Source organism: Diplotaxodon limnothrissa, linkage group LG8 (assembly GCF_057381915.1).
Source record: "Diplotaxodon limnothrissa isolate DT_005_m linkage group LG8, D_limnothrissa_male_GT1.1, whole genome shotgun sequence".
NCBI classification, from domain to species: domain Eukaryota; kingdom Metazoa; phylum Chordata; class Actinopteri; order Cichliformes; family Cichlidae; genus Diplotaxodon; species Diplotaxodon limnothrissa.
Window position 1 is genome coordinate 11,885,772 of NC_140603.1, and position 72,089 is coordinate 11,957,860.

At 41.5% G+C, this 72,089-nt stretch overlaps 4 protein-coding genes across 6 annotated transcripts in view; 1 reads left to right on the forward strand and 3 right to left on the reverse strand.

Moving 5' to 3' along the window:
- Positions 1 to 13,305: 13,305 nt before the first annotated feature.
- On the reverse strand, positions 13,306 to 34,577 carry LOC146626375 (heparan sulfate glucosamine 3-O-sulfotransferase 6). The gene is made up of 2 exons (XM_085361267.1): positions 33,761 to 34,577; positions 13,306 to 14,882 (listed from the first exon to the last, which is right to left on the reverse strand). Exons 1-2 carry the CDS (start codon positions 34,231 to 34,233, stop codon positions 14,240 to 14,242), a joined length of 1,116 nt encoding a protein of 371 aa, XP_085217393.1. The 5' UTR covers positions 34,234 to 34,577; the 3' UTR covers positions 13,306 to 14,239.
- A 19,703-nt stretch (positions 34,578 to 54,280) lies between these two features.
- Positions 54,281 to 55,904, reverse strand: msrb1b (methionine sulfoxide reductase B1b). The gene is made up of 4 exons (XM_085360495.1): positions 55,850 to 55,904; positions 55,106 to 55,248; positions 54,878 to 54,995; positions 54,281 to 54,303 (listed from the first exon to the last, which is right to left on the reverse strand). Exons 1-4 carry the CDS (start codon positions 55,902 to 55,904, stop codon positions 54,281 to 54,283), a joined length of 339 nt encoding a protein of 112 aa, XP_085216621.1.
- Positions 55,905 to 57,132: 1,228 nt separating this feature from the next.
- Positions 57,133 to 58,957, reverse strand: neurl2 (neuralized E3 ubiquitin protein ligase 2). 2 transcript variants are annotated; one of them, XM_085360496.1, is made up of 3 exons: positions 58,915 to 58,957; positions 57,992 to 58,791; positions 57,133 to 57,375 (listed from the first exon to the last, which is right to left on the reverse strand). In XM_085360496.1, exons 2-3 carry the CDS (start codon positions 58,754 to 58,756, stop codon positions 57,223 to 57,225), a joined length of 918 nt encoding a protein of 305 aa, XP_085216622.1. In that variant the 5' UTR covers positions 58,757 to 58,791; positions 58,915 to 58,957; the 3' UTR covers positions 57,133 to 57,222. The 2 variants fall into 2 exon arrangements, with proteins under 2 accessions (XP_085216622.1, XP_085216623.1); XM_085360497.1 differs by having other exon boundaries at positions 57,979 to 58,791.
- Positions 58,958 to 69,104: 10,147 nt separating this feature from the next.
- The window catches only part of tex2l (testis expressed 2, like), a 16,223-nt gene continuing 13,238 nt past the window's right edge, over positions 69,105 to 72,089 (forward strand). For both annotated transcript variants that reach the window (XM_085360498.1, XM_085360499.1), the window contains exon 1: positions 69,105 to 70,496. In XM_085360498.1, coding sequence (XP_085216624.1) covers positions 69,105 to 70,496 — 1,392 coding nt within the window. The remainder of the gene's footprint in view (positions 70,497 to 72,089) is intronic.

Sequence of the window (72,089 nt, forward strand, 5' to 3'; positions counted from 1 at the left end):
CGCTAGCTCTGTACCTATTTTGGGAGCTGATTTCCTGTGTGCTAATGGACTGCTTGTCGATGTGGCTAACAGACGTTTAATCGATGCTGTTTCGTTTTCTTCGCTACCCTGTTTTACCCGGGCCGCCGAGCCCCTGATTCGAGCTAATGTAGTGACCTCCGGGGATGCTTTTCAGCGTTTGCTTTTACAGTTTCCATCGCTGTCTGTCCCTAATTTCTCTAACACGGTAACGAAGCATGGGGTTGAGCATTATATTCCCACGGTCGGGCCCCCGGTGTTCGCACGCGCGCGCCGCCTCGACCCCGCGAAACTGTCCGTCGCTCGGGAAGAGTTTGCAGCCATGGAGCGCCTGGGCATTGTACAGCGTTCGAACAGTGCATGGGCCTCTCCGCTTCACATGGTGCCCAAATCGGACGGTCGGTGGCGGCCATGCGGAGATTTCCGCCGTTTAAATAATGCCACGGACAATGACCGTTACCCCATCCCCCACATTCAGGATTTTTCTGCCAATCTCGCGGGAACATCGATTTTTTCTAAAATTGACTTGGTGCGGGGGTATCACCAGGTTCCCGTGCGCGCCGAAGACGTTCCTAAAACCGCTGTCATTACCCCCTTCGGCTTGTTCGAGTTTTTGCGCATGCCGTTTGGCCTGAAAGGTGCTGCCCAGACCTTTCAGCGGCTGATGGACTCCGTTTTGCGTGGGCTGCCGTTCGTTTTTGTTTATCTGGACGATATATTGGTGGCCAGCTGCTCAGCAAGCCAGCACGAGTCCCATCTGCGCCAGGTTTTCCAGCGTTTGGCAGCGCACGGCCTGATCATCAACCCTTCCAAGTGCCAGTTTGGGTTGCCTGTTCTGGATTTCCTCGGGCACCGCATTTCCGCTGAAGGTGTGGTTCCGTTGCCCGACAGAGTCCAGGCCGTTTCGGTTTTTCCGCGTCCCACGTCAGTTAAAGCGCTGCAGGAGTTCTTGGGGATGATAAATTTTTACAACCGCTTTCTCCCCAGAGCTGCCCACCTGCTACAGCCACTCTATGCTGCCTTAAAGGGTAAAACAGCCAAAGATCCGGTTGACTGGCTGCCAGAACGCGTCCGTGCGTTTTCCGCAGCTAAGTCTGCGCTGGCTGACGCCGCCCTGCTGGCCCACCCGCTTCCGTCGGCAGAGATCGCGTTGACCACCGACGCCTCTGACGTGGCAGTGGGTGGGGTGTTGGAACAGCGGGTTTCAGGTCTCTGGCAACCGCTCGCCTTTTTCAGTCGTACGCTCAGGGATGCTGAACGCAGGTACAGTGTTTTTGACAGGGAGTTGCTGGCCCTGCACCTCGCGACACGACATTTTCGTTTTTTCCTCGAGGGTCGCAACTTTACTGCGTACGTTGACCACAAACCTTTGACGTTTGCGATGTCCAAGGTCTCTGACCCATGGAGCGCACGCCAGCAGCGCCAGTTGGCGGCCATTTCTGAGTTTACTACAGACATTCAGCATGTGGCTGGTAAGTCCAATCACGTCGCTGACTGTCTCTCACGTGTGTTGGTTTCTCCGGTGTATGTTGGCATCGACTACGCTGCCATGGCCGCCGAGCAACGTGCTGACCCGGACGTCCTTGCCCTTCAGTCAACGAAAACGGGCCTCGTGCTGGAGGACACCCCGGTGTGGGACGGCGGTCCGCACCTTCTTTGCGACATTTCCACCGGCCGCCCCCGCCCGGTGGTTCCCCGTTCGTGGCGTCGTCGTGTTTTTGACTCGGTGCATGCCCTCTCTCATCCCGGCGTACGGGCCTCGGTCAAGCTGGTCAGCGCCAGGTTTGTTTGGCCGGGCCTTCGCAAGACGGTGAAAGAATGGGCGGCGGTTTGTATCCCATGCCAACGCTCGAAAATCCACCGGCACACACAGGCACCCCTCGAACCTTTCCGTGTCCCAGGTAGGCGTTTCGATCACGTTCATGTGGACTTGGTTGGTCCCTTGCCGCAGTCACAGGGTTTCACGCACCTTTTGACTGTGGTGGACCGCACAACCAGGTGGCCGGAGGCGGTACCCCTGGCGTCCACGACAGCGGCGACGGTGGCCAGGGCATTTTTGTCAACGTGGGTTTCACGTTTCGGCCCCCCTGCTGACATTACCTCGGACAGGGGCCCCCAGTTTGTTTCCGAGCTTTGGTCTGCTATGGCTGACGGCCTGGGAGTCAAGGTCCACCGCACCACAGCATACCACCCGCAAGCTAATGGGATGTGCGAACGGTTTCACCGGTCACTTAAGGCCGCGCTCCGGGCTTCCTTAACGAGTGGCGACTGGGTCGACCGTCTTCCGTGGGTTTTGCTGGGATTGCGTAGCGCGGTTAAAGAAGACCTCGGGGTTTCCCCGGCTGAACTGGTCCTCGGCCAGCCTCTCCGGGTCCCTGGGGAATTCTTACCTGAGAGCCCTCCCCCATGTTTCGATACCTCTTTGTTGCCTTTTCGCCCCCCAAGAGACTCATTTCCTGTTCCTGGTCCTGTGCACCACTGCCTGCCTGACACTTTTGTTCCGAGTTCGTTGGACTCTGCTCGTTTCGTTTTCGTCAGGCACGATGCCCATAGGACTCCGCTGCGTCCACCATATGACGGGCCATACAGGGTTCTTAAACCAGGCAACAAACATTTCATTTTGGACTTTGGCGGTCGGGAGGAAGTTGTCTCTGTTGACAGGCTTAAGCCTGCATATGTTATGCAAGAGGATCAGGTGGTCCCGGCCCAGGCCCCTCGCCGCGGCCGCCCACCTGCCGCCGAGCTGATGGATTCTGTTTTTCCCCCCAGGAGCGACCCAAAATCAACGGAGTCGTCTGCAGCTTTTTCTGACCGCCAGTGCCAGCCTCGCTCCCAGGCTGGGTTGCCCTCTGTCGTTTCCCCACCCCCCCAGTTCAGCCGTTCCGGCCGTTTGCTTAAGCCCCGGATCCTGGACTAGTTCTGCTGGGTGTTCGGGGGGGGCATGTGTGGTGGACCACTAGAGGGCTCCACTCACACCCAGTGTAAAGGAAGTGTGTCCTGTGTTTTGTGGCGCGATATGCTCAGTTGTTCTTGAGAGACGAATAAAGAAGGAGTGAGGACTGAGAGCTCTGTGTCGTTAATGCTTACCTCCACAATATAAAGAAAGGTGAAATGAAAGGTGGATCAAAACTTTTGTACATTATTGTATTTTTAACTCTTATCTATTGAACTGAGGAGTGACAAACTGTCAGCTACAAAGAGAGCTTTTTATGAGAACAGGGCTCAAAGAGTCGACATACTTTTCACAAGCATGTTTTCTGCAAGCCATTTATCGTCAGTTGAATTCGATTAGCTAACAAGCTAGCTAGCATCAGTGTTAATCATCTCCTCAGAACTTTCCTGCCTAATACTTTCATAACCAGTTATTAAAAACAACAAAAACAAACCTCCTTCAACACCCTTAAAGATTTAATAACAGTCCATGATTCATGATATCATGTTTAAATTTTATTGTTATTGTTTAGCTAGGATGCTATTTGAAAATGCTAGCGTGTTAGTCACAGAGCTTTGTTAGTAACTTGGTAAAGATACAGAAACTCAAGGATAGAAAGGGAAATGAAAAAAAAAAGAAAACACAAAAGTAGTCAAAAAATGTAAAATAAAAGCAATTTGATTATTTTACTGGTGACATAACAAAAATGCTTTATTTTATAGGCTAATCCCATTTACTTACCTTATTTGGTTATCACTAATAATTATTGATGAACTCAGCATAGGCTATGTTTTGCTTGTGTTATTGCCTTTTCTTTTTCTCTTTATCACTTCAGTGGTTTTTTTTAGGTTTTTTAAAAAAGTATTTTACACTTAAAATTCAAACAAACAATTCAGTGAATCAGTTAATGGATGGCTAAGTTAAAAGACACAAATAAAATAAATATTGTTAGTAAATATATTAATAATCAGTTTTTATTAGACCATGTGTTTCTATTTTTCCACTCTGCATTGTTCCCCAAGCTGCTGAAAGCTGATCACATCCCTAAAGACTTGCTCCATCTTCTCTGTTAGGGTGATAGGAAACTCCATCTGACCTAAGAGAGCTTAAGAGACACTGAGACAGTGTACAAGAGGTGACTTGACTCCCAAGACATCTGTTACTTTGAATGGCATCTAATTTACCTTTTGGTGCAGAGGGAAATATAAAGAAAGGGAGGTTTGTGGGAGGGAAGCATAGAAGTAAGCCTGGAAATGGGAGGTCTGTATGCATGTCTCTGTGTTAGAGTCCTATTCTGCTGCATACGTACCAAAACCCTGTGACCTTTTTCATTTGTATAAATGTAGATTATACCACTCTCTGTCTCTGACTAAAAAGTGTCCAATAAGAAATAATTAAATTTACTGCTGCATAGAAAGGTATAAATAAAAAAGAGGTTATCTCAGTGTGCCTCTGCAGTTTTCCCAACACTTAGTGGAAACACAGGAAATTGAGATTTAGGCATCAGAGGCTTGGATGACTTTTTCACTGTGCAGCAGTGTGTAGATCAACATGATCAGCGCTCGCTGAGATGTAAACTCAAGTGAGACTGTCTGAGCGCAGACTGAGCAAAGGATCTAGAAACAGCTGTTTAACAGCAGGTCGCTCAGGCAGGGTTACACACCATCATAGCAGGCTAAAGACTGACAGAGTAACTCTTTACACTGTACTTAGTTCCTATAGGAAAGAAGAAAAGCAAGCACAGGATGTGAATGGGTGGAGATGTTTTTTAGTGTAATTAAAATGATAAAAGTCTTTTATTTAGCCGTAATGGTCATTTTCATTTTCCTTTGTTATCAATTCGTTTTTTGTTGTTGTTGTTTTTTTTTTTTTGGTAAATTTCACTGTGCATTTTTCTTTTAATGGGAAAGAATTAACTTACTAATGTTATTTTTTTTATTTTCATATAAGTTAATAATACCACCCGAGGGATTAATAAAGTTTCATCTAATCTAATCTAATATTAAAAAATAATATATAATAATAATAATATAACCACAGTTCATGTTAAAACTAAATAATTGTTTATCCCCAGTATGACAACTAGCCTGTCTCTAAGAATTTGCCTGTTTCAGGATCTTGACATACCCTTTCAGGGTCAAAGGTGGCCCATAGATACCCTCTGTGGGATCAATTTCATTAGGTGTCAATGATCCTCTATATCTTGTAACAAGGTTGACAGTTGTTGGCTCTTCTTTCCACTTTTATTTCTAAACTTAGCTTCTTTAATGCATTAAAGCACCACATGTATAGCTTTTGTTATCTATCTTTTCTTTGATTAGTTTCTTTCCAAAATGAGTGAATTACAAAAAACATATCAGATGTGAAAAAAAAATGAACATATGATGAAATCAATGTGAGAGTCCATTCATTAAACAAACTGTCACCAAGAGGCCATTCCTAAGAAATTTGCCAATGAGAGCATGTAACACAGGGACTTGGTTTTATTCCCAGTGATTAAAAAAACAGCGTATGTGTAAATGTATGTAGTCCATGTTTTTTGTCCGTCCCTTGATCTGCTAATTAGAGAGGAAGCATGGGTGCAGATTTTCTCTGCTTTGCTGCAGGAATGCAGCTTTTGCAGCCACAACTCAAGCGTTTGCTCCTAATTTGAAGCTTGCTCGTCAAAGTAGGGAAGACCTCATATTGAACCAATCATGGTCTGTGTAATTTGGCATACATTTAGACAGTTATGATAAACAGATAACAGCAGGAGATGAGGTTTGAATGACACATTTTGATGTTTCTGGCTTTAATTTCAATTTGCTTATGAGATGACCAAGATCTTGTTAGCATGAATGTGAGCGAGTCTCAGTTTCTTAAACTTCCAGTGGAGTACCTCAGAGGTGTATTTTAAATTTTTGGATTAGTTTAAAAACACAATAAGAATTAGGTTTAAAGCCCTGGGTCTTCCTTAGCAAAATGAAAAAGTACATTACTATATCGAGTGTTAACGCTTGGTTTATTTGGCTTGTCCATGTGTAGTGTAGCGATCATCCATAATAAAGGCGTGTAAAAGGGTTCTCCCTGAGCTGTAATGACTAATTTAGTTGAATCATTCACAGTAAATTACTCCATTATTAGAATTGGTTAATAGATTAGTCACTTTCTACTCATCAGTCTCAGAATAACCTTCAGAGCACGGGCTTTAGTTGACCTTAAGTGACCCTGGCGGTGGAATGCATTTTGAACTTTGATCTCAAGGCGGGCCACAGTGCTGATCCTGACCTCCACAGCGAAGAGCACAGTGCAGAGGGGGACCAGAGACCAGTTGCTCAAGTGACTTCAAGAGTGAGAGGAGACGTTGTTTTGGTCATTAAAAGGGAATGTGGACAGTAGACGGTGGATATGGCTGTTCTGTGTTGTGGGAACAGAACAAGCTTGTTTTGAGTTCGGTTATTGAAAACAAGCTTAGACATTTTAGCGCTTAATTGCGGAATGCAACGGTGGCACGCTTTGGTCAGCCTACTGAGGATCATGTTTAACCTGCACTGAGAGGTTTTCATAGGAAAAATACTGTCACTCGAGTTCAGCAGGGCTTAGTTGGGCTGTTTGTTGAGAGCAAACAGGAAGCCCAGAAAGACTGCTTGTGGGGTAGTAGAAGGCTTCCCACCAAAACATACAAGTCCTGTCTAGGATTGCAGATTACAGACATTATGTTATTCTTCTTTCTGACTTTTCCTTTTTCCTTTTTTATGTTTAGTTAGACTTAGGATTGAATTCTTCTTTGGATATTAAAAAAATGCTGTTAAAAGGGTACCCACTCTGGCTGAACATCAGAATAACTATTTGGAAAGATAAACAATTTGTCACAGCACAATAGGTTTCAAAGAAATGGTATCAGTTCCTTCATCACCCAGAAACTGCCAGCATGCACTTGCTACATGAGGCTGGGGATTGTGGATCAGAACCCAGGACTTGACAATCCAAACATCTCATCCCGATACCTAATAGTAGAGAAAGTCCCGGTGGCTGGCTTGTGAAGGTCCCTACATGAGTATCTCTCCTCAGACCATCACTGACCCACCACCAAACCAGTCAAATTAAACAATGTTACATAATACTGTCCTCAGCTGCTCTAGACCATGTCACGTCTGTCACATGTGCTTAGGGTGAATCTGCTCTCATCTGTAAAAACCACATGGACGCCAGGGTGGGAATGCCAATTCTGGTATTCTTTGGCAAATTCCAGTCAGACTCCACGGTGCCAGGCAGAGCTCTCTAAAAGATGTTGGGCCCTCAGGCCACCCTCATGAAGTCTGTTACTGAATGTTTGGTCAGAGATGTTCACACCACTATCATGGTCATTCTGTAGGGCTCTGGCATTGCTCATCCTCCTCCTCCTTACACCAGTCCTGCTGATGGGCTAAGGCCTTCTATGGGTCTGTCCAGCTCTCCTAGAGTAACTAGAGAGCTGGAATCACCTCCATGCTCTTGAGAGTGTGTTGGGAGACACAGAAAACCTTCTGGTAATGATGCCTATTGATGTGCCAGCCTGGTGGAGTGGGACTACCTGTGCAGCCTCTGTAGAGTCCAGGTATCGCCTCATGCTACAGTAACACTGAGCCCAGCAGCAAAAATGTCAGTGGCTCCACCTGAAAAACCATTCCTGTTTTGGGGGCTGCTCCTCTAGTGCACCTGCTGTTAATTTCATTAACACCAAAGCAGCTGAAACTGATTAACATCCCCCTCTGCTACTTTACTAACCAGATCAATATCCTAAAAGCTTGACTGACTAGATGATATACTCTAAATGAAAAGTATTCCTTTACTTTTTTGTTTGGCATATCAAAATGTGTGGTACAATTTGTCCAGTTGAACTACAAATTAATTCTGAACCAGTCTGTGCGTCTACCCTGCGAGAGTCGGGGTTTCAATTAGCCTCTCTCATCCTTCAGCTGTTGCACGCTTCACCGAACCCATGTGGTGCCCAGTAAGCAGGCTGGCAGAGTGGCAGGCAGTCCTCAAGCAGCCTCCAATCCACCTGAATAAAAACACTTGACCTCCTCAATAAGGGTCACCAGTCACTTTTATTAAGGGTGCAAAGATCTGAAGGGGTGACATTTGCCCATCCATCCCGATATCCGGGTTTTGCCTAATCCATGTGTTTTTGGATCCTATGCACAGTCAGTGGAGCCAGACGCTCAAATGGCCCATTGACGGGAGGGGCCATTGTGTCAGCGACAGTGAAATGTATAAGGAAAGAGCAGGGGGTTTTGTTTTTTTTATTTTGGATAAAGGTCTGTTCTGCAGACCTGAAGCTGAACCATCTAGTTTGCATATCAATACCTTCAGGCCTGAATAACTTCAGTCAGCTGATGAATGAGAGATTTGCTGCTATCTCAGGTCTCAGGGCTCTCTGCAGAGAGAGACATAAAGGAAACTTTTCAGCAGCGGAGAGCTCAACGACATAGCCCGGTGGTTCCCTTTACGCACTCCTCACCAGTGAATGGGATTGTGTGACTTGAAGATATTCTATAACTAGAGAGTATACACTGGGGAAAGTGAACACCACCCGCCTGTCAAACGTTAGCACGTTTTGGTTTAAAAAAATCTGCTGAGGTAACTGATCGCCTCATAACTCCTCTGAAAATGTTGCTGGCAGTGAAAGTGGCTGCAGAATTCTGAATGAAAAAGCATGTGGTCTTGACCTGAAACTGCAACTTGCTCCACTTTCATCCCTGTTTTTTACTTCTTCTTTTTAATCTGTTATAAAATCTAGCCGTTAAGCTGATAAAATCCAAACGCATGCAGTGAGTTCAAAAGAGAGCTTTGCTTAAAAAACAAGGTACTTAAAGCAACAGAAGCTGTAAAAATGGTAAAAATGTATCAAACCTGAAAGTTGCTCATGAAACTGTGCAGGGATCAGCGAGTGCACAGCGGTAGTTGACAATTCATTATGTGTACGCCAGCTTCAATTTCTGCTGCTAACACAAGTGTCATCCAAGCTTTTTCTATGTTAATGGTAATTGAATTGAACTGATACAACTGCTGATTCAAATCTAATGAAATAAGAATTTAAAATAATGCATAAATTCAAAAATAGATACATTTCTCAGGCTGCGCAGCTCTTGAAGGATTAAAGTCGTAATCAGGTCCAGCATCCTTGTGAGTACCCCCCCCCCCCCCTCCCCCACCCGTGTATTTGTGTTTAGGTGCTTCATCGATTAAAGATGCAGGAAAGATCTATCATTTGATAAATAATATTATACAAATACGATAAGTATGATAGTGACCCATACCTGACCCCAAAGCTAAATCACAACGACGCTGGAACATGGCACCTATAAGCTCATATCTCCACCACCTATAAACTAAAGAGGCAGCTATTGATTGGTAGCATCTCCCCTCAGTGGAGGTCCCAGAGGCTGAGAATGTAATATTAATGGATCAGGAGGGTGTTGCTGTGTGTGTTTATAAGTGTGTGAGTGTGTGCATGCTTCTGCGCTCGTAGTTCAACCTGGGTGACTCCATTAACCAGCATGGCAATAGCGGTCAGCAGTTTATGGTGACCAGGATCACAGGTCAAGGGGGAGAGAAGAGGTCAAAGATTGCCATCCCTAAAAGGTCTCCAATCACCCTGGTGAATTGATTGCTTACACATCAGAAGAGCCACTGTCCTGTGTTAACTTCAAATTTAACCGCAGACGCCTGCAGCTACACGACCCCTACAAAAAAAAAAAGCCACCCCAACTACAGGGAGTGCAGAATTATTAGGCAAATGAGTATTTTGTCCACATCATCCTCTTCATGCATGTTGTCCTACTCCAAGCTGTATAGGCTCGAAAGCCTACTACCAATTAAGCATATTAGGTGATGTGCATCTCTGTAATGAGAAGGGGTGTGGTCTAATGACATCAACACCCTATATCAGGTGTGCATAATTATTAGGCAACTTCCTTTCCTTTGGCAAAATGGGTCAAAAGAAGGACTTGACAGGCTCAGAAAATTCAAAAATAGTGAGATATCTTGCAGAGGGATGCAGCAGTCTCAAAATTGCAAAGCTTCTGAAGCGTGATCATCGAACAATCAAGCGTTTCATTCAAAATAGTCAACAGGGTCGCAAGAAGCGTGTGGAAAAACCAAGGCGCCAAATAACTGCCCATGAACTGAGAAAAGTCAAGCGTGCAGCTGCCAAGATGCCACTTGCCACCAGTTTGGCCATATTTCAGAGCTGCAACATCACTGGAGTGCCCAAAAGCACAAGGTGTGCAATACTCAGAGACATGGCCAAGGTAAGAAAGGCTGAAAGACGACCACCACTGAACAAGACACACAAGCTGAAACGTCAAGACTGGGCCAAGAAATATCTCAAGACTGGTTTTTCTAAGGTTTTATGGACTGATGAAATGAGAGTGAGTCTTGATGGGCCAGATGGATGGGCCCGTGGCTGGATTGGTAAAGGGCAGAGAGCTCCAGTCCGACTCAGACGCCAGCAAGGTGGAGGTGGAGTACTGGTTTGGGCTGGTATCATCAAAGATGAGCTTGTGGGGCCTTTTCGGGTTGAGGATGGAGTCAAGCTCAACTCCCAGTCCTACTGCCAGTTTCTGGAAGACACCTTCTTCAAGCAGTGGTACAGGAAGAAGTCTGCATCCTTCAAGAAAAACATGGTTTTCATGCAGGACAATGCTCCATCACACGCGTCCAAGTACTCCACAGCGTGGCTGGCAAGAAAGGGTATAAAAGAAGAAAAACTAATGACATGGCCACCTTGTTCACCTGATCTGAACCCCATTGAGAACCTGTGGTCCATCATCAAATGTGAGATTTACAAGGAGGGAAAACAGTACACCTCTCTGAACAGTGTCTGGGAGGCTGTGGTTGCTGCTGCACGCAATGTTGATGGTGAACAGATCAAAACACTGACAGAATCCATGGATGGCAGGCTTTTGAGTGTCCTTGCAAAGAAAGGTGGCTATATTGGTCGCTGATTTGTTTTTGTTTTGTTTTTGAATGTCAGAAATGTATATTTGTGAATGTGGAGATGTTATATTGGTTTCACTGGTAAAAATAAATAATTGAAATGGGTATATATTTGTTTTTTGTTAAGTTGCCAAATAATTATGCACAGTAATAATCACCTGCACACACAGTTATCCCCCTAAAATAGCTAAAACTAAAAACTACTTCCAAAAACATTCAGCTTTGATATTAATGAGTTTTTTTGGGTTGATTGAGAACATGGTTGTTGCTCAATAATAAAATTATTCCTCAAAAATACAACTTGCCTAATAATTCTGCACTCCCTGTATATCCAGCTCCAGCCACCAACTTTAGTCAGTTTTTGGCACACACTTAAAACAAGTGTGTGCCAAAAACTGACTGAACATGTGTCTACGTTCAAATGACTACAGCGCATTTAAAACTGCTGAGAGGCTTTCTGCAGTTTTACGCTGTTAGAGCCAGAGTCACTTTGAAGAAAGCATTTTCCATCATGGACAAACGTATAGTTTGACATCCTGGTGAATTATCTTAATGCTGAAAGTTAGATGGGAATATTGATGCCTCTCTCACATCTGTTCACTAAATATGACGCTAAAGTCAGCAGATGGGTAACATAGTTTAAACTCCAGGAACTGACTGACTAACACTCTGGGGGATACAGTCAATTTTTCGGGTCTTTTGTGGCCAGGATGTCCTGATAGTAGATAACAGATATTCAGTTCCAGACTTCCTGTTCCATGTGCCATTTATTCCTTTTGAACAAGGATAAATTCCCCAAAAGCTTATACAGAGCTTAGTCATCAGGTGATGGCTGGTTGTTGATGATTTGTGAGAGAAGGAGAGCCGAACGATTGAAAAAGAAGGTTTACAAGGTGGTGGTGAGACCTGCTATGAAGCACAGGGGGATTGGCTGAGCTGAAGGTGGCCGAGCTGAAAAGTCAATAAGATTTTAATTGGAAATGATCATTGGACAGGATTAGAATTCAATTTATCTAGGAGAGATAATTCAGGCTGAGCAGTAAGATGGTTTGAACATGTGCAGAGGAGGAAAACTGGCTATACTGGACAAAGGATGTTGAATATGGAGCTGCCGGGTAGGAGGAAAAGAAGAGGAGAACTACAGTAATGCAGAGGGTTGATGTGACAGAGTAGGATGGTAGAGATAGGGTTTGATGGAGGCAGATGATTTGCTGTGGCGACCCTTGAAGGGAGCAGTCGAAAGAAGGCGACGGTGATGACTCTGTGATTATCATATTTCATCATATGTGATCTCTTTTCTGATCTCCAAAACGATTGCTTATTTCTATCAAACCAAACCTTTTTCAAATGTGATTTGAGAAGCTTTTGCATAGTTGCACGCATATATCTGTTACTAAAGATGAGCACAGTTTAGACTGAAAACTGGCTTGATTAGTAGGCTTTTTCGAAATTTAACAAATTTAGCCTACCAGCACATTTAAACCGCACTAATTAGACATGACATTACCTTTTCACTCTAACCCTAACATTTTTATTATTAAGTAATGATAATGACGATAATGATCTAAAAAAAACTGCCAGTGCAGTAAAAGCATGCCTGGAAAGAAAAACACTATCGTAGATTGGCCTCACCAGAGCTTGAACTTCAGCAATGTGGGATCATCTAGATGGAGAACAAAACAAAAGGCCGCCGACATCTAAAGAAAAGCTTTAAATGTCCTTCAAGAAGCCCGGAGAACGATTCCTAAACACTACTTTAAGAAACGACAAAAAAATATTGCCTAAGAGAGATCAAACTGTGTTGAAGAATAAAGATGATCATACTGTTTTTGCCTTGTATAATCTATTTTTGTTTGAATAGGCACAACAAAATGGATAGATGTCTGCCTGGATACTATATTCCCATTTATGTATTCATATATTTCAATAAACAGCTGCACCTATTTCCGTGGTGCAGCTCAAGACTTTTTGCATAGTACTTTACAGTAGCTGTGATGGATGTGGAACAGAGGCTAGCTGTGGTGTGAGATCATGACTGCTGAAGTGCCAATCTCATTTTAAAGCTGCTTTTTCTTTCAGGATGAAATATTAAACAAATAGTCTTTACAATTTCATATGATGTAAAGGAATGGGGTCATTCCTACATCATCTCTTGCAATAACACAACACCGATTAATTACGCGTTCTTTTCTAGTCATCACGAGTCTCGTACATCTTGTCCAGGAACCAGCAAATCATCTGCCCCGCAGATGTATGTTGTAGTCTTGGCAGCAGCAAACTCGGCATGTCTGGAATGAATACAAAGAGTTTGATCCGAATACTTCTCAGAAATAAATTGCAAAAAATGACCCAAATGCTTGTTTCAGAACAAAATATTTAGTCAGAATTTCCAGCAGAATTTCAAATACAAAAGTTTCAGAGAAAACATCTCAACAACACTGTGCCACCTTATAAATTAGACTTTTAGAAATACACAGTTACATGTAAGTACTGTACCATGTGACAGGGTAAGTGTTAATCAAACAAAGTGGAAAAACAGTCACTGGTTTACTGGCTGTAAATGTTCCTCTCCAGTCTTTAACAATGCACTCATTGCATTAATGACATAAATAACTGCAAATTTACAGCTTGTAGTTGACCATGGCTGGTTTCCCTCTCTAACCTTTTTTCATCAGAACCAGCTATATATCATCTTTGCTACATCTTGTATTTAAAAAAATGAAATGATAGTCCATAAAACAAACTTTAGACTTTTTGTAAGTGTATATAACCAGAGTTGAACTGTTATTTATGTTGATTTAGTGTAACTATTTCTGAATGATCAACTTGTGTCTCAAACCATTTGCATTTATTGTGATTGCACCATTGCGTATCAGTTACTGTCGTTTGGTTTCTCATGGCTTTGTTCACCCATCGAATCTCTTTTTCTTTTTGGTTTAACTTTGTGAACATCTCCCATTGTCAGTGTTTTGGATAGCAATGGCAGCTTAACTTGGGGTGTCAAGTGCTTGAAATCCTGATTTAAGTAAATAGGCATTATGCTTTAGTTTGCCTTCTGCTTGTCTGTATGAGCACAAAACAAGCCATTTGCACAAGACTTTGTCGAAAATGCTTGCTCAAGTGCTTCAAAGAATTGAAGTTTTCTAAACTTTGTTAGCATGGTTGTTATAAAGCCAGGTGAAGGCTCCTTTGTGCATTGGCATTCAGGTATCATACTTTAATAAATGAAAAACAAAAGGCAAGTTATACAGAGTAGAACCTTTGGCGACAAAGAACACACAGTATCCCTGCCTGTGTTTAACTGTTGGTGAATAGTGGTGGCAGTTTTTAAGAGCTTTGGTGAGTTGCCATTTGGTCCCAGCCAAAGTCGTGGCCAGTCATTTGGTAAAATTTAAGATTAAAAGGTCTGTAGAAGTCTCTGAGCCTGAGCAGGACTTCAGAGGGTATCTGTGGATGGGGCCTCCCCTTTGACTTCCCCAGGCAGCGAGGCCTGCTGCTCCCCTCAGGCTTCTTTAGGCAGGGGAAACCTTTGGTCTGGTTGAAGTAGAAGTGCTTATCTGTGACCACGCGCTTGAGCCCTAGGAAGTCCTGGACCCGACCCATTTCACCCGCCGGGTCTGTTACAAGGCGTTCGCCGCTGACAAACAGGAAGCGCGACATTGGAAAGTAGCGCAGCCAGTTCTCTAGGTGCTTGGCGTAGATGCCGATGCGTACAGCGCTCCAAGACGTGTCGATGAGGCCTGTGGTGGCGTTACGAAAAGCCAGGTTCTGAAAGGATGGAAGCCCGGGAGATTTGGACAGAGTCTGCGTGTAATCGGAAACAGCGCGCGTCACAGGGTCCCGAACCACCACGATAAGCCTGGTGTGGCGGCTCATGGAGAAGACGCGCCGAGGAGCTTCTTTGGTGATGAAGTAGCTCGGCGTTTTCTCCATGGTTATCTGGCCTTCCAGAGTACGAGGCATCAGGTTCCTGGATGAAAGAGAGAAAGAGAGAAAAAGCCATTTAACACAGTCGAAAAGCCCCCCCAAAAAACCCCACTACACTGTAGTTACTGAGAGCTCACATATTAAGAGTACATATTAGAGAAATGATACATTCCCTTAATATTTCCAGCACATTCCTTTGACGATGCCTCACTTGCCTTCGAGGCTTTTTGATTTCGGTTTGTAATTAGAGGGATAAATCGGTGATTAGAGAGAGATAAACATGGCATTAGCTGCTGGCACTGATGGAGTGACCATGTGAGTTTAGTCTGGGAGGGAGCTACTGAACGGCTACTGTAGGAAAACCGCGAGGCTATGCTAACCTCAGAAAAGTAATTTCCTCATCTCATCTGCGGCCTCCTTCTAAACAAGCTCATAACCGCTGCTCTTGCTCCTGTGTTCCTCGATGATGGGAGAATGTCCGGCTGGCCTGAAGTAATAGCCACACTGCTGTAATACCACTAGCATTTCTTACAGCACTGCTCTCACTGACACCTGGAAATCAAAAGTATAGCAGCTAACTGTTACCTAGCTAACTTTCATTATCTCGTACTGCTTGCTTTGAATTGCAAACACACTGCCAGCTGTCGGTCTACCGGCTGCTGTCGACTAAAACAGCTGCATGCTAACTACAAAAGCTTCCAGCAATCACGAGGAAGTTCCTCCAGAAATTTAGTTTAGATTACTACTTGAGTAAAATGTTATATTTGCAGTTTGGCCATCTTTGCTAATCAAAAACACTGCATTCACTCGCCAAGCGGGCATTTTTCAACAGCAGACACTTTGACCTGTCACATTAGGAAACCACAGGTGTTACTAATTACTGACGGTGCTCTGTTGTGGCTTTTCTCAGCAAGCCGAGACAGGACAGCAGAAAGAGTATCGCGCCGGTACCAGGGCCCCGAAACTGAAGCTGCTAAATGGAATTCAACTGTCATTAATCTTTTATTATTTACATGTGTGCCTTTTCTGCAATGGCTAAATGTTTTTTTTCCAGAAAATGGTCTATTGCTCACATTCGGGAATGTGGGAAGACTCTTAGAAAGAACATGGTCAGATAGTCAAGTTATTTGGACAAACACACACTTTAAGGGTTTAGATAATCTACAAAAGCTCCAATATGACTCTGCTGTTGGTTTCATGCATATTTAGGCTTTATAGTCAAAGCCAGTCAAAATATGTAATATGAAATATTATTTGAAAGTAATTTGCACCGCTGTGAAATTTAAAACGTCGGCTCACAGTTTAACCCGAGGGTAGAAATGGCATGCGTTTGTTTTTCTCTGACTTGGAATGAAATGCAATGTGATGAAGAAGTTACTGTCAAGAGGCAACAAAATGAAAGTCACAGTAACTCTGCACCGTGCCCACTCTTTGACATTGAAGTACATTATGAAGTATGCTTCAGTTTGTCTCTTTTGCTCCCCATATTTCAGTCCACTCCTCTTTGCTCTCTATTTCCATTATCCCCGCCCGAGTGGACTGACCTCCTGCTCGCCATTGCTGCCACATCTTTATGACGTGACAGTTTATTTTAAAGAAGGATGCTTCAGCAGAACAAAAACTTATGATTAGACTTGCTTTGTGACTTATTTCGGCAGCGTCTAGGCACGGCAACACACTGTCCTCATGCACAGTGTCACGCTGATTTTTAGTTGTAATTTAGGCCCAATCAGCAATCACACAACATGTGTATGCCAATACAGCTGAACCATGCCAGAGCCCACCTCACCTCCAAGCAGGCAGTGGCACAGAAAACTCAAACACGCCTGAACGCAGTCAAAGAAAGTTGACTTTGCAAATGTAGATTGTGTAGAATGAGGTACGAATGAAAAAGTAACTTTAACCCCAGGCCAGTCAACTGATGAGGCTTGGGGCATTGGTGAAATAACCTTTACTATATCCTCTAACTTTAATGTCTAATATTTGTCTTTGCAGGAAGCTTAAAGTAACATTTTAACCCTCCATCACCAAGTATCTCATATTTGATGCATGAATTTCTGACTTTAAAAAAATCTAAATCAATTGCATAAGATGTTGCAAATATGATACAAATTAAAACTAATATATAGAAATTAATATTTGATTAATTTTTGCTTTAAGTTTTTTTAGAATGTTCAAAAAACACAAAAAAATTTTAAAATGTAAAATTTATGGCTAAATTTAATGTTTCAGGATTTACAGGGTTAAAACTGACATGATATGACCACCTTGTGGCCTAAAATAAAATAATTTGTGTTGGTGCAAATGGCTTTTTGGTTCATTACCTTTGCACCAATATGCCTAACAGACGCAAGTCTTTCACAAATTACTGGGAGCTGGATTTGGACAGATTCCTTTTATTTTATCGATCAATCCATGCTATCAAACTCAAGCAAAGTAATAACTAACAAAAATAAGATCCAAACGATAAACTGGGATTGTTATTTAATTTATGGACTATTTGGGCTGTGGTGGTGTAACTGCATTTCTACATTTCAATTATACTACTGCAGCAGTTATACTTGCGGACTGCATACAGCCCAAAGGTATCCTATAATAGGGCTCACCATGTCTTCTGGTCCAATCCTGTTATTGCCTTTGGCTCCCTGCTTATTATTATCAGTACTTGGGGTATTCTGGGCACACTTTGGCTTTAAAAAAAAAAAAAAGGGCTGCCCTCTTCCTCTTGATCTTTACCCCTACTTAGATGACTCAGACTGAGAGGACATACCTCAAAAAGTTCAACAAACCCTGACCGAAGCCTGTGTTTGACTGAGAGTCTCCATAACCTGCCAGAACAGATTGTATATAAATCGGGGGGAAATGGGAGGGAAAGGAAAACCTATTTGTCTCGTATCGTTTACTTCATTCAAATGCTACCGTAACACCAAAATGGAATCTAATAACCTCCGTTGTGAAAAATATTCTGCCAATTTTCCCTCTCCTAAAAAAAACAACAAAACGCACTGGTTTGCAAAGGAGATTCAAATCGCAGGCAGCAGTTTGTGTTATAGAAATCCAAGTGGAGAAGAATGCCAGTGTTGCAACTGTGAAAGATCCCTCAGCTAATTTCCATGCTTCCCCCCTTCCCTCCTCAGCAGGCATGTGGTGGCGGTTGGGTCGGAGTCTTCGTGGTTGGTCTGCAAGTGAGGGGCTTACTGGGGCTCTGGTGTGTGGTGATGGAGACTCCATTTCTCTCTCTCTCCCTCTTTCTCTGATCCAACACACACACTCGGCTCCAACTCCGGCATGTCCCCTGGCATGAAACTCTGAGGGTTTGATTGATTGATTGATTGGTAATTTATTTCAACATGTGAACAATATACAAGTACATTTAGAAAAGAAATGAGAGAAAAAAAAATATACTATACAAATTACATACAAAAAAACATTCTGATTAATTTACATGTTGAAAGGGAGTGGGAAGAAGTATACACTTATTTAATGCCACCCCTGTCCCATAAATTATCAGTGAATATTTAGTCAGCTTCCTTACTGATATAATTTGTAATAAAAATAGTGAACAGATTTCTGATATACTATATACTATAATATCACATCATGAATTTTTTGTTTGTTTGTTTTTAAATAGAGACATTCACTTAATTTAAATATTTTCCTTTTCTTTATAGATCGAGAAGATCATATTTTTATAACTCTTTTTGAACAGTTTTATGTTTGGACATTGCTTTAATTCCATATTCAGTTTGTTCCATAGTTTCACTCCTTGAACAGAAACACAAAAGCCTTTTCTTGTAGTACGTACCTTCATTGTTTTGAAGTTACAAAAACCCCTTAAATTATAACTTCCTTCTTTCAAAAAAAACATACTCTGAATATTACCTGGCAGTTCTTTATTTTTTGCTTTGAATAGAATTTGTGCTGTTTGGAATTTCACTAACACCAAATACACAACTTATGGCATTCATAAGAAATGTCTGACTCGGATTATGGGGGCTGAGGCAAAACAAAATTGTGAAATGTACAACAAATACCTAAAGGAAAAAAAACGATGCTGTTCCCATGAGTCCTCTCTCCATTAGGGCGTAGTGTAAGCTACAACCTATAGCTCAGACGTTTCTAAGCATGTCGGTCGCGAGTTTATTTCTGGTGACCACATGATATAAGTGGCAATATAGTTTTTATGGATCTGAGTCCCAGAAAAAAAGAAGCTGAAGACCTCGTTTGTATCCCAGGAAAGTTTAAGAGCTCTGCCTTTCAGAGGAAACTGCACTCTCACATACAGTATGGGCAAAAGTTGTTGAAGCTAGGTTAAGAAGATGCTGAGAGAGCACTACAGATGTGATGTTTGCTTTGAGAGTGTTGATGGGGAAGTATTGAGAAGCTCAGAGTGTTTTTGTAGAATACATGTATGTGAATGAGAGAGAGACAGGTGTAACAGTGACGATCCAATGAGTACAAGTAATGACGGAGGATAATTAAATAATTAAAAATAAAAATAAAAAAAATAATTAAATACTTGGACTCATCCACACAAAGCAATGGACAGAGCAAAAAGTAGGTGATTTGTGACAGAAGGATAGCAGCAGGAGCAACAGGGAAGGTTTACAACATGGTAGTGAGATAGTTTGGAGAAAGGAGCACTGAGAGAAAGACAGAAGTTGAAGAAGACCAGGATGGGACAGATTAGAAATAATTACTTCTGAGGAAATGACTGGAGGAGGAGGGATGGTGGATATACTGGGCAAAGGATGCTGAATGTGGAGCTGAAGAGCAGGAGGAAAAGAAGAACTCTGTAGTGAAAGAGGAGAGGATGTTAGGGATAGAGTGAGATGGACGCAGATGACCCATAAAGGGAGCAGCCGAAAGAAGTGGAAGAAGACGATGCTGTTTTGGTAAATTTACTTCTCCTTATCCATCCTTGCCTACCTGTGTCACCCACTTTTTCCAATATGATTCCTGAAATCCCATCGGAAAAACATGTGCGATCGATTCAGCGAGTATTTCCAGCTGAGAAAAAAGAATAGTCGCATCCTTTAATTATCATATTTTCTGGCCCATTAATATTACTGTCACAGGAATCAGCCTGACACTGGAAAAACTGATATTAACACCATCGATACCCCCTCCCCCTCTTTTTTTAATTGTATTTTTCTGAGTTTCCAGCATGTTTGAACTATTTCGTGAGTGTGCTGCAGCACTAAATGGATGTTTCATTTCAGTCAGGCTAATGAACGCCACAGTAACCTGTTTGAGGCACAGAGGGGCTTCTATTGACGTCGTGTTTACATTTTTAGGCCACACAGTGATGGAACACAGGGTGGGGGGAGGAAAGGGACTGCCGGTAAGGGTGGATTACAGCTGAGAGAAGAAGAAGAGGAAGAAGAAGAAGAAGATCAGCGATTGTGAGTCTAAAAAAACAAAAGGCGAGAGCCACAGATGGAGAGAAGAAAAGCAGCAGCGAGAAAGCACAAAACAGGGGCATCTCATCTAATCTCCCATTATCTCATGAAGATGAGAAGAAAATCAAAATGTTTGTTCTTTTTATCTGATCACAACTGGTGTGTGTGTATGAAATGGTGCCAGAGAGAGTTTAGGGCGACCTAGCAACCTGATGTTTGTTTTCATCACACCTCTCCCATCAGCATCTGGAGCAGGAATGCGGTTTGGTCCGATAGTATGCTGATGTGCGTTTATCTGTGCATACAAATGCATCCAGGCACACACACTGTCTCTTTCGCACACACACACTCTCTCTTTCGCACACACGTTTAGCTTGTGGTCTGTGTGGGTGGGCTGAGGTTTATTAGAGACTGTTTAAATGGCTGCAAACTTGTGGGCTTTTATTTATCAACAGAAAATGAGCACACATCAGTTTAGTAGTTTGTGCTGCCCTCAAAGGCAAGAGAAAAGCAGGGGCTACTTGACAAACAGATTATCTGAAAAAGTATTTTTCAGCCACCCCGATTAATCAGAACAAAATGAATAATTTTGGATTTTGATGAATGGAGGATAAAGTTTTTCTACAGTTTGATCATTACGGAATATAAGGCGGGACTTCTCGTAGCTAACACTACAGAGTTTGATCTTCTTTTATAAAAGCAAAAGGAAAATATCCCATGTACTAAATTGTAGATTAAATTGATACATCTATTTTCTTTCTAATACCCAGCAAAGATTATGCACATTCCTACCACTTTTTGCAACCTCAACGCCTTATTTGTTTTTAAAAAAGCGGTTTGGTAAGGTAAGGTACTGTGAATGCTTATTATCACTTTTCCAGTGGTAAGCACATTCCCCGGCCATTTCCATTTCTGTTTGTGCACAACCCATCTTGCTCTGTCTGTCTTCTCCTTACACACACATATATAAACACAGCGCACACATGTGCACACTGTAACCATCTGAACATGCCCTCCACAGGATGGACCCACATCTGGGAGCAATGAAGTTCTTAGTTTGTGTGCGCGTGTTGGATGTGTGTGCGCATGGCGGAGATGAGGGAAGTGTTTCTGGTTTAGGAAGTTTCCCTCTGGTCCCAGGGTTCGGAGCTCTGAAAGCTGTGATCCATACAGGCTCTGCCGGGCCTGAGGCCAGATCCCCGGACCCTCTTAATCCCCACCAGCCTGCGCTGCACGGAAATGGACTCTTCCACCCCGAAGGTCAGGGGCAGATGGTTGCGTTTCACGGAGCGAGACCACCGGGGATCACGGAGATCATGTAATGCAACATGTCATCACGAGCAGACTCTCTCGTATGTGTTGCGTTTCCTTCCTCTATCTCCGACATTTTTTCTCGCCTCACCTCCTTTCTTCCACTCCTGATCCCCCTTTTTTTTTTTAACAACTTCAAAGCTTCCCCTCGGCCTCTACTGTATCCTTCAAAGTGAGAATGTTATGAATGCATTTGACATGTGTGAAGGGATTTTAAAACACACTGACATCCTCAAACCACTACAGAGGGACGTCTGAAGACGGATACAGTTAGCCTGCGTGTGTTCAAAGATCTGTAAAAGCTGCTGCGTGGAGGGAGAGGGTTGTCATTACTGTCGGCAAATACAGGGCTGAGAAGTTTCTGTGGGCTGATTAGAAGTCAGCAGGGACTGTAAGCAACTCAATAAAAGGGGAGCTAAAGTAATGCTTCACTTTGTGTCTGTTGGAGTCGGGCCATTGCGTTAGTTGGATGATGTTTTTGGCTGCTTATCTTTATTTAAATGTACCCAGTGCCTTGTATAAATACAAGAAATCTTGCACATCTTCTCCTTTACTTCTTTGGCTGCCAAAAATAGATTTGATCAATAATAATAATAACAAAAGGAAACTGAATGTGGGATTCTTGTGTGTCTAAATGCAATTCAAGAGGCTTTTTTTAATTCAAAGACGACACCCTACAGGGTTTACGCAGCGTTCATTAAAAATGTAAGACCTTTAAAATATTCCAGGCAGTGATATTTAATTTTATATTACATTTTGTTAATACTTCCCAGCAGTATGTAAGAATTCCTAGCATTAAAAATTAATTGACGGGCTGACCGTAATCAGACAATGAGCTTCTAAGTTAAAATAGCTTTAGTATGAAGTATTGGTAAGAAGTGGTCAAAAAGCACTTACAATGCAAAAGTTACTGTCTCTGTTAGGACCTATAAGAATTTACGCCTGCTTACTGGACGCGTATTCAGTGTTTTTAATGCTTCTTGGACATCTGTGCTATGTTATAGGTTGGCACAAGAGTCTTACACAATATCTGTGTGACATAAATCCATCACAGATCATGTTACGCTCCCTTCAGTTGTGTACGTGTGTGTTTTTGCGTGTGTGTGGCAGACTATTACACGCTCTGAAGGTTGCTGTCTGGCTGACGCACCAGGGTGGCGATGAGTATTTTTACCGAGGAGGTTTGCATCACTGGGGTAGGTCGGTAGGAAAGAGCTGAAGAATGCGTCTAGCTGAGGGGAAAAATAGAGGCGTAACAGTTAATAGACACATCTCAAGGCCTGAGAGCGGTGAGTGAGCGAGCGAGCGAGGAGCAGTCAGAGTTTCCCCTGAAAAAAGATCTGAGCAGATAATGAAAGAGGAAGCTCGGCATGGTTTTGTTGTCAAACCTATGTGTGAATTTCAATAAAACCACTAAGCTGTAGCATTCGGTGGAAACCGACTGCACTGAATGAATGTGTTTTATATTGAACTTCTGCCTTTTTATAACACATTATATTTTTGGGGGAGTAGCTTAACATTTTGGAAAATACTACACTCGTAAATCTCTTAAAGAAGACAGAATGAAGATCAGGAAGAAAGGATGTGGTGATAAGATCTTACTGATAACAGAACAGCCCGTAATGACAGAAAGCACTAAATACGGAAACCCTCATGAATGTCTGGGCGTGTGAGTCTACTTTTTTGTGCCCGTACAAGTGAGTTTAAATAACTGTGTGTGTGTTTGCACGTGCATGGCACTTCCCCTGATTGCTCCCACCCTGCTTGACTTATCAAGTGGGAAAATCTACTGTTGTGCTCCTGCCGGGGCCCACAGCGGCCCGCTTGTGGGGCTTTATCTCCGAGCAGCTAGCCAGGGGGCCTTTAAGGGGCCCCGCCCTGCCTTTCCCCATCTCCCGAATGCAGGATGAATACGGCCAGATAGAGTGGGTGGAGAAAGCGAGGGACTCTTCCATTTCCTCCCTTCTCAAATGTAACCCCGGTGATGTCACAATGTCACGATCTCACCGACATCACAGGACGCTGCAGTTGTATAATTAGGCTGGCAGTAAGATGTCAACACTTGGGAATGCATGTGAGCATGAGAGAAGTTTCTTTGGATTAAGCAAATACTCAATGAACTGCCCTAACACCACTTACTCATATGAGAATGTTTGGTACTTTATCAAAGAATATCCAGAGGAAGAGGACACAAACACACGACTCAAGAGCAAGAGCGAACCAAATTGTGTAGAAACATGAGAAAAAAACAAAAGAAGAACGCTACAAGAGGGGAAAAAAAGAAACTGCTGGAAAATTTGAGTGTAATGAGAACCAGATGAGCGAGCAAGTGGGAGGCGGGAACAGGTGTGGTACATTAAACACAGGTGATACTAATGCAACTGAAGGTGGGACAAAAAAATCACAATATAGGGAAGTCAAAGACAGGAAGTAGAAATCACTAATGTACAAAAAAGACCACAAATTACAAAATAAAACAACAACCAAAAAAAAGCAGTTATAATTATGTTATTACTATGTTATCTATACTACGTATATATATTTATATTATTATTTGCTCTTGACTGATGTGCACTGTTTGGCCTATTGACTGAATGACAATAATTCAATCAAACAGTGCACGTCTACAGTTCATGTATAAGCCTGTTTTGGACATAATAATGAATATGAGCATTTCTAGTCACTATGTTCACTATAAAAATAATGAAAAAATTTGATATAAATATATTAAAACCATACGGCAAAATGTATATCATTTTTACAGCTTGACAAATCTATAATAACAGTAATTATAATTTTATACCACAAATATGACCCATTATAGCAAACAGATAAATTGCTGTTTATTGCCTTTTGACTTGCTGTTAGTTTGCCCTCGGCCCAGTTAGTCCAGTTAAATATTAAACATGTGCAAAGAGGTACATGCTGTAATGTTTACCCTTCCCTTTGACCGTGCACTAGAACCAGGGAACACACGCTTCCACTAATTAAACAGCTCCTCTAAATGAGTACATACACATGTGGGACAAACACACCTCAGCAACGCTATAATTGACTCAATATGGACTTTTGCTTGCCTGGCAACTCCCCAGGTCCCGACCAATAAGAACACTCGATACTGTACGATCGTGGAAACCCACTTCCGAGCAGTTGCAGCCTTCATCCCTGTGGTTTCTCAGCTCATTGTTAGCACTGTCTTAAGCTGAAAAACGGAAATTACTGCTGGCAGAGACTGGGCTTTTACAACTGGAAACCATCCTTGCAGCGGTCTGCCATTAGTAGCATCTATCAGGCTCTTTGCAAGCTTTGGCTACATTTGTCCAGACATCAAACATTCAGGACACAGAAGGCTTTTGGATGAACATGAAGCAGGAGCTGGTGTTGGTTTCCAGATTTCCACCCATCACCGTGTCTTGTTTGATGTTTTGCTTGTCCTCAAATTCAGCTGTAGCTCTCTCTGCCAGAGTTTCAGGCATAATTAACCTAATTTCCTCTCAAAACCCACACAGACATCACTAACAATCAACCAGTTATTCTAAGTTGGTTAGTTCCAGTTTAGGGGAGTTTTCTAGGAAGGTTTTGTAGCAGACAAAGAAAAGTGTGTTTTTCTGTGGCTGCAGGTTCTCACGACCCACCCACCCCCAAGCCCGTCAGGCAGTCAGACATTAAACAGAGATGGACACCAATGAGAGGTCAGCAGCCACACACAAATACACAAACCGTCAATAATTACCTGCCTCTCCAGTGAGAGCATTTGTGGCAAATTTGGTGTGGATTTGTGGATTAATATTAACTATGAATGAAAAGCAGGAAACATCGTAGAGGAAGCAGAATTAAAAGGAGACTTAAATGTCTGAGCTTTTATAGATTGTGGAGCTGACTAAAAATCCCCAGAAGATGGCGAATGTATAAAAGAATATAAAGACATTTTAAATATTTTTCTGTTGTTTTTTACAACAAGCATTTTGAACATTTTGGAATTCAAACTGTTTTACTAACTATTACTATACATTAGGGTTGTTAAACGTAAACGTATAAAATAAAAAAATAATTTAAAAAAAATTATTAAAATAATGAAAATAAATTAAAATAAATACAAAAAAATATATAATTGAAAATATATAAAATTAAAAATATAATAACAAATATGAATATATAAACATTAAATTAAGTTGAAGACATAATTCACCAGTTTGTGGTTAGAAAAAGTACCGAATTTTTAACATAATGTTAAATTGAAAAAAAAAAAAGATTTATTAATCACGGTTAAATGAATATCAGTGTTGCATCATTAACATGGACGATGTACTGGAGTTAAAAATATTCATTTTAAAGGGATATAAAACAGTACTTATATCCCAGAACTGTACACAGCTTCAAATTTGCTTACCATAGTTCCTCAAATATGAGTAAATATGGCCAAGCGCTACAGATCAAAATGAGCCTATGACTAACTCTGGTATATTTAAAGTAATGTCCACCAATGTAAACTGGGGTTGTTAAAAAACAGTAGACAACATAATGGCCAGAGGTGTGGTCGACATGATCAAATAAAGGTCTCAAATAAGCAATAATAAGCTGTTTGTCTTGTATGTTTACCCTCCTTTTGTTCGTGCAGCGGTCATCAACATTCACGTTAGATTAGCAAAGCTGTGACACCATGAGTGCAGTGGGTAGCTGCTGGCCTATGAGTGAGTGGAGCATATAAGTATAATAGGTGCTTATTTAAGTGAAATAAATAAAAATGTGTGCTGTATTGTTACTGTAACATGTATATTTTTAAAAAATGTAATGTAAAAACCTTTTAAAAGTAAAAGCCTACATCTAATTTATAAGTATATATATATATATGTGTGTGTGTGTGTGTGTGTGTGTGTATTCATATGCACAATATGAAGTGTTACCATTATTATATAGTTATTGACTCGTTAGTTTTGTTTCTCTCCTCACACCTCTTTCATTTCCTCTTTTTCATTTATGAGTAAGCTACGTCTGCAGATCTTGCACTATTTTTAAACCCCCCCCCCCCCCCCCCCCCCAATCTTTCCTCATGCACGCTCATTTAATATAAAAAGACTAATAACAGTGTAAAGGGGGGAAAAATAAAGCAAGAGGTTTGGTGGAAATGAAGGCAAATGATGTGATGAAAAGAAGGTGAAGGAGGTAGAAATAGGATTATTATTTTGTCGTCTGTGGCAGCTCATCAGTCATCCTGATCTCACAGGTCTCCTGCTGCCTCGTCTGCTCTGTCTGTTTAACGAGGAGAGGCTGATTTCAATGAGTCTGCGACTGAAGAACAAGAGCGACGCCCCCTCTTCTTTGAGTCTTACTAAAAATGCCCATACTCAGCACAGCAGTTTGGAATTAAAACCCCAAACAGAAGAATTAAAAACCAGTCTGAGCGATGAACAACACAAACTTTCTCTTTCTGTAACTGTGATTGAAATGTGGTAAGTTTCATACTTTCCCCAGTGATCCTTTCATTGTTCATCTCTCACCAGTCATCTGTTTCTATTAAATTTGACTGGATGAAAATGGCGTGCTGGCGGGGGGAAAGGTCGAACAGTGACGAGCTGTCAAAAAACTGATGACAGGGCTACATCAGGCCTTTTTTTGACCAAGTAAAAATCCATACCTCCTCCAGAACAAGTCTAGTTTGATTGAGTCACATTTAATTACAGCGCTTAAGCTTTTCCAGCTGAATTTTGTACTCGTTCTGATAATAACATCTCTCTATATATAGGTAAATAATCTCATGTGTGTCAGTTCTGACAGACATGTTGGATGATGCTACTAATGTTAATGGTTTGAACCCACTTGTTTATTCTTGTAGTGATACAGCTTCAAACATCCAAAGCACTGAACCCTGTCTTCCAAGGAAAGCTGCCTTTCTTTCTTTGCATTTCCTATTTTTCTGAATTCTTTATTGAAAGTGTCTCTTTCCCTCCCAGTCCTTGTTTACTCTAAAAAAACACTCCGTAACACGCAGCTTCCAAGAATGTGAGTACTGAGAAATTCAACCAGAGAATCCCATGTGATTGGTAGCGTGCCCTAACAGGAAATACAACCTGGACATTACTGTCTAGGTGGCGCATCTAACCCTCAGCTGAATTATACAACACGCTCCCTTGGTTTTACGACAAGAAAACGAAATGAGTCGATAAGGAAAGAGAAAGAAAAGTAGTGACTGTGAGGAGGCATAAAGAGAACGAGGCTCTAAAAGGAGTGAGAGCGTGTCCAGTGGCTTTACATTACACAGTTTGAGTGACCTGAACAAGCCAATAAATCCACTCCATCAACACTCAGACTGTGGGGCATAAATGTCAGCTGCGGATGGGAGTACGGGCTTCTTGTCAACAAGATGGAATATTCAGAAGTTAATTCATTTCTGCTGCAACAGCGTGATAAAGGCAGAGAGGAGGAAATCGATAGGAAGAACGTATTTTAGGTGATCAATATGGGGAAATGACATTTATATCTGCGAGATATTTATAGCGTCAAGAAATGGTGGGGAGAAGAAGAAGAAGAAGAAGAAAGTGGATGGAGATCAGGTATACAGCTGAAGCAGTGTGAATGGATCCAAGCTCACACACATGCTCACACTCACTCATTGCACACCATGGCTGTCTGAACCCCCATTCCCCACCACAAAGCCACAGAATCGTTTCCAGTAGATGGTACAGCCAAGGCTTTTCCACATATAAGCATTTTTTCTGAAACAATTTGCCAAATGCTTCCTTTAAGGATGTCCATGTGTTTTACTTGGTTACCAGCTGAAGACAGGGCCGTGGCTCTCTGAGCTCAAAGACACTTTGAAATGAAGAGCTCTGTCAGAGAATACTAAGTGATACTTTCCAGCACAATTTCAGATGATTTTGTTGGCTTCATATGCTACGGTTCTGTTTCAAATTGATATATTTGAATCACTAGGTACTTGGGCTGTAATTACACTTAATTAGTCATATTTTTTTATTACAAAAATAGATTAGATTTGGAATTATGGAAAAGGCAGAAAAGCAGGAAAATCAAAGGAAGGAGGGAAAAGAAAATATTAGAAGAGTGCGACAAATTTGGCATTTTTGAGACAGATAAATTGCAGATATTTGGCAATTTAAGTATTTGATATTCTGATATATCTGTTAATATTTCCTTTGAAACGTCAAATATAAAAAGATTTCCCAAAGTTTGGTATATGTAAATATTTATTTACTACTGCTATGCTCTGTCCAGCTCTGCTAAGAGCAGCTAGTTGTTGTTTAGGGCGTTCTAAACACAATAGCCATCAAGGAATTTGAAAAGTGCCCTCTGGTGGACAAACTGTACAACGTCAATGCTCAAAACATGGCTGAAGGGTGTTTCTCTAGTCGTTTCCTTACTTATTAAAATGTAATTTAACAGCTGTTATAAAAACCAGTTGGCAAATTAGCAAATAGCTAATAATGGCTAATAAGATAAGCTCCAGATACTACAGTAAATGTACTTTTTATACAGACTATAATGTAGCATACAGGGAAAATGTGCTGATGTCAATAAATGGTTACATTATTAAAGTACCTATGCTGTAGATCAGGGGTGTCAAACTCAAATACACAGTGGGCCAAAATTCAAAACTGGAACAAAGTCGCAGGCTAACGTTAATATTTATTGTAATATATTTATTCCTCCAGATATAAGAATGAATCTTTTCTTATGGACTCAAACACGTTTTGCTGAAAAACTGAATATGGAACAAGCAAAACTTAATACTAAACAATATATACATTAGCTGTATAATACCAGTAGGCCAGCTCTAATAGTAATTTGGTATGGCTTCGCGGGCCAAATGTAATTAGTCTGCAGGCCAAATTTGGCCCGCGGGCCAGAGTTTGACACCTATGCTGTAGATAATATTTTCAGAAGGCTATTATGTCTACGATAAAGTTGTGTGTAGTTGCACAAAAAAACTAAAGAAGCTAAGTGATCTCAGTACTTCTGCATAACATAGTTTTTAATAGTTTTTACATTTGGGAAGATATATCCTTAAAATATAAAATAAAATCATTTGACAATACTTTTTTGCACTACTACCACCTGGACTGGCAGAAGGTTTAGCTTAGCTATTTATTTTGTTAGTTTGACTTAGGCTCACTTTTTCAACCATTAGCAAAAACCTTTAGATGCGTTAGTCATTCCATCTGTTTATCCAAAAACTTTAGATATTGTTTATTTACTTATTTCAGTTATTTACTTATTTCTAGTACCAATAAACTTGTATCAGATGTTATGTATTTTTTTTCTTGTATTTTATCATTTTAACGATTTATTTATTTTTTTACCTGGATATAATAGTTACAATAATTTATCCATTAGTTATCTAGCCTTTTTGCTACTTAGCTAACCTGTATCCAACTTTGCGTGATGTTGTGTAAATAAATTAAAAATAATTTTTCAACCTAATATTAATTTTACTAATATTACTTTTAGCTACTTAGCTTAGCATTACCAATCATCCTTTATTCAGAGGCATTAATCCCACAAAGTTCTGATGCATTATGTAGCATTTATTATATGTGATTCTACTTATTTATTATTTCTACAATGTGTTTAAACCACAATCTTTTTCACCCACCCTCCCCCCCAATACTTGAGTAACTCTATGGTATAACATGTACTCCCTCCAGTTCTAAGTAATGTATGATCTAAGCCTTGTTTGGAGTCACTGGACTACTTCCACTTCCTTTGATCATCTATCTGTCTCACATAAAATAAAAAAGTAGATACATAAGTCAGTGATTGTCTGTAAGCCAGAGGACTACATAGCCCTTGGGCACAATAAGTGTCCCCTGTTGCACTCAGGTGTAGGATGACTGCAGTTCTCATCAAGGATGAGTGCTACGTGGCGAGGCGGTGGCTGGATGGGAGGGGTGTTGACTAATGCTCGATAAGGCCTTGTTTAACTGCAGCTAGGAGCCTAATTCATCTCAGCCCCTTCATATGTCCCTGAGCTGTCCACGTTAATGCCTGACCTGTCATTACACCGGTCCAATTCGCGCAGTGTTGACAAGAGCTGTCAGCGGATTAGGATGGAGCAAAAACACACATTTCATTATATCTTCAAAGGAGAAAAGAAAAGAGAGACAAAAAACACAGAGATGTTTTACATCACATCTGTGTTAAAAAGAACAGGGGTAAGGTCACTTTCCTATCAACAGAAAGTATAAAGAACATGTAAAGGTCACTGATCTCTCCACATTTAATCCTGTTAGGTCTTGCTTTGTCATCACTGACACCGGCAAATGGCTTACAAATCGTGACATTTACATTTTCTTTTCTTTCTTTCTTTTTTTTTTACATCTCTTACGCAGCAATGTGCATTTAAAAATAGGTTCTTAGCAAACAGACTGCAGCCAGTAACACTAAAGAAAGAAGATTTTTTAGAAGATAGTCAGCAAACACAGCATAGCTGTAACGGCAGCACTAATCCACCTGATTAGTCTAGTTTTGCACCTCACTTATCTCATGGCTTTGGTAACATGTGAGAGGGAAAAGATATTAAAAAACAAACAAAAAAGGTTTCACCTTCACCTTTAAATCAAAATGCAAGCTTGAGGTTTTCATCAAGGTTACTGTGTATCTTTATCACTTTAGCAATTAATTAATTGATTTAAAATAAATAGAAAAAACTGAACTGAAATCTGCATTTAATTATAATTTAGAGATTACGGAGGACGGGTGAATAAAACAATTAATTTCAAGCCCAACTTTTGGATTCTAGGAAAAATAAGATGATTAAATAATTGATTACTAAGTAAATATACATATTAACTGAAAATAACATAAACAGTGTTCCACTGTTAATGAGCTAAAAATTCCAGTTTGTTTCTTTAACAGTTAATTTTGCATTTTTTGTATTACCCATCTATTGCTGACTCTATTCACAGTGATCCCCTGTCTGTGTTTGTGATTCTCAGACATACTTATTACTCTGTCAGCTCTCTCTTTATCTGTTCTCTGTTCGTAATCTAGATTTGTAAGATAGGATCACAGCTGGTATTTAAATTTACAGATACCACCTTTTGCCACCTAACCATTTAACGTGCTTTTTTTATTTAGTTTTGGGTGTATGTGAATCTGCTGGACCAGCACCTGACAATTCAAAGACACACCTGTTGGCATGGAGAGCAAATCTGTTTAGATAAAACTGCAATAAAAGCGCAGCTCACTCACTTCTAGATTTTTATTGCACTCTGCCGATAAAAGTGTCCCTTACTCTGGTGTGCGCTGGAATTTTTATTGTCCAATTAAAGGTTTTATGGGATTGAACTAGTCCACTTCTGTGCTGTACTTTAATCGTCCCAAAGTTCAGCATCACTGATGATAAACCTATCTTCACATCTTAAACTGAAACTGCCCCGAGAAGCATTTCCCACATACAAAACTTCCCCCATCGTTCATCTTTCTCTTTGTTATCATGCATGCACCGTGCATTTAGCAGGAAATCCCCAGCCTCTTCCGCATTCAGTACCACTGTTAAGTGGTAAAAACGCCAGCCTACACTTGTGCATGCATACTTTGATCTCTGATGTCACTCAGCAGTTATTGCACCCTTCCAGCGAACAGCTGATTACCTGTCGTGTATTGACAACACCTGCCACCCCTCCACATTCACCTCTACCCTTTCCACATCTCTTCATCAAACTGTCATTTACTCTGCCGATCCTCTGTAATGGCTCTCATCTTTCCTCCTCCGCACACTAACTCTTGATTTTTTCTGTCTTCTGCAAATTTGAGGTGATCTGTAACGTCCATCTATGTTGTTAAAAGACAGTAAAAAAGATAAATGTTAACATTTTTCTCTGGAGCGTGCTATCATTAAAAAAAACTGCTTCATTGATTCAGTAGAAAGAGCAACTTGTACCGAAAGAAATATGTCCTTTGAAATCTGGGCCACCATCAGATCAACGACACCACCAGCATCCACAATAACCCACCCTCTCTCTGTGTGATCAGGGGCTGATAGTGACGAAGGCTCTCAGGGGACCAGCATGGACACTTAGCCAGGCGGTGTGTCAGCTCAATAAACAGCAATTTATTGGCAGGGGACTGAATACGCTGCCATCCTTGCAAGCTATCAGCAGAGCATCTTATTGGTGCTGAGAGATATTAATGAAGAGAGAAAAGGTGAGGAAATAGGTTAGAAGAGCTCAGCTCTCCTCAGCTCTCCTCTTTCACTACAGCCTGGACTAAAAGAGACTTTATTTGCACTAATAAGGAGGGAGTGTGTTGAATTTGTTGTGTTATTGTTACATCATGTGCCAGGCAGTCCTATTTCAATATTTAGTGCAACAAGGAAGAGACACAAGAGACACAAACACATATTTTCAGTATGTGAGTCCCCCTTGGGATATATCACCTTTATTTCAAATGTGGCCTCAGCCTGAACACACACACACACACACACACACATATATATATATATATATATATATATATATATATATATATATATATATATATATATATATATATATATATATATATATATGTATAAAATTTAAAATCCTCCCACTGAACCAGTTATTGATGTTTATTTCTTTGCTGATTGAAGGCAAAACAGATTCCAAAGGAACAATTTTTTCCCCCCTTCTTCTTCTTTTGATTTAACATCTGCCTAATCAGGCGTCTGCCACATCAAACTGCTCTGACAAGCTAAATTAAAACCGCAGCTACTGAAGATAAAAGCCATATCTGGTTCAAGTTTCCATGACAGAGCAATCCAATATAATCCGGAGGGGAGCACTGATAGTACAGGCCCGTACAGAGGGGCTCGATTTTTAATTCCCGCACATGACCTGTTATGAATACACCACTGTCGTATTTAAATGTCTTTTATGAAGCTGAATATTTCATAAAATACATGTTTGCGTTTTTAAAATGCGAATTCGTGGGGGAAATGTGTCCGTGAACCAACATTATTAACGAAGGATAAATGGGGTATTCACATTTACGTAAAGAAAGAGAAAGCGTGTTTTTAAACTTATATTCCGGAAGTTTGAAGTCACCACAAACAGAAAGACTTCTTGAGTCTTTTAAGGTCAGTATCCGTTTGCCCATTTTGCTGTTTGAGGACTGCTGGAACGAAACTCGTGATTTTTATGAAAGATTTCATAAGTCCTTCAATAAAAAATAAAATAAAATAAAAAGGAAAACAAAATAAACACGCCTTTACCTGTACCATTCCAGTCCCTTCTCGTAGAAGCGATCGAAGAAGTGCGGCTCAGCGCCCACAGCTCGCACGTCTGGATGGATGCGCAAAAACTCCAGGAGAGCCCGAGTGCCACCTTTCTTCACCCCGATGATGATGGCCTGAGGGAATTTTTTGCTGCCAAAATTATTGGCTATAGAAATATTGTTGGACGGGGGATCACTGTTCGTCAAGTCCGACAGCTGTTCGCGGACAAACGAGACCGGAGACGCGTTATACGCGCCGAGGTGCTCCGTTTCTTGCCCATCTTTAAAGATAATTTTGGTTTGGAGATTACTTCGCTGGTCATACACGGGTCTTGGCAGGGATTCGCAGTAACCGTTGAGGCAGTAAAAGAGGTAAATGAAGAGAATAATCATGGTAAAGAAGACAGGCAGCTTGGAGTGCACCTTCAGGTGTCCAAAGTTGAACGCAGCTCTCCATTTACTACATCCCATGGGTCGCAATCCTGAGCACGGGGACACGACGCAGGAAACATGCCATATCAGGGGGGTTGGATACTAAAGTCAAAGTGACAGCAGCTTAAAAAGCGCCTGTTTTGTGCCACATGTCCAAGTGGCGCAAAACTTGTCCACCGCGCATCCAAAAGCTCCACATGTTCCTTATTATCCCTCTCAGCCCCCGTGACTGTCCCTGAATCCTGCCGTCATCAAAACAAAACAAACAAACAAAACAAAGTTTCTTTAACAACTGGAGCAAAAATCCACAAAATAAAAACGCAGATTCAGCAGGTTGAATCTGCCGCACAGCTCTCCGTGTCTTCTGTGCGCCCCTGCGGCTCCCTGGCAGCGGCTGTGTAGGAAACCCTCAGCGATCCTTTCCGTGTGACAGCCAAATCCACGCCCTGTTTATCAAGCGTACGCCCCCTTCCAATCCTCAGCTCGTGCCACGCTGAAAATACAGCGAAAAATAATTACGCGGGCACGGCGCGTCCCCTCTTCTCTCCGAAGTGACAGAGAGGAGAAAACGCTCATATCGCGTTATTTTGAAAGCAATTTTAGAGAAATATGGTAGTTAGTTTAATTGTATTTAATGCACCGGGAGAGGAGAAAACGTCTGGGAAATGATGAAGAGGGGATATTAGTTTTTTGAAAGCAATTTCCCTTCATTTCCCCTTTAAGTCACCACATCCACTGCTGAACTCTCCGCATACAGGAAAACCACGCACTGAGCTCCAGGTAACCGGTCGCTTTGAGCAGCTCTGTATGGCCAACTAGCGGCCACCTGCTGCCTACTATAGTTGGGCTGCCGGACCACACACACCAGTCGTGCCAGCCATGACACACACACACACATTTAACCTTGTCACCCCTGGCTAACTGTAACAAACAGGTGTCATCAATTTCTCTGTTTCTTTTCTCCTTGTGAGTGGGTGTGTGTGTGTATATGTGAGACCATACCGGTAAACATGAGATAATTGAGACCACCACCAGTCTGTCCCTTTATTTACTTTCTCCTACAGACAAATGCTAGAAAAAACAAACAAACTTGGAAATATAAAAAAGTCACGTATAGCAGCTCTTCTTTTTATTTCTTTTTGTTGTTGTACATGTTGGTGCAGGTTTAGGATTAGGCATTCATCTCCCCGAGACGTCTACTCATTTGTTCTTGAATCTTGCCAAGAAAGCCCCAGGATGCAGATGATATTTTCAGGAGTGACACAGACAGATAAAAAGTCCACATCGCTTCTTCCCTTCCTCCCAGTGATATTCATGAGGTGTACCGCTACACTGAAAAAACACCCAAGAGTCCCGGCTTGACCTCTGTAACCTGAGGATGCTGGCTGACACTCATCACGGCTACAGCTGAAGTGGCTTCAAAACCTGCTAAACACACTAAAGGATATACTATGGTTACTATGTTTGTGTGTGTGTGTTTGTTTGTATGATCCCAAAGGTATTCCAGCATTAAGCAGTTAGAACGCTGGTAACTTTATTGGCACACTTATGATGTCTGTGCCTTTTAAAGCAATGCATTGTACTGCTGGATATAACTAACAAGTTCTCATATGTTATTACAGCTGTTTCAAACAAATCATTCTCTGGGTTTGAACACTGAGCGCCGACGGATTGTCATTTATGCCAACTAATATAAACTGAAAAAAGGAGCAGGTTCGGAGAGGAATAATCCACATCTGCAGTTCTCTTATCGGCCTCTGTGGACCTTTGCTGACTCTGGGTCTGAGTCTGGCTGCCTCGAAGTCATCCTTATATGGACCAGATGTCAGGTATGTTGTGACGTTTGGGGCACATCTGGCCCCTAAAACATATGTCAGTGATCTAATGGAGCTCTAAGTGCCAAAAGTAGCTCAGATTAGGCTGAAAAGTGTCCACTATCTGGGGTAGATGTTACAATCTGCCTGCTTCAGAGCACGTAAGGGCAATTCCAAGCACTTCTATGGCCTTTTTTCTACAAGTCAGTATGAAATCTATGAATAACTGCCCAACATGACATTACGTTAAATTAAAGGCTTGTAATCTGGAGAGTAATGAGAAACACGAGCGACACACCAGTGTTAAAATGAGATTTTTTAGTGTCCGGTGTACTCCAAAATCAAGGAATCGAGGATTGAAAGTGTTTATTTATGCACCGCAAACTGATGAGTATGCAGGAAGGATTTCACAGGGAAAGATTCATCACATAAGACTCAAACAGAGAGACTAAAACAACAACAAAAAAACAAGACACTCAACAGCAACACAGCTCCAGTTTTAAAAGTTTCATCTGCTGATTTGGCCTGAATTCTCTAAATCTCCAAATGCCAACCATCCAGTGTCAGAGAGAGTGCTCTGACACGGGATACTAAATCCCTTTACCTAAAATGGTGCAATCTAAATTGAAGAATATCGGCACCTTCGCCTTATATGTCGAAATATAAGTGAGGGTACATGGCAGCACGCTCTTGTGGATGATAAATCTGAAGGGGATGACAATATCTATCGACACAGGCATCCTCCAGTCCAGCAGTATGTCAATTTCTCAGTCTCTAAACAGAGAAGACATCATTTACTCTTCTCCGCTGCTGGAGCACTCCTCCGTATTGATCTGCCGTGATGTTGAAAAACAATCGGAGATGTGCCTTTCTCTCTCGTCAAAGTGATCGATACCGCTGGTTAGCCTTGTGTTGTTTAATGTTTAAGACCGAGTTTAGCTCTTTTCTCTTTTCTTAAACTGGTTGGCGACAGCTTGGCAAAGTGCGCACACATTCAAAGGAAGTTAAAGTGAAAATCTTGAAATTACTAATGCTCTTTCAGCTTTCTTGTCCATTACGACAAGTTTGTTACTATATGTGAGTGTGCGTTTTATCTCTGTGTGTGTCCGTTTATCACATTAGGAGAGTGGAGAGGATGACACATAGCTAAATGTCCATCTTGGAATTAAATCAGTCTACTGTAAGGACTCCCGTCTGAAAATCAATATGTTGGCATATTCATATTAAAGTATTTAGTGCACTTAAATTCACTCACCGGCCGTTTTATTAGGCGGTGGGTTGGACCCGTCCCACCTTTTGTCTTCAGAACTGCACTAATTCTTCATGGCACAGATTCAACAATGTGCTGGGAACAGAGATTTCTGAGAGATCGTGGCCTGCTGTAGCCGTTCTGCTTTAAGGGCTGACATGCTGTGCGTTCAGAGATGCTCTTCTGCAGGTGTTATTTCAGTTATTGTTGCCTTCCTATCAGATTTTAAGGAGTCTTTTCATTTCCCTCTCCTCTCCAGCATAAACAAGGCTTTTTCACCCGGAGAACTGCCACTCACTGGATACTCAGATATTTCAGAGATTGATTGCAAACCATCTACAATATTTGGGCTCCAGTTCTCAATTTTGTTAAACACGAAACTTTCTTTCTTTCTCTCTATAATCTGCAAATACAAATGGGAACACGGTATATAAGAGACTATACGATTCTAATGAGCTTCGGAGTCAATATTTACCTTTATTCTTCAACACAGTCTGAACTCTGAGGCAGCTTGTTGTAGCTTATTTCTGTAGTTTTTAGGAATAGTTCTTCAGTCTTCCTGAAGGACATTCAAAGCTCTTCTTTGGACGTTGGCTGTCAACAGGATCCCACACTGCTTCACTAATGTTGTGGTCTGGCTAATAGCTGCTAATTTTGGCTAATAGCTCTTTGTGAATCACATTTTTGTGCACAAACACTATTTCATGCCTGTCAAACTGTGTTATCTTTGGCATTTTTCATAGATTCAATTAAAGGAATGGGAACAACCTAGGTGCGGGTGTAACAGGCTGCTGGCAACAAAGTTCCTAAAGACACCATTTAAAACTGGTTCTTTGCCATTTTTCTGTTATGTGTAAACGCGAGACTGGGTCCTCCTTTGAGTTATGAGCCTTTTTTTATTCTCCGGTGATTCATAGGTCAGAGCTATGTTGCCAAACAAGCAAGCAAACTAACAAACATTCCTCTGAAAACAGTCAGGTACAACTAGTAGACTAAAGATGAGAGAAAGAATTTCATTTAAACAAAGTCTCCTCGGAAGCCAAATATAAAGAAATGAGGGGAGGCTTTAGACTATTGCTTCTTGAGAAAAACATGTAATTACTGCACAGATAAAATGTGGAAATAAAAATGTCATGTTGTTATTGTATTGCATTGTATTTGAAGGCCATCAGCACAATTACAGTACATGATATGCAGTATAAATAGGCCACTACGGGGCCTGTGTACTATAGCTGTGTAATCATGAATGACAGTGTACTGTATGGGAACTTTGCTCAGTTTACAGGGACACACCTGAACTAAGGTATTAACACTCTTTCACATAGGCCCTTGTCTGAGTGGCATCCTGTGGGTTGAATTCCTGCACACCTCTGTACAGTCTGAGGCAGTGGGAACACAGACAGCTGTACAAAGTCCCTCAAATGACCTGTGGCGGCTGCTTCAAAGACAGGATCTGTTTCACATCCCCCTGCTCCTGAGACTTAGGCGATCTTTCTTTATTATCAAATGAAACCAAATGACGTCTTGCCAAATATAAAACATCGTTTTTAGACAAACAATATGACCTGAAATGCATCTTAGATCTGAAACCACTGACGTCATATCAGCGATTTCACTGAGACATACACCAGACTTACCCCGATGTCGTGCTTTGTGATTCTTTTTAATGCTTCCAGTTTTGTGTTTCTCACAATAGAAAATCTGTTACTGTTTCCTCTCAGAGTGAATACACCATCATGACTTCTCAAGCTGTCCAGAAGGGCGTTGTAGTCATTGTCCCCCGGGAGAATACCGAGCATTGTACCTGTATTGTGCTGCCTCTCTGAAGAGACAATGGATGCGACCGGCAACTGAAGAGCTGTTAAGTCACCTGGATGGAATGTGTCTCGCTCTGAGCCTGGGACAAACACACACACAAAGAAATGTATCACCAAACCACACCAGACACCATCATTAAAGAGGACTGTGGATTAAAGGATGAGTTTCATGCAGAGCTTCTTGGGTTTTTTTTTAAGATAGTCTGACTGATTCAACCCAGAGTTCAGGGAACACTTTTGGAGTTTTTGTTTGACCTTAAAGGAATACTTCAGGAGTTTAGGGACCTTTAACACACACCTTCCTGATATTCCTCTGATTTTATATTTGGTTTGGCAGAATGTCAAAAAAAGCCTCATATATAGCATCTAAGAATATTTTTATTTTTTATAATATGCTGCACACTGTTGTCCATTTGACCTCAAGATGGCACTGGTGTGTCACTGTTACTTTTAATAAATGTAGACCAAATGATACAAATTCTCATTTTTAAACTTTTTTATTTATTACTTTTTATTGTTTTATTGATAATACGCAGCTCTACAAACTAGTAGGATACAGTGAGGGTGCCAGTGGCATCCTCCACCAACATCTGCCACCAAAGCTCATGCCAAAACCCCGGCCTATCTTGAATTTTTAAAGAATTTCCTCCCTTGTCAATGCTCTGTGTCACAATCAGGTTCCATTAAACCCGTTAAATTTGCTTAGTTTTGCTGATGAGCAATGATTGGTGCAATGATTTTTTTAAGGTGTTCCTGTTGCAGGAAGACACTGGGAAAGCTCTATTCAAATAGACTTATTGGTCAATCCCAGATATGAAAACCAGATAAGATTTTTAAATCCATAAATAATTCTGTTTTGAGCAGGAATAACAAGTTAATGTTTCAACTCATTGTAGGATGGTTTCCTCTCTCTTGTGGTCACGTTTATAGAATTATTACCAACATAGGACAGTTTTTCCAGGGGTGCAATGGAGGAAACCACCAGCAATTTTTTTTTTTTTTTTGGGGGGGGGGGGGGGGGGGGGGGGGTGTCCAGTACCCCGTGGCCCCCCCTTGGTGGCGCCCCTGGCTTTAGCCAGTGAGCTCCTACAAAGACAGAGGTGAATTTTTATGTATTTATTTATTATCTATGACTACTCAACAAAGAATCCAAAGTGCCTGAATTGAGGGCAAGTCAGACACCAATAGAGATAGATTGATACATAGATATTCACAGGTGAAAATGCTTTACTAGATTTTACTAGAAAACAAGTGGTTAATAATAATTAAGATTCATTCTCTATAAAATATGCACAGTTTCAATAGTTTCACAGTAATTTATAGAGAGAGTGCATTTTGAGCACCAGAGACTTTTTGTTCCACTCACACAATCGGCCCTGCTGATTTTTTGGGTGTTTAGTTGTCCTAATATACGTCACTGTATCCCCTATTGTTACTCTTCAATGTTTTGAGAGATAGAAAAATAGACCAATCTGGACACACTCTTTACCCAGTCAACAAAACATTTAAGGGGGGAAAAGGCTACACCAGGCAAAAACTTTGAATGACAGCGTCTCCCATTCAGCAAAGAAAACACTGCAGGAATTTGTACTCTATACAATAGCTGTCACCAGGAAAACTTCAGACACAAACAAAGCACAGGCATCAGCCAATGGGAGAGTCCATAGAGTCTTCACATCTACGCACACAGAGAGCCAGTGGCAAGGCCATATTCTCAGCCATAACTGCAGGGCAGAGCTCTGCGGCGAGCTGAGTAAGTATAGGGCACAGCAGCACTGTACATTATCACATGGGTGTGGCTATGAGCTTGCTACTTGAAAAATGTTTTCAATAGAGAAGGCACGTCAAGTGCCAGGCATGCCTGCACACGATTGTTGCCTCACTATGCGACCTGGGGAAATCAGAGGGCAGTTATGAAAACTGTTTACCAGTTTAAAGCTTTGCAGAGAGAAAAGCGAGAGCAGGAATTACACTCACCAAATGACCGGCTGTCTTCTCATATTTAGACTTTTACAACACTACATTGCAAGCAACCGATCATTATCTAAAATAAAAAACAAAAGAAAGCTGTTTTGAGGGGGGGGGGAAGCGCTCTTTTGTTTATTTCTCGTCTAATTGCTTCTCGATTTTTTTCTGATTTCATAAAGCAGAAAAAAGAAAAGGCCTCCAAATTTGAGAGAAAAACCGGAGGGGAACAAATGAATTTCAGATGTTTCCCTCTCAGTGGAAACATTCTTCTTTAACACTAAGGCAAATATTTTGATTCTCGTTCAGTCATTATGAATGCACTCCCTGTGTAATAGGATTGGGGAAATGCCATAATGATGTGTTGAGCTGTGCTGACAGCATGTTGACCAGTGACACACCGCCAGCATTTTGGACCTCCCCCTCCAGCCAGTGGAGTAACAACACAGGATGAGATAAGGCTTCAGGTGCTCCACGCAGGGCTGAGATTCAGACACAACAATGCAGACAGGATCGGCTCATCTACTGCTGACGTCTTCTAACATTTTTGTTGCTTAAAGAATGAGAGGGGAACGAGCCCCCCCCCCCCCCCCCCGCCCCTCAAAAAAGGCACATTAACCATATATATAGCTATTTGAAATGATTTTTCTGTTATAAAAGAAAATCAGTAGCTAGTCTCCTAATTCGTTTAATGATGTATATTTGAATCGTCAAGTTCCTTAACAATGACCACAAAAAAGTCTGTTTTTTATATTGTGAAAGTAATTTCAAATTATTTAGTATTTAAATGACTTTCATGTTTGACTATAATTTAAAAAAGGCACAGGTCATCTTTACACATAAGTAATTTTGCATAATGAAACCTTCCCACATACCAATGCATTACAAAAACCTACATAAAAAAATTAAGATTTATGGTACAATGAACTGTTATTAAAAATAAGGAATTTTTTTTTTTATCCATATTTTTTAACCATTTACTTTTTACCATTTGCCATTTACAAATACAAAATTTAGAAAATTAACAGGATGTTTCCTGTTTTTTCACAGTTTTCTTTTACAGTGTATACTTTACAGAGTGGCATCCATTTTTTCCCCCATTTCTCTACAGCTGTGATTGCCACACATTTCAACAGCAGAATTAAACTGTAATTATCTCGTGACCTTGAGAGACTTTCCAGATGTTTTAAGTCATTAAGGGTCACTTTAAAAAAAAAACTGCCATATACAGACGAGTTCTCACGCTGCACATCTACATGGCAGTCATGCCTGTATAAGCAAATGATAAAAGAGAGTGGCCCAAAGAAAAGCTTTTGAGTCCCCGTGATTCTGATCTCAGCTACACACCTGGAAGGTTTCGTGACACTATCTTGTGCCCTTGTTACACCATCATGTTGAAATCGGTCCATAGATTAACAGACATATAAACACCTGCCAAAACATTCAACACCACTTTCATGATAGTTTCCTGATAGTTCGTGCTACACCGGGTTTCTTTAAACCTGAGAAGTGAAAATATTAGTCTCTTGCACATTAACGTGATTGTTTAACTAGAGATGGTCATATTATAGGATCACGCAAACTGTGAAGCCGATCAACATGTTGGTGTTTTGCCTCATGAATAACCCCCACCACATAATCAGTAGTCACTGGCTGGACAGCATCCATCTTTGAACGTGCACTTCATTTGGATCTCAGCTACAATCCTGTAAAATTTCATGACTGCATTTGGCACAGTTTTGTTGTTATAGCACTGACAGACCTGTCCTCAGTTAGTCATATAAACACCTAACAAAGTATCATGTTTGTCTCCCTTCCCACTGCAGCACGTTTTGCTGTAATGATAAATTTTGCGATAATGACACAGACACCAAAGCAAATAGCCTGAAAGGCTGAAAGCGAAACCAGTCGCCGCTAAAATGTATATATTTTAACTTACTTTGAATTATCAACACAATACAACATCAAACATAAATAAAGTGCAAGATTTGCATATGTCTTCACATACATACACTCCTAAATCAGTCCTGAATTCCATGTCTTGGTTACAAACAGCATCAAACTGCCATTTTAAAAAATATACATATAAATTATTATTGCATTCTATTTATATATTCAAGAACTATTTTATTATTAATAACCGCACGTAAAAAACCCCCAAAATAACAAAATAAATAACCGGCGCTGTGCAGCCCCACGCTGCGCGAGCTAACTTGCTAACCGTGCTAACTCGCTAATGGAGATTCACCGCGTTAATGTGGTTATGGCATTAACATCATTTTAATGAGATTAACGCTAGCAGCACTACAAAAAACTAAACAAGTAAATAAAGCCATTAAAAAAGTTTTTCCTAGTGGCAGCTTATAACGTGTCAAATTTCTATCAGCGCTGCTTGCTAGCAGTGATAGCTACGCTAACGCTGTCTGCGGCCTGTAGCCTCTTATTTATCAACAAGACATGAAAGTGGACTCAAATCCGTCATCTCCGTTAGACAAGAGTGCAAACATGTAATTTTATATGTGTACTTTTATGTGCACGCGCTTACTTTTCAGCTAAAGTTCACCAGGTTAGCCAACTTCTGGCTGTTTACTTTCATATGAATTAGAAAAGCAGTATTGATCTTTACCTCTACAGCACTTTTGAGCAAGAAAAAAACACGTTGGACAAACAAACAAACAAAAAAAAGCCCAACTTCATGAAACAGCCCACAATCAAACCCTGGAATGAAGTTACAGGAGACCTCGGGGACTTGATGGCAACAGAGCAATCGCCCTATCTGGGCTACAGTTCACAGCAGCAATTGTCTTCTCCGATACGTTATCTGACAGATGTAACTCAAAGTAATAAGACCACCCCATGATACGAGCAGATTAAAGCTTCACAGCGGCATCTGTGCTCGCAGGTTATGCGAGTGCATTTCATATGTGTGTGTGTTGGTGAGTCCTTGCGCGAGGGCCTCCTTCTGCCCACCTTCGTCTTTCCTCCGCATCAAACATTTAGCCCAAAATGTCAGACTGCACGCTACAGCTACCGTGCAATTTACTGCGCTGTGTGATCTCCAAAACCATACCATTCCTTGATCTACAATCATGATGTCATTCACAGAATTTGGGGGGGAAAAAGTGGTTTATAATCATTCTGGTCACTTCTTCTCTCTGCTGTGAAATTCCACAGAGATTTATCAGAAGCTGGAAACGAATATAAATTCAGACACGTGCCATGCTGTTAGATCATTTGGGGCTATTACAGTTACATGGTGTTTGCGTGAATGCCTGTGTTTTGAATACAGGAGCTTTATAGAGTGGCATTGATTTCACTATGTGGTTGTTTAAGCAGGAGAAATCGATGGAGCAAAGGAAAACTCAGAAAACTTGTAAGATCTTGAGCAGTTTCACCACAGAATTATACCTCTATAAACCTAGGCCGTACTGTCATATGCTGTGGGAGTGTCTGGTTGGGCGTGGTCCAGGTTCCTGTCATTTGTCCCTGGGAGTGGAGTTGGCCAGCTCATCACCTGTTGTCAATCTCCGGGGCTCCACCTAGAGGGTTTTTAAGCCAGCACGGCCTGCCACTCCTCGCCAGTTCGTCCTGCTACCATCTGTGGTAAACTCGGCCTCCTCTGAGCTCTGACTCTGTATATCTGGACCTTGGGTTAATATGTTTTTGTTTCCTGTATTCTTCAGATTCTCCACCCATCGCACTCACCAGTAGTGCTGTTTTTGGTCTCCATCCTGTCCTCCCATCTGCTCGGAACCCGAGGATTATATACTCCACTTCTCCTCAGCCTGCCCTTCAGTCTGTATTCTCCATCTCTTCGAAATCTGGACCGGACTCTCCACTCTTGACCCTCTTTGGAATACACCCCTGGCAGCCTTTTCCCCGTTAAATGACTAGGGTCGCCAAGTAAGCCCAAGACTATTCACTGGCACTCCGTACCTTTGTCCCTTACTCGTTTGTTTCCCATTCAGTAACATTTCTCCCCTGTGTTTACAGAAGTTCCCGTTAGAAGTCTCCCCGTGCTCTACGCCGGTTTCTCCGCCCACGGATTTCCTTTAGTTTTCTGCGTATGGTTTTTGTTAAACCCAGTTCCGTTCACGTTTTGTTCTTTTCAATAAATTATACACAGTTCTAAGCAAATTGAGTCTGCTCTTGAGTCCACCGCATTCTCGTCCGTGACACGTACCCACAGAGGGAAAGACAGAGCCTAAACAAACATGACCCCCTCAACCACTAACACCGCACACACAAACAACAGAGTGTATGGCAGCACCAGTTCTGCAGCGATGGCCAGGAGAAAAGCCCCTGATTACATTTCTTTGGAGCGTGTGCCGCTGCGGTTCAGGAAGCTCGGCTGCTTTGAAGCCAGTCACTCGGTTTTTCTCTTATCTGCTCTTGGACTTAAGATAATGCAGTTAGACAGCAGTAAAAGACGATGTTTACAAACAGCGAGCGGTGCTGACAGGAGGAATCCACGGCGACGCAGAAGTGAGGCTCAGAAAGCAAACCAGATGGTGATTACTGGGCAGATGGTGCTTGAAACCTGGATGCACTTCTACCTGCTGCGGCCAGACATCCCATGAAGCACTTCTGCTTAAACTTTGTATCACATCATATTCAGTTCTTTCCTTCCCCCTGCTATATTTCTGGTAAAGGGTCAGTTCACTAAATTATACTAAATTAAGTGACATTTTCGTACTGAGGTTAGAAGTATATTCCTACTCACATAAAGCAGATTTGGATTTATTTACACTGGTTTTGAGTTATGTTTCTGGGATTTGTAAAGTCTAAGACAGATTTTTGGCCTGATGATGACACAGAGGGATGGATAGTTTTTCCTTTTTCCAATATGGATACTTTCCATTTTTCCTCTTTACTGTATGTTTGACCTTTAACCAATACACAGGGGGAGAATGAAACTTAACGTCTGATGCTTAAAATGTTGGAAAATGGTATATTAAAAGCAGAAATGATGAGATAAAACACAGAAAGATGCGTAATTAAAAAAATACTTTTAATAATTTGACTCTTTAAAAGTGATGGCACTATTTTAAACACAAAGAGTTGTGGTCAGAGGTTTGAATACTTAGGTCATGGGCATAAATCTCATGGTAATTTGGGGCTTTTAATGATTATTTAACCTTAATCCTTTAACCATTTGCTTAATGACTTAAAAAAAACAAGAATTTGGTGCACAAGTTTGAACTTATCTATCTTTTCTAACACACACAAGGTCAATATATATGTACACACCCACTAATAGTTAGTTAAATGTTCCTTAGCACCTTGACCAAATGCATTTTGTGTGTCCTGTTGGAACACCCAACTGTGTCCAAATTTCAATGGTTTAGCTGTTGCATCAAGGTGAAAATGAAGAATTTGGAAGTAGACGTCCCTCTTAAGTTTTCTATCCACCGCTGGCAGCAAAACAGCCCCAGAGCACGATGCTACCACCACCATGCTTGACTGCGGGTGCAGTGTGTTATGGTTTTAAAGCCTGGCCTTTACTCCTCCAAACACACTTCTTGGCCAAATACCTAAATCTTTGTCTCGTCTGACCGTACAATCTTTCTCCAGAAGGCATTTGGCTTGCCCATGTGGGCAGCTGTAACAATGGTGGAAAGTTAAAATACAGAAAGCCACATGAAGAAGTAAACTTCAAAATAAAGCAAGGTCAAGGAAAACACACAAAGCAAACAAGAACTAAAGATTACAAAAACACACTGGGATCATCAGAAAGGCCACAACAATGAAGGCTTTAACTGTCAGTGTGCTTTAACTGCTCCTGAGATTCTCATTAAGAGCTCAAAATTCAGTTGCAACAATCGGGCAGGTAATAAGGACTGGGCTTCTTTTTCACTTGTTTTTTGTCTTCATACTTTCTGCCACTTGTGGGTTCAAGTAAGTGCAGCACCATGAAAATGGCACACCTTCATCCCAGTTTGAACGATTGCTGCCCTCTCTGTGATGGCAGGGTTTTCGTGCTGTCCCCGAGTGTGACCATTAAGGCGTAATTATGCCTTTAGATGTGGCTGAGTGACACTTTGCACAAAAGTGGTTTGAATGAACCGTGCATATAAACCGGCCTCAGCTTTAGTTCGCTGTACCGAGTAACCATTTGATAAAAAATACATTTGGTACACATCTGAAACAGTGTCTCCTTTTTAATAGAAATAATGAAGAATGTTGTAGTACATATTTATGAGCCCCATACCAGGACATTAACTTTATACAGATGCATAGCAGACCTTTTACAGAATCAAAGCCACTGTTAAACATCTGGCAAGAAAAGCACGCCAGTATAGCCCCTTGTTGCATTTTTAACTCAAATCCCATCTGGAGCTGAAAGTTGTCGATACCTCGCTGTCTGTGCTGACTTATTGAGCAGCAGCTCAATGCTCTGATCTCGCAGCATGATGTATGGGTGTGTACGTATGGGGTCCGCTGGGACCCGAGAGATGCCGCTGACACTGGGGACACACAGCAGGCCGAGGGAGCTGGGCGCTAAAGTCGACAGGCGTCAGGGCATCAAGATGGATGGTGGAGATTTGTCCAGAGGATGGAACGTAATTCAGCCCAGATGCTGAGTGACTTTTGTTCCACTGCCTGGCTGGGTAGCTGCCTGTGGGTCGATCCTGTTTGCAGCATGATTTAACTTCTGACTGCACGATCTTCACCCAGCAGGAACGGGTCATAGAGCGTGCTTTGTCTCTTTTTACTCAGATGGTTTTACATCTTCAGACAAATTTATAGCCTAGGCCTGCTTTTCCGAACTTCAATGCTGCCCATGCCAGAACACTGTAAATAAACAGCAAGTGGTTAGTGATCTGACAAGTTGGAGCTGCTTTCTATCTCCAGTATGTTTTACCTTGATTTACATCATTAAATGGCTATCAGGGGAGCCATGGAGAACACCATCAGGTTGTGCGTTTGAAGTGAAATGTTGCATAAATGCACCAGAGCCAATTAGAGGCTCTACCAATTTTACACAAGTAGGTTGGTTTACTCATCATTATGAGTACTATTCAGACTGCGAAAACACTTTGTAAAGTCAAATGACCATCGGGATGAGGTTATAACAGATTTGGCATGACGCTTTGAAATGTCTTTGATGATGCTCCAAACTTTAGGTGTGGCGCCTGAAGCACAAGGGTATTTACTTTCAGACATAGCATGTCCATGAAGGTAGAGTTGCACTAACAAAAACACAAAAAAAACACAAAAAAAAGAAGGAAGAAAAGAAAAAAGTGTGCATCTCAGTCTCAAAGTCTTTGTGACTCAGATGGCAATATAGAAGTGACACTGCATTGTTGGAGTAACCCTTCAAGGCATCTATTTTTGTAGAAAAAAGCAAAATATTTTTTCTTCAAACTTTCTTTAGTACACAAGAAGGGGGTAAAAAATAGTTTATAACTATACAAACAAGTGCAGAAAGGCGAAAGAGACACTAAGAAGACCTGTAAAAAAACCTAAACACAGCCTTTCTGCTTCCTTAGGAATTAAGAGGATAAGGAGCAGCCAAGTGCTGCTAATGAAATGCATTTGATTGAGTGATCATTAGCAAATGAGAGCACCTCTATAAAAGCAGACATTTTGGCAGTTTGCTGGTCTCGAGCTTCCAGCTGCGTGTTAACACAACGTCAGGGAGGAATAACAGTGAGTGAGCAACCGTTATAAGACCACCGCCAAAAGAATCTGAAAGTCTGCCATTCTTCAGTGAGAAAGAAATAGGCATTCAAGACAGCTGTGAATCTTCCCAGGAGCAAACATCCCAGCTAATTCATTTGAAAAAGAAAAGAATCAAAGTGCTGCAATGGTCCAGCGAAACTCCAGACCTCAACCTGACTGAATTATTGTGGTGGGACCTTCAGAGAGCTGTGCACAAATGAATGCCAGCAAGCCTCAATTAAGTGATGTGATGTTTGTTTTTTGTTCCATTTTTTAGCATGTAAACAGTGCACAGTATGGCAAAATTCTGTATATATGCAGGATAAAAATGAGCATAAAAAGAAAAGTCTAAAGACTATACTTCGCAATGATGTGAGAGACTGATAAACTAAGAAAATGTTATTGCTGGTAAAGGTGGTTCTACAAGCTACTGAATTCACAGGACTGCATAGAGCGCTCTGAAGACTTTCTACCTACAGACTGCAAAAGCAACCGAAAAAACAAAAAACAGCATCGACAGACCAAAAAAAGATAAACATATAATAGATATTATTTAAAAAGTATGAAACAAATACAGAATCGTGACATTTTTGCTAGCATGCACATGTGTTTGAGATTTAAAGCTTCATATATAATATATCAAAAATTATAATGAGTTATTTTTGTTGGCATCTCAAATAGATTCATAGTGTGGGAGTCCAATATGGCTGCACCATTTAGCACATATATACCACATATTAGCAAACTGATAGAAATGCTATCTCTCATTGGGGGTTTTCCCATCTACTGAGCAAGTTGTTACCACCAAAACTCGTACTTTGACTTCTGGTACATTCAAAGTAAGGCGTTAAGGCAAAGTCTCTGACCATGCAATATATCATGACATGGACATAATTACAAGAATAAAATATTACAATAAAACACAACACTAAACTGCACCATCAAGTCATTCCTGCTCACATACTCCATTTTAAAATGCCTTCCTAATAGGAAGGATAAACATACCGCGATGCAGGTACAGGTAATTGTTTGTCGTCTAACAGTCGCCCCTATGGAGGAGGCATTTCTGCTGAATATATAACGGTTAAATCTAACTCTTTATCTAGATCGAGACAACAGAGTTTCACCGTCCCATAGCAAAACTGATATGTGGGTATGCATGTGCGTCTCGGCGTTTGTGTGTGTTTTGGCTCAGCAAGTGGCTCTAATATGCCCTAATAACCATGATGTCATCCACCTGTTTTTTGGCTCAGGGGCAGCGATGACTGATGGGACAATTTTGAATAATCATCTTATCTGATCTGGAGCCCGTGGGCTAGAAACCCAAAGAAAATAGTACCTATGAATGTGAAAAGTCGTCTATTCGGAAATACCCTTGGGATTTACTGCTTTGGGAAAAATTGGAGAACAAAGGTTTTTTCCATTAGGTTTCTCCAAAGTGCTGTGCAGAATGTCTGAAAAGTGTTTGTTTTGTAGACCAGAACATTTTCTTTTATAAAATACACTAATTTGGATTCATTTACCCTTTCAATTAAGCTGTGGTAGGAGAGCCCTCCATAAACTCCCCGTTTGTAATGAAAGATTCATCTGTACGGCCGGGGAAGAAAAGGTGTAGTTCTTTGAATACCCTTTCTTTTTTTTACAACACTGCACAGGTAACATATATTTGAGCTTCTTCACACCAGTACAGAAATGTTTTTTCTCACTGGATCAAACATTAGCTCGATCTTAAAATGTTTCAGGGCAGCCAGGTTAATGCGGCGCCTTTGCAACAACAGCGTGATGTCTGCCCTTCGGAGAGAGTCGCCATTAACCCGCAGACGTCCTACGTCCACACACCTCATTGAGAAAGCACTCTGTTTCTGTTTTGCGTCTTTCATTTCATCAGTGGTGAAACCCAAATGCAGCTTGATGCGTATGAGTCATGCTAAAGTTAATGATAGCTATGAGAAGATCAATTATTGCTGAATTATCTATCAAGTAGCTGTGCACAACATGCCAAGTGGAAGCCTTTTATGACGTGCAAAGATGTTCAGACCAGAAAGGTAGTTATCATATTTGTGGTTTAGAGGTGTGCAACTTTGTTTGGTTTCCTGCGAGATATAACTTCAGATCACTGACAGTAGTGTTATGAACATTTACAGATGCCAACTTTTAATAGAAAAATCCTTGTAAAACATGTAAGCACAGGCCTTTGTGAAGCAAATCTTTTTCCTGAGGGCAAAATTAGATGATATAGTGCCATTAGAAAACAGACATGTTTAGTCATATTGCAGAAAACGCCAACATAAATTAAAAGAAATATATATGATGACATTTTTTTTTCCATAAACAACAAGAGGTGAAACTGTTTCTTTCTGTTTAGATTTTCATGGCCAATTACCAAATGTAGCATTGCGTCTAATATTAAAATGGTTATTATGTCTCAAATCAGACCCTTCTGTTGCCGCACTTTTATTTAGTACACTTTATATTTTGACCAGTGTAGTGTATCTCAAAAAATGGAAAGTTTGGCACTCAGTGGAAATGACAATTGCAGCATTTGACTGCAACACATTTTGTAAACATCTGAGATTTTTAAAGCCTCTGACCAAGAAACTAAACTGAAACAAGTGAAGATGGCAATTAAACACAAAGTAACAAAAAAAATGGCAGATGTAACATCAATGCCTGATAAAAACCTATGGATGTTATCAAGATAGCTAGCATTGGCATTGCAATTTAATAAGTATGTATGTCTGTTTGAATCTTCTTAATGTGTTGGCCAAAATTTCTGGACGAAACTTGCACAAACATAACCACACATACAGCAATTAATAACATCTCTATATCAAGTAATTGTATAATAAGTAATTGACGTGAAACAGTAATTTCACGTCAACATCAATCCAAGGCTTACAGGCTATATGTAGCTTGCAAAGATGATGAATCACTGTCACATGTATCTTTCTGTTGTGAATTTTTATAAACAACCAAAGTTTTTCTCATCTGAATATATACAGCAGCATATACATGAGTGAAACGAAAAAGTGCTGCAGGCTAGTCCTCTTAATTGTTGTGAATAAGAGTAAGAAGGATGTAGTGTTCCACTATTAACTGAATTGTGTGTGAAGTCCTATTTTAAAGCCTTGAGATGAGCGTTTCTGGCTTCGCTATTTTGGCATTTTGAACTGCATGTGGTTAGCGAGGAGCAAATTTATCTGTGAAACAACATGCTCAGTAGCTAACAACGTTGTTAGCTAACAACGTTAGCCTGGATACTCCTCTTGGGGGGCTCCTTTCTGACACCTAGCATTAGTACTGACACCAGCATTAGTAATCCAATGGGATGCGGACGCAGTTTAAGAACATAAAAGATTTTGAGCAATAGCTGCTGACCGTAGTGACCCCCAGGAAACATTAGCATGCTATCACTGTTATTCCATGTTAGCATCATGGATAGCAGAACAGATGGGTACCTTCCAGATTTGATTACGAAAAAGGCGCTTTATTCTTTTCAACAGCCAGCAAGGGTAGACTCCTCAAGCACAAGTTGTTAGTCAGCAAGGGTGTAGCAAGCTTCTTTCAAAGATCGTCACATAGGCTTCCAAAACACTGAAATGCTAACACATAACAGGACTTCACTAACCATAAATGGATGATGTCTATGGTGGTTGATGCCACCTAGTGTTTAAAGATGACAATGAATAAGGAAAGAAAAAGATGATGCCCAGACCAAACTGGAAAGAGTTAGTCCCTTAAGATTTTTATGGAAAACTATTGTGGGAAATACGAGCAAATTTCTGCATAATATGAATGACTCGTTGAGGTACAAAGAGTGCATAAGAAAGAAGTCAATCATGACAGGAATGAACCACATGTCACAGCCTCGTGGAATATAACAGCAAAGATGATCCATGGGGCTCCTTTCTCTGTAATTACAGACTTCATCTCGGCTATCTGATGTCGTAATCACAGTCCCCTAGATGTATCTGCTTTTACCTTATCCTACAGGGCTGTACAGTATACCAGAGGCAGAGCATGACAACCACTGCCAAGAGTTATGGGTTTAACTCCTAGCGGGACCACCTCTGCTCAAAATGCTGTGCAGTGCGGCATCTTGGGTAAAAACATCCACCAAATAAGCTAAGTTATGTTGAAAGAATAAGCTGAGTGTCTGCCTGCCAAGACAACACAAGAGGAAATTCACTCAGCCGTAACAACCTCGGTGCAAGGTCAGGCTTCTCTGCCACTCTGAGGCCTGAATGCATTTGAATACCTTTGGCAGCGCGAACACGTGAAGTCGGATGGAATGTTTGCAGCTGAATATTCAAGCTGCGGACGGTGAGAGTTCATCGACATCTCCCAATGTTATGATGACCTCTCGTAATTGCACACTACAAGAAGTGATGTTTGGAAAGAAAATAGGCTTTAAACTTAACTTGTCTGTGGTGAGACCAATAAAATGGAGTTCAGTGTGTGTGTTCTGTGTGTGTTTTGGCATGTACAGCTCCATGTTTTTGCACATAGGAAAAAAAAGAAAGCGAGTCGATGCATGTGACAGCAATTAGGTGGGAAAAAAATAATACATCTCTTTGAGGTAATACAAGTCTGTGACATGGACGAGAGAGGGTGGCGACTGACACGTTTGTCGAGCTTTGTGTGCACGAGGGTGTATGTTTACTTCCTTTGTAATGATAGCCCTCAATCTCTCACCAGGCGGCCGAGCTACTCCTCTAAACCTCAGGGTCTTTGCCAACCCCCGGAACCCAGAGAATATGGCCTGCAGCTGGGCCTCAGAGAGCACCTAAGCCCCAGCTGAAGGAATTAATGCCAGAGAACTCCCACAAACACACACACAGATTTCTGCCTGTGCATCAATCACACGTGTAGGCAGTATACCAAAGCATACAGTACACCGTTTGCATCATATAGGGGCAAATGTAGGGAATCCTCACTTGTGGAAAACAGTGAATGTCATGTGAAAGGACAATATCGCCATCTAGAGCTCAATCTAAAGAATGACAGCTCTACCACTTTGAAGGTAAATTTAAATAAGCAAGTTCATCCCTAATGTAGCTATGTTAAGTGCTGCAAATGCATCTTTAAAGACAAAGACGGACTCTATCAAATATAATTTATTGTTTGGTTTTTCCTTCGCATAAGCAACAAAACACTGGAAACTGGAAGAACAAATCAGCTGAGTCATGATTTGTTTGCTACTGCATGAATTTCAAGTAACACAACAGCAGGCAGACTATCTGGACTTTGGTGCATAGTCGATATTTTTAAATAGACAGCAGTCTTTGGAAGTGAAACTGCTTTCAAGTGTGTCTACTCACATCAACGTGTTTCAGCTGAGGAGAGTAAATGACTAAATGCACATTAAATATGAGGTGTTCAAAATATTTGAACCATCTTGTAAAGGAATATTTGCAGAGATGCGGTCCGAGCTCGGCGTCACAGGCCCGGTCAAAGATTCTTCAGTGGACAGGACGTCCCTCCGGGGCCTTTCTCCCATCCACGTCACCCACCGACCCAACCTGTTCGCCGGATTCGAGCCGAGCAGCAGGTACAGCAGCTGGACACGAAACACTTCACTCGCTCTTTACTGCTTGTCCTTACCTTGGACAGAGAAGAGAAACACACTTGCTGTTGTTTGATTGCATGTGAGGCTAAATCTGAAAAATGCTGATTCACTCTTACAGGAAGCTACCAGTCAAATCTCAAACATCGAGCACTTTGTGGAGCAACATCAGGACACACGAGTTATTAGACGAGAGAACCGGAACAGCATTTGCTACCTCAGTTCATTTCAGATTCAATAATATTGTACTTTAAATCCACTATATTCTTCTAATAGCTATATTGTCAAGTAAGTGTACAGTTGATTCTTTTTCCTAATGCTTATCGAGCCTGAATCACCAGTGGTGAGTGGTTTTTGCAAGAAAGGATTGTTTCATATGTGAGAGAATCAACTGACCTCATTGTGGACAACGCTTATTATTTTCTGCTTTTAAGAGAAACAGCTACCAATTAAAACTTTTAACAGGGAGTATTCATTTCACAGCTTAACAAAGCATTATTGCTAAGAAGCAGGTTTTATAATATAGGTGAAGTGACCTTTTCTGCCTGCATGCATGGATTTTCCAAGGTTAACTTGTTATAAAACAGCAGTAAACACAGTTCTCTACCTTTTCTGGGGACAAACTTGAGCGAGTGGCTGAATATTCAAAAACGCGATATTCCCTCCTCTGGACCGTCATTTACAAACTCGTGGCCTAGTCCATTGCCACACTTGCCGCACAGGACCTGTGTACACACAACACCAGAGTGCACAAACCTCCCGTTGGAACCAACAGGTGACTGTAATTATGATTTTTGTTGCTGCAATGCACACTTTGCTTGGTTGTGACTCGGACCTTGTAGGCGGTGAGGGTCTCCATCATCTTGGTTACACTGTCCTCCCTGATGGTCTCTGTGAAAGCCGGCCAGGGAGACGAGTGAGCAAACTTGGACCGACTGGAGAAGAGCGGATGGTTACATTTGGAGCACACATACACTCCTGCAGGGGGACATGCAAAAAAAGCTTTGGTGCCTTTATTTATTTCCAACCTGCAAAAAGACATTCAATATAATCTAAAGATGTTTAAGTAGTTAGAGAGAACTGGGTTTATTTTGTTTTCTGAATAGCTGAGATCGTGCTGTTTTTTTGCACTTTTTTTGGGCTAAAATCCTTCCAGCATTGCTCCATATTCTACAGTTTGTTTGCTCATTAACAAAAACTAAAATCTGTGTGCTACAAAAATTCCTCCAAGTGCCATGACAACATCTGAAGAAATCGTTTGAACATACCACCCTTTAATAGCTGTAGCTAAATACTTGATTGGATTCTAAAGCTGTATCACTGCTTTGTTTTTACTATTACAGCAGCTTTATTCTATTGTGATCCTGGTAAAATCCAGCTACATTTATTTTTATAAATGTACCCAGATTTTGCCACAGTACATCCTGTATCCTGCCACTGCGATGCTGCACAGGATTTACTTAATTTTACAGTCACATGATGCCTCAAAGTTCATTTTCATCCTTACTTATATACTACAGTCCAGGGGAGGTTACATCACATCACCGTTTACCGAATAACGGGACCGCCTGCTGCTCACCTGGTTTAAAATGATCCTTGTAGATCTCACCGCCGAAAAACTGACAGAAGGACATGATATTTGGTCTAAATAGATTAGCTGAAGGGAAAATTCTCTCTTCTAAGCTTGCTCGGTGTTTCTTCCTCAGTTTGGGAGCGATTACGGAACGTCTCCGGTTTCCCCTCCTCTCGTGTGACGTGATCCTGGCTTAGGATTTAACGGGAGCTCCGCCCACTGCCGTTATTACCACGGCCACTAGATGTCAGTGTCTGACAGCAGACGCACAGGTGGAGGTCGTGTTACTCCGAGTCTGATGTCGGACTGAAACAGATGTGTTATCTCTAATTTATGTGTTTGATGGGCTGAGCAAACATTAACCAACATAACGTACCGGAAATGAAGCATCATATTTTCAATTGGAACCACGTGATACTTTTTTAAAATTCAATTACAGCCTTATTCATGGATGTAGTGAAGGAGGACATGCAGAGGGTTATGGAGGCAGATGAAGAAGAACTAAGAAGATTGATTTAATTATAACTTTCCACCACAGCCAGACTCGTTTTAACTTTACAAGGAGATTGATTGTTATTCTGAAATATGTAAATCTGAAAATCACAGTTCAGTGCAAAAAGTATCAAGCAACCCTTCATTTTTTTTTTTTTTAGTTTGCTGGGAAACTGGGGAATAATTGCAGTCATCTTATTGGAACTTGTGCAAACATGGAAATATATAAGGCAAAAACAGATTGTTGACAAGTTTCCACTGAGACCATTTCTGACGAGGCTTCAAAAACTCATTGAAGAAAAAAAAATTGAAGTAAAGTGCAGTTAAATTAACTAGGTTGGGGCAACATATTCATTATGAGTAGGCCCTGTGCCTTGCTACAGGGTCTTTGCTGGATTTCTCCTACTTCATAAGGACATTACTTATAACTACTGTTTATCTGCCATAGTTTTTTTTTCCTCTGAAAGGCTACTAATGACAAAGTCTAAACATACAATTTAAAATGAATTCTTTGCTAAGTTCTGTATTATGTGTAGACACAACACTGGTTCATCCATGGAGTCAGAAAAAAAAATGGTGAAACGTGAACATGAATGTGGAAATGACTCCGTGTGACCAGATCATCACATGAATTTAACCCTCTGCTTGCAAGCAGCTGCACCGCAGCTGGAACAACTTTATTCATTACAGACACAGCGATGTGTGACACACCGATGCTCCCTGTGATGCAAACATTAAAACTAATCAATCAAACAGACACATAACAAACTATTTAAATTTACTTTGATCTTGTCATCTCAAACAATTCATGTCAGCTCCAAGTGAAAAGAGTGTAACGCTATAATTTATAAATGTCATCCAAATAAATATCAAATTCTTGATGGGACCTAGCACTTAAGTGATATCCACGTGTCCATGTGTCCTTCATTCATACTTGCAGTAGTGTTTGAGTGCCTCTGGCAGCTCGAGCCAGTCAATGGCCATCCTGTGAACAATGTGCTTCTGGATGGCCTTCCTACACAGTGTCTGCAAGGATGAGACTGGAGTGACAGAAAAGAGAAGAGGAAAATGACAAAAAATACAAAGTGTTTTAGCAGATTAAAGGCAATGGAGAAAATAAGAGATGAATAAAAAGCACTAAAGAATTTCTAAACATGCAAACTGCCCAGCTGTCCCTGAGCCTGAGCAACTGAAATTATTAAACAGTCATTAATATTTGATGGATGGTCAAATTACCATAGTGAAGCCCAACATGACAAAAAGGTGACGACCCTTTGGATGCAGAGAACAATCACGACAAGACACAACATGAACACAAAGAGATGCAAAAAGTCCAAAAGAGGCTAAAAACAGCCATAATCTGACTAAGAGAAGATAAAAATTATAAGCAGACACAAACACAACAACACAGAGACTCAAAATGACAAAAACTTGACACAACAGACTGCAAAGAGATGCCAGACAACTACAAAGAGATTAAATAACTACAGAGAAATGCAAAGTGACTGTGAAGATGACCACAAAGATGTTAATAAAGGAGCGTGTACACAATGACTCCTTTGTAGCTGTGTTGTATCTTTTTTTAGTGCTAATCAATGTCTGTGCCTTGCATCCTATTATCTCAAAATCATTCCTACACTCACATCCATACTCCACCTGGACAATCCGAACACACTTGGTAGCAGCAAATACATCCACCACAGCATAGAGAGGCCCCGCAGTAGAGATTCTCTTTGCAGAAGCTCCCATGTCCTCCCCATTAATGACTATGTGCATGTCAGCCAGGCCTTCTCCTCTAGGCACATATAGTACTCCTATCCTGCTGCGTCTGGCTGTGGGAGGCAGGGCGTTGGTTTTATACAAGTCGTCTAAAATGTGACTGTAGCGCCCGGGCCGGCTCCGACCAACCAGCTTATCTCTGGGAATTCGAACATTCTCGATGTACAAGTGGGTGTCGGTGAAGAAAGTCTTTGGTTTTCTGTTCCTGGCCGTTCGTTCATCTGCCTGATCTCCAGCCCCGTCTTCTTCCTCCCCTCGCCCAAGCCTCCGTCCCCCGACCAGTTCTCCCTGCCTGGGCTCTAGGACCTCAGCCTCCTCGACGATCTTGTTATGGTTGCGCGTGATAGCAAATATCCAGCTGTCCCCTAAATCTGTCAAGTTTGGAATGGAGTATTCAGGTACCACCTCTAAGCTCCTGGGGTCCCTGGCAGTCAGACCGATCCGGAGGTGGCCACACCATCCCAGCTCCTTATCTTCAATCTCTATTAGAAAAATCTCTCCAGGCTTCAGGGGGCATTTGCTAAAACAAACTCCGTTGGCAAAGCTCTCTACTCTTGTGGCCTGGGTTCCCGAGTGGTCCAGTCGAACATTGGTACCATGGATGGGGTGGAATTGCATGAACTGGTCAGAAACGGGCTCCATTTCCAGCTTTGGTTGCAGCACTTCAAGCAGCCACTCTGGATCAGGAAATGATCAAAGAACAAAAACCCCAGATGAACAGAGGGGTTAAAAAAATGAACAAAAGAAATGAACTTGCAGTGGTTTTAGAGTACACGTGGTCATTGTAGAGTCAAAACAACCTGCATGGACGTGGGACAGGAGCCCTCTCTGCTGATCTGCAGGCCACTTACGGAAGCTTCTGGTAGAGGGGCTATTTTTGAACAGCTGCACATGTCAACAGATGGCAAGATATGTGTCACTCACACGGCAGACACGGAGAAAGACAGGGACTGAGCAGGGGTTAGCTGGGGCGATGAAGCCCCCGGGGCCTGAGCGCTCATTTTTGATTTCACAAACCCACGTACTGAAGAAATACCAGCGTAATTATCCTAATACCATATGCCAGGCAGATATGTTAAAATACTGGCCTTTCATGGCTGCACTCTAAAAATAGCTCATGCAAACAGACTGGGATTTCATTCTTATGTAAAGCAGCAATTAAAGTAACATACCGAGGTAGACAGAGCCGTGGAGAATATGAAGAAGAATTACTTTTTTTTTTTAAAGGAGGAATGTGATGAGCGGTTTTTTACTTATTATGTATAAATAAAAGAATATAATGTGAAGCTATCTGGTTCTTTAACCAGGTCATATTAGAGCAGTTATGCAACTGTGAAAAAAAAAAGAAATAAGATGTTAGAAATGAGCATTTAAACTAATGAGAATAAAATACGTCACTTGGGTTACCGTGGCGGCGAGCTCATCGTGGCCTGTGCAACCAAATGTTATGAAAAGCACGTTTATATATTCTTGTGTTGCTCGGCAGAGATATATGCTATGAGATACGACTTTTCTTTACTTTTTCCTGTGAATACTGCCTACATGAACTATTTCCATTATGCAGCTGCTGTGGTGGAGATTGCATAACTCCACCACAGCGATTGTCTTTTTAAGGGACTCAGTTCTTTATCTGAGATTCAATATCTGAAGGTTAATATGATAATGTGATGAAAAGAAGCTCTGCACCAGAAAGCTTAAAAGAGTGTTCTTCCAGGAAATAGCATTAAACAGAAAAATTTAACAAAATTTTAAATAAATAGGGGAAAACCTTAAAGTATGTTTAATACCTTAAAGCTATGCTTTACCATACTGCATGATTAGATTTACTTTGAGGCAAGCTTCCACCTGGTCTGTGTTTGAAAATGTCACAAAATCTGCACACTTCGTAAATACACTTATTATGAAGCTTTTTATTTTTGACCCAATGCACTTCATAGTGTTCTACTTTGGGGGGTCTAACATCTACAGTACAGTAATTATATGCTGTGCCAGCTGCCAAGTTGGTGACCCGCTTTCAGTCCTGTGCCTCCTGCTGGAGACGCTGATCTAGCATGCTGCTTTCACTCTGTGTTTGAAAGCTCAAGTGGCCATTAGAGAGTCTTTAGAAAATGACACTGCTAAAGAGAACTAATGCTCAAGCTTCACAGTGCAATAAAAAAACACCAATTTATGGTCTGACAGAAAGTCTGAGGAGTAGTTACTTCTTTTGTTCACATGCAAATGCCAATGGAGCTGCACAGCACTGTGGTGTGATCACAGGTCCTAATAAAGGATATCAGGACATCGTGCCAGTTTGGTCAGAAATATGCACAAGTAGACCACTGGAGGTTACTCTGTAAGGCTCTGGCAGTGCTCCTCCTCTTCTTCCTCGCACAAAGAAGCCAATCCCAGTCCTGCAGCTGGGTTGAAGCCCTTCTAACAGCCTTCACCTCACCTTTGTGTAATCACCCATCTCCTGGAATCTCCTCCACGCTCTCGAGACTGTGCTGAGAGCTACAGCAAACGTTCTTGCAATGAAATGCATAGATGTGCCATCCTGGAGGAGCTGGACAACCTCTGCAAACTGAATGTGCTGCAGCAATGACAAGCGCACCAGAAAAATGACAGTGACTAAGGACATATATTTAATTCAAGGAATCTTTTAAGTTCTCACAGGAGCAAAAACAAACCCTTTCAGGACTATTTAAGGACCCTCTGGTTCCATGACTCCACTCACTGCTCATATGTTAACACCAACAAGTTAAACAAAACGTGTAACGCCATAATACCAACAGAGCAGAGTTAAAGTAAAACAGAACCATGAAAATGACCAAACTGTACACAGGCTGTAGCTCTTCACTGAGTCTCCTCCTCCAGGCAGTGATGGATGGGGGTTACTGTCTCTTACCCCAGCTGCAGCCTGCAGGCCAGTCTGCCCCATTCCTCACGTTGTCATTTCTAGGGCTCATATTGTGTTTTATGTAGGCCAAACTGCACAGAAGAAGGGAGCCGTATTTATTCTTTCTTTTTTAGCATCGCATAAAAGTCTTCTCTGGCATTTCACTCAAGCTAAACATACTCTTTTTAAAAATCGCACATTCCAGTATCAGTGTGTTCTGCTGATTATGGTACTTTTGATCGATAAGACGAGTAACGGAATTTAATGCAGTAGGCTGTGTAACGGTATTCAACCCTCAGGGTGTACTTCAGCTGTCACCCTGTGGTGTGTAGGATACAATTAGACGATTACTAGACACACACTGTGCCAGCGTGCGTGTGTGCGTGGGTGAGTTTGTGCGAGTGTCTGTTAGGACCGCAGAACTCTGTGGTTAATCTGGATTACCATGCCGCGCGGCCACGCTTTTCATAATCAGGCTGTTGAGCTGTGATTCTCAGCAGCGCGTGACACATCTGGAAACGGGCGGAGGGAAGGTGTGCGCGCGTGCGAAGACGGGAGAAAGAGAATTGGGGGGGCAGGCAGACGAACAGAAGAGCGACACTTTCGCATTTCGCAGTCCTCTCGCGCACAAATGGAGAGGAACCCGGAGGAAGACAAAACTAACGAACCGGTTTAACTATTTTCCGCACACATACAATTTCCCGGGGTAAGTAAACGCCCCCTAAACACATTTTTATCTTCCTTTTATTTTATTTTATTTTATTTTCCAAACATCATAAGCGGAGGAGACGTGTCTGCTCTTTTAGCTAATTGTGCGCACTCGCCATCGTCTCTTTAACTTCCACCTCTCCCGCCGTGATTTCCTTTCACGCTCGTCTTGTGCATGCAGGGAGGGATGCAAAAGTGAAGATTTTACTGCTACACGGTCTGTATGCGCTGTTCCAAAGCTGCACTCTGTGCTTTAATAGTTTATATGAGACAACTGTTCTTGGATTTGGCTGTAAAGTCAGCCAATAATATTTTATATTTTCTTTCATACCTATCACATATGTTGGTGCAAAAAGGATTGTTCTTATTATTGATTGAATGATTGATGTATCGTTTATTACATTTATTGTTTGAACGTCGTGGGAGGAGCCCTGAGTGTCATTTTCAAACTCATAACTTTATTATTAGTGAGGTTGAAGTTGCTTTTAAACTGCTGCAAGAAGTCAGTTGTTACTTGTAATATTTAATCTAACAGGGACTGACATTCTTCGACTTTTCATGTGAAAAGAAAAAAAATCTCAGGGTATCTTTATATTGTTTGTGGTCTCCACCGGCCTCCATCTCAGGTTCATGTAAGAGCAGAATCTCCCATAAGTCCTCAGTCTGGATATGATTCCTGCAATTTTTTATTTGTCAATCATCTGGCTTTCACTTTAAGCCCAGGAAGATGACTCATAGCTAAGGGACTCTAAAGTATTGCACTGGTACTAATAACTACAATCAACATTGGGTCAGCTGAGATGAGCTAGCTTGGAAACACACTCCAGCAAATGTTGGTCTAGCCCATAATCCGGCTCTGTGATTTGTCAGATTTCACAGTAAAGCCCTGCATTAATGTTAATCTGAGATTGTTACTGTTTGTGTCTGATTGGCGCGCCACACAAACACACAAACCTCTACACTCACATACAGAGAAAGTGAGTGAAAGACACCCTGTCATTTGAATGCTTGGATTGCATGTTAAGATCTGTTATGGCCTAATTGTTTGACAAGTGAGCTTGTGGTTGAGCTTTTCATGTTGCCGGTTAAGAAACTGAAATGAGTTTCTGGAATCACAAATACAAATGAAAGGCTTTAGGAGTAGTAATGTTGAGACACCAAATTATTACTTTTTTCTTGCCCTTGTTTCACACAGTTTTCAATGCCCAACGGGGCTGCCACTGTCAGGGTTTCTGGGTTGTTGACCAGTATTTTCAGTTCATGTTCACTGTTTATCCTCTGTACGTTCCACTTCCTGTTTTGTGTTACGTTACTCTGTGTGCATTATGTTCTAGTTCTCTGTCAGTGCGCCCCAGGGTGGCTGTGGCTACAATGTAGCTTACCATCACCAGTGTGTGAATGTGTGTGTGAATGGGTGGATGACTGGTTGTGTAAAGCGCTTTGGGGTCCTTAGGGACTAGTAAAGCGCTATATAAATACAGGCCATTTACCATCACCTATCAGTCATTGTTCAGCCGGTGTATTTAAGTCCTCAGTTCTCTCCTGGTCGGCGTCGCGTCATTAATGTTGTCACTGCTGTCTATGCCCCATGTTTGCCTTCCAAGTTCAGATCAGTCAGCCGTTCATTCAGTTATTCAGTCAGTCAGCCATCTCCTGTTTTCGTCATTCGTCCCTCACAATAAACACCCTGCATCTTCACCGTGAGTCCTGCGTTTGAGTCCTTTTCTCCACATCCACTCAGCAACCCCTGACAGCCGCAGATGAATACTCCAAATGCACAGTTAACTAAGTGGACAAAAAGGACAAAGTCAGGGGAATCCCCAGAGATCACACAAACACATCATATAGGGATCTTGATATTTGTGTAAATGTTTCTGAAACATTAGACTTTGTGTCTAATTTTCTTCTCAAAAACACATCAGGGATCAAGTTCTGAGCCACACTTGTTATTTATCAGTTGGTCTGCATTTTGGTACAGAAGGAATAACCTCAGAAACTGTTTTTTTGCAAGTTAGCATGTAAACATACAGTAAGATAGTAGTGTAAGTTAAACAAACATGTAGTTAGTTGTACATGTGGATCATAAGCCATATAAAACATGGACATAAGTACTGTGATGTCGCCCATTGGTTTCTGAAGCCCTGTTTTAAAGTCGCAGTCATGCCCAGCACACTGGTGACAGTGAGCACGCATGCAGATGGGTCAAGGATTTCTTAACAAATGGACCACAGAGTTGGGAGTTCCCCACTCTGACACTCTTCCGGGGCTGTGTGCTAAGCCCACTTTGCTACTCCCTGTACACCTACTACTGCACATCCACCCCAGCACCAACTTAGTCATCAAGACTGGACATGGTACCAATGTCATTGGATTAATATATAATGATAACAATTCTGCCAACAGGAATGAACTCTGCAAACTATCAGAGTGGGGCTTCATCAATAACCTGGCATTCAATACCTCCAAAGCAAAAGAACTGATCACTAGCTTCAGGTGACAGAAATAGGAACCTATACAGAACTATTTCTGTATAGACAATCATTCTGTACAATACAATAATTATAGTTCTGTTCTGGTCTGTTTACAACTGTTTATTAATACTTACAATTGTATATCTACAATCTGTATAGTCTCATATTTTTAACCATATTTATATCCTGTTCATAGCCTGTACATAGCTTGTACACTGACTGCAGCCTATACATACTTATAGCATATTCATAACATAGCTTCACACCACGTACATTGTAACATACCTATAATAGATCCATATCTTGTAATATACCTATATTATTACTAAAGCGCTTTCTGGATGGATGCAAACTGCATTTCGTTGCCTTGTACTTATGACATGTGCAATGACAATAAAGTTGAATTCTATTCTGTTCTATTCTAGGAACCTGTTCCATTAAACATAGGTGGAGAAACTGTTTGGAGACTATTCAACTTTAATTTTTTTAGCACACATGTTCCAGAACCTCACATGAATTATAAACACAACCAGTCTGGTGAAGAAGGCGCAGAAGTGGCACTAATTGAGACACTGAGGAAAGCTAATCTGTCAAAACAGTTGTTAGCATCAGCGCAGCAGGCATACAAACAAAAAGGCTTTTGAGAGAGTTAATAAATCTATGATCATAATATCTATGAAGTGCCTTGAGGCGACTTTTGTTGTGATTTGGCATTATATAAATAAAATTGAATTGAATTGAAATTGAATAAATCAGCACAGATGGCCATCAACACTCAGCTATTTTCAGTTGAGCATATGTACATTAGGTCAAAGACATCATCAACGATGCTTCTCATTTTCTTACATGGTTGCCCTCTGGAAGGCATTACACATCCTCCCTCTAGACTGAAGAAAAGCTTTTATCCAAACGCCCAAATATATCTTTTATACAAATGTCATAAAAAGACATTTGGCTCATTTTGGCTCTAAATTTTGTTATACGGGACTCTAGAGTGCAACCAATTTGGTCGCAAATGTGACCAAATTTTTCAATGGTGCGACTAAAAAACAATCTTAGGTCGCACCGGTGCGACCAACTGTTCGAGTAACAAAAAAAAAGTCTCTGCAATTCTGAAAGTCTCTGTGTGGTCAACAGCAGACACACATTATGCCCCTATCGTGGTCTAAACCAATCAGAGATAGTCAGGGGCGGGACCTCTCTGATTGGCCGTGGTCCAGTTGAAAGTGCAGGTGGATTTAGAGAGGTGAGCTTGAATAAAGCGATATCGATTCATTAAATCCTGAATCGACTTTTAAATATAAATGTATTTTGCCAGGAACCCCAGAATCTCAGGTTAAAGCTCACAAAACTATTTCAACAACCACCAAACAGTAAATGAGAGCAGGTACACGGATTCCGCACAAAGACACACAGAGCGGACCCGACGCATCAAAATCAGCTTTCTCTTTCTCAGCTTTCTCACCTGACGGCACGTAGACTGACACGCCGTTGGGGCTGAAAGCCGACAGCTCACTGATTCTGATGCGTCGGGTCTGCGCTGTCTTTACGCCTTTTTTGCGCTAGATTCTGAGCTGCAGGTTTTGTGTCTTTCCAACCGAAATTCACTGCCTGAAAAGAAACTATTGATTCTATTGAAAAGAACGATTGATAACTTTTTTGTTAAGTTAAGGCCTGATCTGTCTGAAATTCATAGGCAGTGCTCTGACACAGAGCCATCAATCTTTGAATGCTGAAAAAGCACAGTGTATCCAGAAAACACATTATATGTCGTGGTAAATGCGCTGCCCAAGTGTCCCCTCTCCCCACGGCCTTTCAGCAGCAGGTAGCAGCAAACAGGTCGTCAGGAGAGGCCGATGTGATGATTAAATTTAACATTGTCTAAAATATTGCCAAAGAGTGCCAAAGCACTTTAAGCACAAGCACAAGATTGTTAGTTAATCATTTACACCTAACATTTGTGCTGGTGCGCCTAAGAAAAAAAGTTAGGTGCACCAGTGCAACCGTGGCAAAAAGTTAGTCTAGAGCCCAGTTATATATCAATACAGTGACAAATTGGAGCATGTAACTTCTTCCAAAATGAGTTACTGAAAAAAATGACTGACCAACTGAATGTCTTTAGAGGTCAAGACAGAAAGTTGTTTTCTATAAATAGCCCTGGAAGTCTTTTTGCAACCACAGCTAGGGCTGTGCGATATGACCAAAATCTCATATCCCGATATAAAACATCTATCGTCCCGATAACGATATAAATCACAAAAAATTTTATATTTTCTGTAAATTCTGTGAATCTCGGGTAATTGAAGTGTTTCCAGCTGGGCGTCGTGTACCTGGAGTCGAGTGTTTTAACCGATGTATGAAACTATACATCTTTAGACATAAGTTGTAACGGCCGCTGTTTTCTTTGAGTATTTATTACACGGCGTGCTGCGGGGAAAAGCCTGTTCTAACGTTTGAGTCTTAAGGTTTATTTTTTAGCACCTGGCGGCTCTTTTTTTGCTTCTCATCCATCAATACGCTGCATCCTCTTTCAAGTGATTCCGTTTATTTTGAAAAGTCTCAACAGGATCTTGAGCTTTATTGTGAAAGGTTTATGTGGAAAATAAACAAGCGGACATGCGATGGTTTTACTGTCGTTGTTGCTAACGACAACCCATTAAAAACTGGCGCTTGTCCGCCCGTAGTGTGGTTATATTAAATATAAGAGAAAGAGAGAACTTTAAGAAATTAATATAGCCGCTACAGTGACCATCAAAACGATGAAAAAATATTGCCGTAAACAGTTTATTTTGCGACACCATGAAACAAACGATAGCGCAAAATGAAATGACGTTTTTATATCGTCATCCGATATATATCGTTATATCGAACAGCCTTAACCACAGCTATCGCCATCTGGGGTCCTTCATTTAGAATCCTTTTTTTACGACACTGGCTTCATTTTTCTGACTTGAAAGCTATATCAATTTTTAACCTGTCCATGCTTGTGCTGAAAGCTGAGAGAAATTTAACTTCTGAAGCACCAGCACTGACATCAGCCAGTCAAGTCACATTCATTTCATTCGCTAACTGTCATGCTCCAGCATGGCAGTCAGCGAATGAAATCACGTTATGCAAACGTCCTTAGAGAACGGCGTGGACATTGTGTAAGATGTACTTCAAAATGTAGGAAACTGATCACTCTGTGAATAAGCAGCCTGTTGTATATGCACCAAGTTAGCAATAGCCAGCTCGCTAATGGGCTAATGCTCGGCTAATGCTACCTTCCAAGCGAAGCTTGGTTATCTTGGCTTGTAATGATTGGTTCTAGTTCTTATGAGGTTCCCACCAGCAGACATGTCCCCCCAAGTGACAGGAACAACTATAGACAATCACTGAAGCAACACTTCCACATGAATCCTGTGTAATTAAGGTGTTTAACAGCAATTTCTGTACAGTTTTATTTTCTTTCTGTCTTATTTGAGACATATAGAAGACCTGCACATGTTTTAGCTTAAAGCCCTCTCCACTGTGGATTTTGTGTTATGCTATTTGACCAATACAATAATCTTATATGCGTTTATGCATAAAGCCGACTTATAGCTGCCGTGATTGTTATAAAAACATCTGGATTAGAACTACAGCAGCATCTGGAGTCCACAGCAGTTTCCTAACTCACATGATGATAAGACAACAGTCAGCTTGGACAAAACATTATTAGCTTAACAGTTGTTTAATGTGTGAGTGCATTTAGCACCTTGCAGCTTCTGGTCCCTCTTTCCATCCCGTTAAAGGTTGTGAGGAAGGAGTAAAGCCGCCTCAACACATCTGTGTGTGTTAGTTTATCTCCCCTCCGTCCATTTTGGGCAAGAGCAGATTAGTCAGAATCCACCAGCTGCTGGGGAAGTGGGTGAAACTGTGCCACACAGTGCCCTAATACAGTTACGTAAATCTGAACAGTAAGAGGTAGGGTTCAACTTGCAGGGCACTTGACCTCAAGAGACTGCAAATAAAAGGGCTCCCACTGGGCCTTTATGCTGGTTTCCAACTTGTGTTTTGGGACACAGAACTGCTTTTTTCATTCACTAAATCAGAGCTGATCTAATGCGTCTCTCCAATGTTGGTTTTTACTTGTATCATTTTACAAGTTTGTTGGTGGTGGCCGTGTTATGTGAAAAAGCGCAATGCTGTTGCGACACACAAAGGCCATATGCGGGGATGGAGGTGGGGGGTGAACGACAGAAAACATCCCCCCTCACTATTCATCTCAGGGTTGCATAAGTAACTTTCAAAGCAGCTTGAGAAGACATCACAGGGAGCGTTGTGGCTCAGTTTCAGTGGCTGACAGTAGGCTCTTTGGAGGGTGACGCTGGAGAGAGATTACATTCTGAATACTGCTTCACAGAATGAGTGGAGCTTTTTTATGTTTGTTTCTGCTTTAAAGGGATCTTACCATATTTAAATTACCCCTTTTTTTACTATCATGCACAGATTTTTCTGTTTCCATAAATGCATTCATATCAGGGCCAAAAAGCATATAGATCCAAGCCTGAGTTGCCCTAGTTTGTGCAACATTTGGGGAAGAAAGTCTGTCTTGTCTATTTTTGCATGCTTCTAAAAAACCTTCAGTATGTGGAGCGACAGCTATGGGAGACATGCTTACTTGGCTGTGATTCAGGCTCACTGGTCTTCAGATTAATGTAGGTTTCCACAGCTCTTCAGAGCTCAACTAAGCGGCATTCACACATTAATGCGCAGTTGGCATCAGTAAGCAGTTTCTTTGGAAATTACGCACTAGCACAGAAAAGATGCCCTTCCTCATTCTCTACAGCTCAGACCCTGACTGCTTTCATTTGTTCTGCCCTTGAGGCTTAGTGATGTAGCTGACCGTGTCTTTTTTTATTCTTTTTCAGTGACACATAAGTGCCTCGGCCTGGAAATGTAAAGTCAAGAAATGGCAGAAGGTGGTAAAAATGGAGAGAGAGGAAGCGAGGACAAAGGTGGAGCAGGTGGCAGATCTCCCGAGGAACCCCACGGTCTCTCCTCAGTGGGTGCCACCTCCCTCGGGACAAAGAGGCATCTCCCCCGAGGGATTGTGATCCAGCTAACAGGGACTGAAGGAGAGTGGGACAGCCTGGATGAGAGTGAGTTCATCTTCTCCCTTGAGCATGATGAGGACTACCCTGCTATATCGCTCTCAAAGGAGAAACATTTTTCTGTCGAGGATGACAGAGGGGTGAAGTCCGAAGAGTTCCATGTCCCTCTGTCTCCCTCAACGCCAGGTTCCCTGGGGAACTGTTCTGGTTCTCTGGGCCCAAGCTTCCTCTTGCCTGGCCCGCCCTCACCCACCCACCGACCCTTAGCGAGCCTGGTCAAGTCTCTGTCCACAGAGCTGGATCTGAAAGAGAGCTCCACCCTCAAACCCAGACCTTTTCTCAGCCTCGTCAAGTCAATCTCCACAGAGCTTTCCCGCTCAGAGCCCGAGGTGTCGCAGTCCAAATCAGACTCCCGACTTAACCTCCACCTGTGGAAGCAGCTGACACAACCGAAAACCCGCAGCAATGGGGACTCTCGGACTGCTCCCCCATCTCCTAGTTCGCTTTCCCCAAGCGGAGACAGCCTGAAAGGTGGTTTCTTCAAAATGGAACTGGAGGACACCAAGAGGAAGCTCACTGAGGTTGTGCACGAACCTTTGAGCAGCATGTTCAGTAAGATCAGGAGGGAAGAAAGCTCAGGCAGCCCCAAACAGCAGTGTAAGAACCAGGGAACTCACCAGATCAGCTCCAGAGGTTTGGGGCGGGAAAGTAGCACAGACACTGTTCTGTCCGAGTCTCCTGTGAGAAGCGCCAGGAAAACAGATGCTGATGTTTTTTCTGTCTTTGAGTGGCCTTCTGTAAGACATCTCGGGAGAACTCAGCACTGCCCCTGCCCGGTGCATCACCACGTGCAGCAACACAGGGATGAGGAGCTGGAAATATGTACAGATGGTGATATGATGCAAGTGTTTGCCATCGAAACTCATAAGCAGGCGAGGAGGTTGCCTGGTTCTCAGGCTCTAACAGCACCCACGACCTCTCCCGTTCCACAGCCCCCTCACCCTCTGCCACGAATGAGTTTATTTTGTGTGGCAGTGCTTTCATACGGCTACTTTATCCTACCTCTCAGTCCATACTTCTCTGGCCTGGCTCTGGGATTAGCACTGGGCTTCTTGCTAGGGCTTTGGCTCATTCGGATGGGTTCCTCCAGGTCTAGCAACTCAGTCCATACCTATAGACCGCCACAGACGCTGTTGGGAGAAGGGATTCTGACAGGTGGCATTGTAAGCACTGAGCCTGACACACTCAAGGTAAATGGATGAGTCATCAACGATGAAAATGTCACTTTTATTTTCAGACACCTCTGTTCAGCTCCAGTACTCACACATTTTTAGTTTGTCATAAAAATGCCTGGGAATCAAGTGCGTTATGGCACTTGAAGGTGCCATAACGCACTTGAAGGTGCCATAATGCTCAACAGATACAGAATTGAATTTCTTTGTTTTCCTCATTCTCCAACTCACAGGGAACGGGGTTAAAAATGAGACTAGACCCGACAGCCAGTTGAAGTGTTAGAAAAAGGCTGGCAAAAGGGAGAACTAAGTAGTCCTGGATGAAAATTTTGAGGATTTATTTTACATTTTTGTTCATCAATCAGTGATCTTTACATATACCCCACATTGCACCTGTTTATAGTCTTTATACTATGAGCTCAACTGGCTCTATTTTTGATTCAGAGGCTGTTAAGCTGAACAATTTTCCACCAAATGTTTGAAAACTGGCAAAAGCAAATGTATATATACTGTACATTGGCTTTTCCATTTTCTGCACTTATTAGCAAGAAAGTTCTTGGATTGAAGCTCTTAGTCATCTGCGGCCTTTCTGTCTGTCCCACCTTCCCTGGTATGGGTTATTTTTCAGGCTCAGATATGCATGTTACATCGACTGGAGATTTTAACTCTCTGAATTATAAGTTACTGTAGGTAATAACTCTAGTTCTGACTCTCAACTTAACCTAACTCTGTTTTTGAGATAGTCAAACGTTTTTTTTAAAAGGGAAGTAGTTTTTAATTTGTGTCAGGATGGTCATTTTCTTTGTTTGTTCCTTAACTGTCAAGACACAGATTTTTTTTAAAAGCAACCCAAAAACTATTCTAATTACATAGGTAGAGTTAAGGTTAGGGTTCGGTACTGCTGCTGAAAACTTTGATCTCAGAGGTTTAAATTGGCCATAGGCGTGAATGTGAGAGTTTGTGGGGCTACGTCTACACTAGCCCGGATAAATTTGAAAACGGCGTATACGTCTAAAAACGCTCTGCGTCCACACTATCGTTTTCATTCATTTTCACAGAGTTGTGTGTCCACATTGAAACGGCCGAAAACGCTTACGTTCCAGTACTGCGCATGCGTGAAATGCCAGACGATTCGACCTGCGTCATTTCTGTCTGCCATTTATTTACTTTTTGGCTCTTTGAAACTTTGCGGCAAAATGTCGAGGAAAAGTTTTTTAAATGGACTCACAATGAGGTGGAGTTGTTGCTGCGAGTAACCAAAGTACAAAGTTGCAAAAGTGAGTGAGAATTAAAGAATTTGAAGAAAAGCTATGTGGAGCATGTTCAGACTGATATTAATCTTTAATAGGGCTGTCAAAATTGAGAGCAAACAAAACAACTGCTGTCTAATGCCCTCCGCTATCTTAGTTTAATTGGTCACATGACTGCATCACATGACTAAAATGTCTAATTTACGAAAAGACTCCGAGTTCGCTGTCCACACTGCGATGCAAAAACTGAGTTTTCAAATGGATCCGCTTTGGAGAGTGTTTTCAAAATACTCTGTTTTCCTTGACCAAAAACGCCGTCTCAGGCCAAAACGGAGAGAAAAAGATGCGGTTTAAAACGAAA

Excerpts from the sequence above, each read along its gene's own strand:
- neurl2 (XM_085360496.1), bottom strand. The coding sequence starts at position 58,756 with ATGGAGCCCGTTTCTGACCAGTTCATGCAATTCCACCCCATCCATGGT. Across the intron at positions 57,376-57,991 it reads AGTGTGTTCGGATTGTCCAG|TCTCATCCTTGCAGACACTG; the intron begins GTGGAGTATGGA and ends CTGTCACTCCAG.
- LOC146626375 (XM_085361267.1), bottom strand. The coding sequence starts at position 34,233 with ATGGGATGTAGTAAATGGAGAGCTGCGTTCAACTTTGGACACCTGAAG. Across the intron at positions 14,883-33,760 it reads AAGGGACTGGAATGGTACAG|GAACCTGATGCCTCGTACTC; the intron begins GTAAAGGCGTGT and ends TCTTTCATCCAG.